This window comes from Xiphophorus hellerii, chromosome 13 (assembly GCF_003331165.1).
Source record: "Xiphophorus hellerii strain 12219 chromosome 13, Xiphophorus_hellerii-4.1, whole genome shotgun sequence".
NCBI classification, from domain to species: domain Eukaryota; kingdom Metazoa; phylum Chordata; class Actinopteri; order Cyprinodontiformes; family Poeciliidae; genus Xiphophorus; species Xiphophorus hellerii.
Window position 1 is genome coordinate 28310485 of NC_045684.1, and position 72089 is coordinate 28382573.

The window sequence follows — 72089 nt, forward strand, 5'->3', positions numbered from 1 at the left end:
AAAAACTGGTACATTGTTGTTATGTATGTATTTTTTTATTTTTATCTTGTTTCCAGCTGTGTGGAAGAGAAAACAAAACAACAACAATTTAGAACTCTATCACTATAATCTGAACCACATGCATCTGGTTGTATCAATATTCACATTTGTTATGAGCTTCTGGGGAACATTTTGAAACTCGTATCTGGGAAATCTCCACAAGCCAAAACAAAAAGAAGGAGGCATTGTCTTTTCCTCCTAAGTTTTACTTTCCCTTAAACTTGTCCAGACAGGATTCAAAAAAGTTATCAAAACAAGAAGCAAAAAGCTGCTGCAAACAAAAGTGTATAGAATAGAATAGAATAGAATAGAATAGAAATACCTTTTAGGTGTAATAGCAGAAAAATGACAGGAAATCAAGGCATATCAGTTCTCACAAAGATTAAAAAATCATTAGTATATATAAAAATAAATAAATAAAAATTAAGAATAATATGCTATACGGTAAGGGCTTTTTTACAACATTATACATTTTACAACATAAAATAATGTCCAGTTCATCAAAAATAGCATACTCTGATCTGAGGAATGTGAAACTGAGTAAGATCATTTTAAAAAAAGAAATGTACAAAATGTTCATGAATATTTGTGCATTAATAAGCAATACTCTTTTATGATGCATGAAAATCAATATGTGCAAACAACAGAGATTTGCAATACCACAAGAAATATTGAAAGGACTGTATTATATGCTTTCCAGGCACATAGTGCTTTTTATAGCACAATCAACTCACTATATCACCTTAAAAATGCTGTAGAAATCAAACATGACATAAAAAATCATTTTACTTCGTAATTTAACGCCTTGAAATTGGGCTGTTGAGATGTGTTCTGTTTTGGATAAGACTTGGACTATGGTTGCTCTCTATTCATGTTGCCAAATTAATCTGAAAACATATGCTGTGTTATTAACAGATGGCTCAATAAATACATCTGAAGAACCTGACTGAAAACATTAAGGAACACAAGTAGAGTGGGCCACTCCCATTAATACTGGGGGTCCAGTATAGTTGCTCTATTAGAGCACTGATAATGTGTTTGATTGATTTTTTAAAGCAAAGTCCATCAAATAAAGTTAGTATTGTGGTTATCATTTCATAATCCTTATCAGCTTGGACTTCCATACTTGTCCAGTTGTTTGCAAAGGTCAATAGGTCAACATCCCCCATAGCTGAAGCCTCTCTATGATGGCCAAATGTCTGCATAGCATCTAAGACCAGAGGACAGGAAAATATGGAGAGCAGAAACATCTGCTAAAGGTTCAAAATGTCACATTTCAGTGAGACTCAACTGGTCTGATCTGGTTAAACAAAATCTGGTCAAAAAAAAAAAAAAGCTCCTCTTTTTTCTTTTTTGCTTTGTTTCTGCATTGGGTTTTTCCACTAACAGAACACTGACCTAAACTATGGACGATGAAACGGTCACAAATCACAAGCACTGTGTTCACTGTGGAATGTAAATTTAAGCAGGTAAATTCCATCCCTAACATATCATAACACAGCTTGGGGGGTGCAGGGTGATCTAATTCCCTTCTGGGAACGTTTATCATCTTCTAAACAACGACTGGGCCAGAACCTCTGTCCTATCAGTCTGCACTGTCACAGGTTCCAGAAGTTCTGATGCTTTTGTTTCAGTGACGCCTGTCGGACCCTCTGCAGATCTTTGGGCGGCTAATTATAGACAAGTGCCACAAACAGTCGTTTTATTTCCATGATGCCCACGCTCAGATGCTCACGTTTAGCAACCTGGGACGCCCAGCGTGATGACCTTTATTCATGATGATACAGGAGGAGGTCACGGTAGGAAGGGTGGATCAGGTTTTGAGTCTCTAACATTGTGCCACACAATACAGAGCGCCAGGCTCCCGTCTGGAGAAAAGGGACTGTCTGTCTTAATAAATCTTTAAATCTTCTTTGTGTTTTCAGGCAGTGACCCTGTGAACCCAACAGTTACAACAACAAACAATGAGCTTTTGTAGAGAATGCAACTGGACTCCATTTCTTATCTGATTCTCTTTATGAACATCATTTTTTAGGCTCTGCTGCCAGAATAAACTAACCAATGTTTTTGATGGTTTGTCCTTTGGGGCCTGGGTGTCAAACTCATTTTCCTTTTGGGCCAAATCGAGATCATGAATATTTTTTGTGAAGGAGGAAGTTGCGTTCAGTGTCTGCTTCAGTGGTCTTTGTGTCGTTTCCTTCACTTCAGTTGATAATATAACGGTGATCCAGCCATCATAAACCATAATGTGTCCAAATTAAACCAAAATTCTCCAAAACTCTGGCTCCATTGTTAGCGGAGTTATGTCAAACTTACCAGAGTGTAAAGTCTGGACTGTGTTGCTGTCAGGTTTCACATTCATTCTACAGTTCAGAATGAACGTGTCCATTTTTTCTGACTGGCCATCATATAAACTTTGTTTTCTGTTTGTCCAGCACAAACACTGCGATCCTGAGTCTCATACCAAAACCAGACGATGTGTCACCATCGACAGAGTCATCAAATAAATTCTACCGGCTAACTCCAAAAAACCAGCAACTGGTTGTACTTTTCCTTTACTCTTTTTTGACATTCTGGGCTGTTTTGCCGTGTTTACCTTGTACCGTCCTACTGTTTGACAAGTCAGGCAATAAAAGTCAAAAACTTGCTTTAAATTTTAAACAGTTTGAAGTGAAACCGTGTTGTCCGGGGTTTTCCTTTCTCACACGCTCACTTAGCAAAAAGGAAAAAAAAAAAAGAACATTTTTGTTTTGAACTAAAAAAAGTTGAATCATGTACAAAATAGCACTAAAAAAACATACAGTAATCCATAGAAACTATTACATCAAAAAATGTTTGAAGTCAGAATGGCGGTGTGAGCCGCTTCCTGAAGAGCATGACATCATGTGCAAAGGGTCAGTAAGGTTACAAGGGATTATTGCGATAAGAAAAATGATGTGAATAAAGTTATAAAATTACACGAATTAAGTAATAATATCAAAAAATAAATCCTATGAGAATAAAGCCATAATAATATGAGAATAAAGCCATAATAATATGAGAATAAAGCCATAATAATATGAGAATAAAGCCATATTTTGAGAGTAAAATTGTAATATCATGACTTTATTCTCATCATTTTATTTTATTTTTTACATTTTCTTAGCGTGGCCCTAGTATCCCATCACAATTAGACAGTAAATCAGTGGGCTGAATAAAAATGCATGCCACACTTTTCAGATTCCAGTTTTCTCAGTTGCTTTACCACACAGCAGGCTTAACTCAGACCTGGACTTGGAGTCTTTTGTCAAATGAACAGGAATTTATAGTGACTGTCATCTTTTATGGTTGCAGGTTTCAGAATGTCATTAACAAGGTCAGCTATTGTTCTGAGTCATTCATAGTTTCCTTTATATGATTGCTTAGCATTGTCTTATCTAGTGTTTGGGAGATACCCTGATAGCGCAGTGCGTAATCAGCCTCGGCGATGAGCTTTTTGTTTTCCTGCCTGCTTCCTGCAGGGCGGCTCAATGAAAGTGGAGGCAGGTCTATTATCACGCTTGTAGTTTCACCCCAGCAACCTAAAATTACCACCATATCTGTTGCTGTTTCACTTTTTCCAGGACAAGATTAGGTCGCTGAGTAATTAGTTGACATTCTTAAGGTCTTTTTTTTGTGAAACCACTTGGTTTTCTAAACAAATAATGCCAATTGAACCGTTCTGCTGTGAAAGCGATGAGCTTTCACTGCCATCAAGGTCTGTCCTTCCTGTTGGGGAACATTCAAATCCTTCTAACCCAGTACAGTCAGTACAGTTTTCCAGTGGGGTCAAAAACTTAGAGGCTATACTCAAGTAAAGTACAAATTCTTAAACACTGTACTTAAGACAATGTACTTTATAACTTTGTAATCCAGCTGCCTCTACTTACCTATAATAAGTTTTTCATTTTTTTAGGGTTTTAGCACTAATTTTGCTGAACTACACAGATTTTTAACACGTTAAAAATATTAATGCAATTAATTGCGTCATTTCACATCCTTTTATTTATTTTTTTTTACATACAGAAGTCCTGAGTAAGATCCCTTGTATTGTGTTTCTGGTACGCCTGTAAATCTGACGCACACGTGGCATCTGCTAACAGCGCTGGACAACAAATGAAGTTAAATACCCCCAGGGGTATTTAACCACTTTTCTTGGCCCACTGGGAGTAAATTCCTGCTTCTAAATGACCTGATTGAAAAGACTATTGTTGTGGTCGAGTTCTACTAAAAGGAGTTAGCCTAGCTATTCAAGCATGAAATAGCATCTCAATGCTAAACATGTTGCAGCAGCACAGATGCTAACGTCAGTGTCCACAATCCACATTCTAGAGAAGTTCCTGAAACACCGGAAAGCTGAATGGATGGAATAACACTTTACACTAATCTGATAGCTGAAGAGTCTAATAGCAGATTGAAAACAATAAATATATTTCTTCTTTAGCTCATATGTGTGTTTGTAGATTAATTTAGCATCAAAAAGGGGTTTGAATTAAAACTGTATCAACAAAAATGCTCTTTTTGTCGATGTATGGTTTTCAGTTAAAATGCGATTATTAACTTGGTTAAAAATTTTAACTGAGTCCCAAAAGTAAACATTTTAACAGTAGAATGGATAGTTTTTTCCTCACAAAATTGGTTGAAAATGTGTTTTTTATTTTAAAAAAAAGAGAGAGAGAGAAATAAAATGATTGATTGATACAATTAAACTCTGAAACTAACCAGACTCTAATGGCGGAACAATCAGGGATAGACATGACATAACAAAACAGGTTCTCTGATGCAAACAAGCTGTGTATATATTAACTAATGTGGTAGTAATATATTAACCTCTGTATTCAAAGTTCACCAGGAACACCCTCATTATTGTCAAAGTGTCAAATAGAAGTTTTTATGTGTTTTTTAAAAATGAACACCTGCCAAGTTAACACACTGAACCAACAACAAACTGAACAGAACAATGTCCTATTTAAAGGTTTCTGTCAAGTAAAGAGACATTACCTATTGATAGTCTTAGAAAGACTCATAAAGTTAACTAAAGTTTAGTAACGCAAGACTGAATCCAGAATTGTTCTGCCTGATTCTTGATTGATGATTGAAACAGTCACAGCTGATCAGCAGCTTGAGATTTTACAGAGGATTTTAGAGGAACTCAACATCGGGCAGTCAAAAATAATTGAGCTAACTAAAAATAACCTTAAAGACATGGGTGGGATGGATCAAACAGCTCCTGCATTGTGCTGGTCTTAAATTTGCCAGTCTGGTGCCATCCAGCATGTTTGTAGTCAGTACTTTCAGGGTGCAGCGGGTCCGGTTTCCTTTTATTGTTCACTGGTTCCAAATTTAAGATAAAGGAGGTCATTGTCGGATCACAATGCAGACTTTCAAATTCTCTTTCGATGTTATGTACTCAAAGTGTGACGTATATAAGAAGGAACTGGGTTTGTCCCAGTGGACTGTGGACTGCACAACTGGGCTGGGGTATGTCTGTGATTTGGGATTTGTTTTTCTGTGCGCTGGTGAGTTGTCTGCCTCTTGCCCAAAGACCATTGGGCCATATATTAGATAATGGACAGGTATATGGATTTAACCCATTTTTGTGGTGTAAAAGTTTGTATGATACACTCTGAATCAACGCCTTCAGGTAACCCAATAGCCACTATCTTTAAAAATTAATGCAGAATGAGGTTGCCACCAATGCAGCCAAAGCGTTACCCAAAGCGTTGACACATCCTTTGGGTAACAACCTAGTGTAAAAGAGAGGCAGCATTTATTAGATAAATGGTCTTCTGATTGTTTGGGATACCTGGAGCAGTGGGTTACCATGAGTCCTGTGCATTGCTTCTCATCCAAGGTAGTGAATGTTCCAAGGAGCAAAGTGACGTTCATGAATGATCCGATTCTTTTAAACAACAACTCCTTACCCTGACCCATAGGACTTGAGTCTCAGCTGTGAGAGCCGCTCTTTGTTTTTTACTACTTTACTTGTTTGTAATGCTCTGCATGTACTGCAGTAGCTATTTGTATTTAACTTAATTTGAAATCAGTCTATGGTATCAGATTACACAGGGCAGGCCCATTGCTCACTGTTTTTTTTGTCAATTTATTTAATGTAGATTATTTGACACTTTTTTGTGAATTTCACCCAAACATGCCAGGTTTCTCTAAATGAATATAAAACTAGATTAGGAATAAAATGGCTTGTTCTGGGCATGCTGTGGTGGCGTAGGGGATAGCGCGACCCACGTTTGGAGGCCTTGAGTCCTCGACACGGCTGTCGCGAGTTTGATTCCCGGCGACATTTGCTGTATGTCTTCGCCCTTTCCTGTCAGCCTACTTTCATATAAGGGGCACTAGAGCCCACAAAAGACCCCCTGGAGGGGAGGAAAAAAAGGCTTGTTCTTGATTAAAATTATATACATTCTCAAAAATGATTGACTTGAATGGCTTTTTGAATTGAATGCATCATTCGGTTCCCTTGAAAAAGAGCCAGAAATCCCATCAGTGGAACAGTGAAACTGAAAATATATATTTCCCTATCTTAGACTATCTTTGAAAGTGATGGAAAATGGAACGTTATTTTAGTACGTCATCTGTATTTTAATACTTCATCTGTATCATAGAAAGTCAATATGATTTTCCGTGAATGTTATCTGTGTGCTTTATGTGAACTGACTTCGTCATGCTGCTAATGCTAATGGGGATCTCAATAAACGTAAACATGAGCACAATAAAATATTGGATGAAAACAGCCTCTAAGAAGAAATTTCAACAATGTAGGTACAGTTGGGTGACAATCTATATATCAGGCATGCGATCAACTCCAACCACCAAAAATCTATTTACATGCAATATAATTTTAAAAATTTCATGAGGTCTTTGGCTTATGGAAGGCCACTGATGGAAATAAAAGTGAAAAATAACTGGCTGTTGACAGAATCAAACAATGTAGCTATAAAAAGTTTCCCATTTTCCTTGAATCATAATATCTCCCTCCTTTAACAATAAAACTTATTTCCACACTTTTGCCCAAAACCAGTAAGGTCAGCTATAAAAAAAAGACATCCTATAAATAGCTCCAGTAATAGGGTGGGAATCAGTGTCTGGACCTCTGAACGTCTGGGTCAGTGGAAAGGTCACAGGCGGGCATTCTTTCTTCTGACTGTTCCTTCATAAGCAGCAGTGACTCCCACAGACAGCTGTTCACAAGAGTTTGCAGACTAAAAAACAAAACAACTGCGAACTGGGAATGACTGCGGTTGCATTTCCCACCGCACACAGCAGTAGTACTGTTTGTATTTACACACGAAAAACAAAAGGCACACACCTTTTATTTCATCAGTTCTAACCTTCATACCTTGTTCTTTGGTTACTGAAGAACAGAGGGAAAGAATTTAATCAAGATCATTTTTCTCCATGTTGTTTGAATTCAAAGACAGAATAATTGAGTATGACGTCTCTGCTCTTATTTTAGACTACAGTATGATTATTTAAGAGTTACAAAAATGCTGAATGGTGTGCCCTGGATCTCCAATAATGACCCCTACCCTGTACATCAGCAGCATGACCTCAGTATGACCGCTAGGTGGCAGACTATCTCACTGATAGGAGGTTTGTAGAGTACTAAGAGATGTACAGTGGTCCTGCTATGATGTTGTAGTGAGAGGAATGGCCAGAAGAGGTCAGAGTTGTTCAACTTTTGTGTTTGTTTCAGTCCAAAACAAGCACAAAAATGCCACCATTTAATACTCAGAATTTCAAAACTGCATGTTATACTTTTTAAACAATTTTTATCTGATATTACAATTTGTATGAACTGAGAGGAGTTAGGTAAATAAGTCTACAAAGTATCAAAAATCTTTTATCTCCCCATGTCCCTATCTAGCGTTTGCTTCCACATGACCTTTTCAGTACTTTGTCTAGACCGCTCTCACTGCAATCTGCAAGTCTTTAATGTTGTGTTTCCTTAAATTGAATTACAGTTTTTAGCCCATTCTTTTTTGCATAATTGCTCAAGCTGTATTATGTTATTTTGACACTAGTTTATATGAGTTGAAAGGTGCTGATCCCACAGGAAATCACAATTAACTAGCCTCTATAGTTGAAACCAGACGTTTTCATACACCAAATAAATAGACACATCTACCTTTTTTTCTCACTGTCTGAAATTAAATCAGACCAAACATTTCTTGTTTTAGGTCAGTTAAAATCACCCAAATTACTTCTATATGCTAAATTCCACAATAAGGAGAAAAAGAATATGTCTGAGATTAATTTTTGGATTATTTCAATATCAGGAATTTACATTCATTTCTTCAGCGTTTGAAATTGCATTTGTACTGCATTATTTGGGTAAAATATTTTCAGTTTTCTTCCTCAAGCTTCTTAAAATATTTTTGCTGAACTGCCCATTCCTTGCACCTCTTCAGATGTGCTCCCACTTGAGATCAGGGCTTTGTGATGGTCACAACATGATGTGGGATTTGTTATTGTTAAGCCACTTCGGAACCACTTAGCTGAGGGTCATTGTGCGTCTTGAAGACCTGTTTGTGCAAAAATAGAATATGCTAAATACATGACAATCTTGGAAGCACCAAGAGGAGGGAAAAGAAGCTGGAGAAACTGGTGCACAGGTTGACCTTTTAGCAGGAATGGCCCAGTCAAATCAAGTTTATTTATGTAGCACATTTAATTGATAAGGTATTTCAAAGTGTTTTACATGATAATAATGCAACATAGTAAACATCTCTAAACATTATATATAATATACATATATATACAGTGTATATATATATATACACACACTTTCACACTACTTTGAAAGTGTGTGAAAGTGTATATATATATATATATAGAAAGAGAGAGAGAGAGAGAGAGAGATCTATATATCTATAGACACACACTTTATATATCTATCTATCTATCTATCTATCTATCTATCTATCTATCTATCTATCTATCTATCTATCTATCTATCTATCTATCTATCTATCTATCTATCTATCTATCTATCTATCTATCTATCTATCTATATATATATATATATATATATATATAAAGTGTGTGTCTTTGTTTTGTTCTGCTTCACAAAAACACAATTATGTGATGGTCTATTTTATAGAACCCAAATAAAGTATGCTGAAGTTTGTGGTTGTAACGTAATATGTGAAAAAAGTATGGGGGCTTTGAATTCTTTTGCAACATACTCCAGATTTTCAGGCAAGATTCATTTTGTTTTATGTAATAACAAAACATGATATTTGATATTTTGCTTAAGATTAAATTCAAACAATATCAGGTCCTGGTAATCACTGGATCATATGTATTATGCTTAGGTTATTTATTTTTAACTTGATGTATTCTTTAGAAAAAATGCTAAACGTTTCAGCAGCTAAACTTTAACCCCCTTTGACCATTTTAACCACTTCCAACACAAATTAAACCCGAGAAAAAGGTCATTTCCTGTAAGATTTCCGGTCACGTGGCTGAGGTTTACCCCCCGTGCCCGCGGCGCGTGCTCGGAGGTCAGGTGCAGGAGCAACTTCCCCAGCAGAAGTACGCATGCGCATCAGTATGTAATCTATCTTCGGAGGTTAACGTCCAAGTATCCATTGACAACAAATTGTCGACAGAAAAAGCGTGAATACTTTATTTTAAAGTACGCGGAAGAAGTTTGCGGAATATTCAGCAGATGTGTTTACGCTGTACTTTTCCCCTCCTGTTCTCAAAGTTAGTTTTGTGACTTAATTAGACTGAAACCTAATTCGTGGGAGCTAGTTCCGCCTTGTGCTCCCTGTGGGTCATGGACAGCAGCGAGGAGTGTCAGGAGTAACCAGGACGCCGGTAGGAAACGCGTCTCCGGGTCTTGACGGTCCACCTCCACACAGTTAAAGTACTAGAAAAGGTGAGTACCTGCTGCGCGCGACACTCCACGGTGAACAGGGATGAGAAGTGGGATCTATTTTTATTAAACTCGCATAGCAGCAGCAGTAGTGGGACAAGATGTAGCCACCTGTTGCTGGCTTACTCAGCTTTAGCCGCCAGCGGTCAGGGATTAGCATTATACCTTTGTTGATGTAATAAGTCACTCTGTACTAACTACCCAAGTTTTGTTAGGTCGGAACAGAAACATTGCTCGTAGAGTAAGGCTATATTCCAAACTGTGTCGTTCAGTATTTGACTGGCGTTTGTTGGGACGAAGCTAAATAAGCTGTAGAAGTTATCTAACCTGTTAGCTGAAGTTCGTATCTGATTGGAAGCAGGGTAAAGGGTTATTCCACCCTTTTTGCGAAAATCTGGGTGAATCTGACCCAACCTTCACTGCAATATTCTGCATTGTTTACAGTCTCATTAATACACAGTCTGAGATTAAGGAGCCAATTATTTTAAGCCAATTGTGGGGATTTCTAGACTGTCTTGACTCATAGACAACATTAAATTGGATCAAGTATCTACTCTACAGGAAACAGGTGTGTAAATTATGAATTCATCAATGTAGAATAATACACTTCAGGTTTATGTTTTATATTTTGTGCTAAAGCTGATCAAATGTAGTTCACGTTCCTCAAAAACAGGGAAATGGCATTGTAGTTTGGTTCCAGATTAGAGGTGGAATCAGATGCTAAAGTGTGTGCTGTCAGTGTACACCTAAATATGAACGCCTGAATTCATCCTTCTGGATTCCAGACATGTACTCCATGTTTGAATACCAGCTGAGGCTTTTTATGACCGGGATGGTTAAGGCGTGAAGTAGAAGGAACAAGTCTGCCCTTTTACCAAGCATTCCAGGACATTCCTTTGTCAACCCCTTATTCTTGTTCTGACAAGCACTGTGTGCCTGAAAACAGCAGCACACCCGGTAGGGACGACCATACAGCTGGAGGACAAAAAGGAGCTGCTTGTTGTAAATAGACAGCGCCGTTGTTCAGGTCAGTCGTGTTTCTGGTGCTTTGTACATTTACTGTTTTTAAAATTGAACTTCGTTATCCAGGCTGAGGGTTCGTTCTGAACAACGAGGCTGACGGGTAGGGAAGAGATGGGAGCTTCAGCGATAGAAGCCATGTCCGTGTTCCCCCCCTCCTCCAAGATATTTTTGTTTTCATCAAAACAGTTTGAGATATTTTTTTTGTTAAAACACCTATTTGTTTCTTTTGCTTGCTTGTGAATTTCGATGCTACGAATAAACAAGTTAACTAGATTTGCTAAAACAAGATGTTTCTACCAAGTTGGTAGAAAACTCCTATTGAATTGAATGGGGATTAATGGATGCGTTCAGATGAAATAAGTTAAGCTTTTAGTGAAGTTTGTAAGTGTTGTGAAACCGTGAGAGTTATATAATCAGGTCTGTGTGCCATCATCAGCAATTTGTTGACAGCGGCTCGCTGCAAATCCACCCAGCTTGTTCTCTCTCTCTCTGTCTGTCTCTCTCTCTATCATGCAAATTGCAGCTCAGCGACTCATTTAGTGATGCCAGCTCTGCAGAATGACCTCAGCACAATGGATGATTGTGTTTCTTTCAATCATGAAGTGCTCCCAGGGCTTGAAGGGGGGGTAAATGTGGGGTTCTAATGATCTGACTAGGAACTCACGGGATTGTGTGAATAAAATCTGAATAAAGGAACACAGTGAACTTGGACATACCAGCCAATAAGAATGATGATAAACGAGAAATCACATCTCTGAAGGGTTGTAATGAGTCTGACCGACAGATAGGGATGCACCAATATGGAAATATTGGGTCAAAGTGAATGTTGCTGTTATGGTTGATAATCAATATGTAGCAATATTGTATATATTACATATATTTCTCTATACAGTTCAACACTGTGGTCTGATCTGTGGAATTAATTTTCACTGAAGCTAGTGGGGGTTTTTATTGTTTTTTTGTTTTTTTTTAAACAAATTCCTAATTGTCAGAATTTCTGTTCTAGCCATCTTGCTGGTCACCATTTAATTGTAGTATTAGTAGTGAAGTCTCACTATGTGTCCAGGTTTGTCGTAAACAAGTTTTTTAGTAATCTATTGATTATTCTGAGTAATCAAATGAAAAAAAAAAAAAATCTAGCTACTTAAGCTAGAATTTACGGGAATAAGAAAACATTTTATTTCTTAAAATGCAAAGTGATTCAAAAATTACTTTTAGTCTCAAGTTTGAAATGTGAAAAAGCAATTTAAAGCACAAGAACAGATGAGAAATAAAATGTTTTATATTAACTTTTAAAAATCAAAGACTAAACAAAAACTGAGGCATTAGTAAATGCTGCCTTTTATGTCACACTTCATTTTCAGTTGCAAATTTGAAATATGAAAAAGCTTTTTTATAAAATGGGTATCTTCAAGCTATTTTTTTCCGTTCCATCAGTTCTTTGGTCATTGAGTACATGTAATGTTAGCTAAAATGTATTTCCTGTACATGTAAAACATGTCAGATTCTGCACTGACAATCACAGACAAATGTTTGAGTCTTTAGCGAAGGGAACAAAAACGTCTTTTTAGTTTAAATTGATACCACACTTTGACATTTTAGGTCTCTTTCTTGGCGGTGCTTTCTTCTGTCCCTCGCTGTCTCCCTCCATAGCAGCTAATAACACTTAGCATTCGTCAACAGCTTATTGGTTTAAAAGAAAGCATTGCGCAACACAAATAATCATCTCGTTGGAACACAGAGCGCTGAATAGTAAAGCATAATTTAATAAAGTATTTTATGTGAAAATCTAATAAAAAAAAAATAGAGTCCCTGTTTGCTTGTAAAACAATATGATTATGGAGTCCAAGATGCTAAAGGATGTTTATTGTGTAAAACTAATTTTCATTTCACATCAACATGGTGAATGTTCTCAAAGGGCCAGCTCTGTCAGAACGTATTGATAAAACTACCTGTTAGAATGTTATAATATTCTCTTTTTCAATGAATACTTACTAAAATTACATAATCTTGAACATCTTTTCACATTGGTGTAATTTGGGACTGTACAAATAAAAACTGATTTGATTTGACTTAAAAAATAATATTTAAGCACACAACTATTATCTTGAAGTTCTATTTATGTGGTCCTCTAGAGTCCACAAAATAGCTACGGTGGGCCAGATTTGGCCTGTGGGCCTTGAGTTTGACACATGTGATTCATAGCATATAGGAGCGCACCAATGGCACTTTTCTGTCTGATCGCTGATTACGGAGCCTAACTTGCCGATTCCAATTTTTGCTGCTGATTTTTTTTTTTTGTCTGAAATGTTGCTACATATAGCAAGAAAATTGCTGAGTTGGCAACAGCGGGGTGACTATTTTTAGCTGCAAACACCTGTCAGCCAAACTTCTCTCACAGCAGAGCAAAAGAGGACAGAGGCTGATATGTAGACCTTTACTGAGGTAGATATGATTGGTTTCACATGCAAGTATCAGCCGATCACCGATCTCCCAAAATGAAGGAAATTGAGGCTGATTTATTGGTGCAGACTCAATATAGTTGTTATCTTTGTTGAAACAGTGGTGTCTGTGTGTTTTCAATAGATAGTCTAGACTCCATCCCATTGCACAAAGCTTTCCAAAAGGCTGCTAACTTCTCCAGATCCTCCATGCTCCTGGTTTAAAGTCCAGAAGAGGAAATCAAGCAGCTCTGTGAAACACGGTTCTCCTTCCGATTATGGACTCCATAATCATATTGTTTTACACGCACACAGGGACTCAATTTCTTTTTAAATTAGATTTTCAGATGAAATACTTTATCTTTATTTTACACGGTTCTCCTTCTTCTCCTCCTTATCTACTTTAAAGACGTGCCCTTCTGCCTCAGTGAGCTCCAAACATGTTTGAACATGTAGAAAGTACAGCTTTGGTACTTCTGTTGACTTCATTCTGTAACACCTCAACAGAGATGGGATTGAAGGTTCCTCAAAGGAACTAGTTCTTGTGGAATCTGTTCCTTTTCAGGAGGCCGGCTACATTCTATATTCATTTTTTGTTCACCTTGTTTGAGATTAGATTGTTTTCTGGCAAAGATAACATTGCTGAAACATGTTCCACTGTCCCAACCTGGGCACCTGAGATGATGTGATAATGCTGTGCTCCTCCCCTTGTGCCTGTTCTCCATCTCAGTCAGAGAAGGAGATTTTTTCTACATCTGTGGAAAACACAGCTAAAAAGTACAATTAATAAAGAAGAGCTCACAACTGCCACTCTGTTCTCAACTTTCAGAACTGTAACGGTCCGATCCAGTTGGTTGGCGCCGTGCCTGTTGGGTAAAGTGAGTCATTTGGATCCTGAGTGATCAAACGATGGAGTGACGTGGGAGAATTTACCTCAGCTGTTTCCTTGCTTTCTAGATCTCTCCATTAGGATTAAACAACACCTGGTGATGATGAGAGTTTACACCCTCAGGCCCTCACCTCACTGCAGGTTAAAAATCTCACAATATGTCAAATTGCAATGGTCATCTCATTATCAATATCTTATTTTCAAAAGACTGACGCCAGAATTTGATAGGTTCTGACTGATGTTTTAAGGTTTTCATTTATACTGTTTTTATTAATAAGATACTTGGTCAGTCGGATGGACTTGAGCTGTGTTTAGGTATAGATGGTTAACCAAAATGACTGTTTTCAGACTCAGTGCCTCGATTATAGGTTTCCCTTTTACGGCTCAACAATATATAAAGCTGTTGGTAGCTTTTGATGAGGGTCTTGGCACTACTGCTCAATGTGCTAATGGCGGAGAAATGACTTACCATTTATCCACTATCATAAGTGGCTATGCTAACTTGCCTTAGCATTCATGGCAGGCTATGTTGTGGTGAATCAAGTGTAGTATAGCAGAGAGCAAGCAGGAGCGAGTGAGCATGAGAGTGATTGACAGCTCTAAAACCCTCCTCCTGACCCTGATTGGTTGTTTCTGATTGAGTAGTGTATTTCTACAGTTAGTACTGAGCGAACTGGGAGAAGGCAGGTTTTTCTGGGGGAAACCATAGTATGTATAGTTGCTAACTCAGTGATTATGAAGTTATAATAACCTTAAGCAGAAATACAGAACTACTGATTGTTGAGGCATGATTCCAGTCCTCTTTCTCTGTTCTCCGCTGTCATTCTGTCAGCTGTTCTCTCGGTTCGTAGTGTCCCTTTCTCTTGTGAAAAGGCCAAGAATACTGCTGATGGATCCTGTTACCAAACCTGAAAATCTGGCTGCTATTCTCAGCTCCGTGCTCAGCTCCCAAGCTTTTTTTTGTGCTGTGACAAACATTTTGTTCTTGATTTTTCTCCGGCAACATAGAGGCTCTGGTTTGAAGCCACCGCAGCCAACGTCCCGCTCAGGCCCTCAGCATAAACGTTGGGCTGACGGGGCGTGAGCGCTTGTCCTCTTTCACACCGTGTGGACCAGGTTTCCTGTTTGGACTGAGCATACGCAAACAGGCTGGTGCACATTAACTTGGCTCGGTATTTGTTGAGCCGCAAGCAGGAAACATCGCAGAGGAAGACACCTGAGAACGAACTGGGCTGCAGACGGGCTAAACTCTATCTGGTGAATTATTAGTGAGTTTGACTCCATCTCAACTTCTCTTCTCTCTACAGCTGATTGAAAAGAATGACTAATACATGAGCACATTTTGGTCAGTGTTATAAAAATCAATAGTTTATTATTACACCTTCAGATTTAGCAGGACGTTTTTGTTTAAAATAGAATATTATTGAATGAATTAGCATTGTTTACATGTCGTTGTATGCCTTAGTTGAGCAGTAATGTACAGTGGAGGCATGAAGGACAGGCTGTGCACATTTTAACCTGTCAAGCTGGTTTGACTGAAGCCACGCTGCCAGTCAGAGGCGTTGGCGGCTCCAACGCAGCCCTGACAGAAGCAGAAATTATGCAGCCGCCTGGTTTAATGTTGTTGACTCTGTTACTGGAGCGGACTACTTCCTGGAAAAACTCTTCACTCCCCATTTTGAGGAAACAGCACAACAAAATCCAATTGCTCATAACCTGCTTACTCTGCAAAAGCTCAACGCGAACAAGGATGTCGACTGTGAGTGTCATGGATTTGGTTGTTGTGCATTTACATGCTTAGGAAAATACCGCCATCCCTGGCTGCCAAGACGACTAGATGATGAGGTTTTGATGACCAGTGAGCCTGTGAGTTTTGATTTGTAGTAAGAGATTCATGCCGTGTGTGAGTCACCCAGGCTGGGTTTAAAAGTTGGTTCTCTGCCAAAGGGCAGGTCGATACCACTGAAACCACCAACCTTGGATGTCGTCACATTGTAGCCCCGCCCACTGATTTTGACCAATTAGAAACGAGAGCAACCTAAAAACTCTTATCATGTTGTCTTCACTGGGACAAAAAACCCCCAGAATTTTGTTGTCAGCTGTTTGGTTTGTCCTTGTCCCTGTGATCTCTTTGACTCCACAAACAACCCCAAGCTAGTGCTGGTTCTTAAAGCTGCAGGACACACCATTCAACAGCTCACATGGGAAATCATCTGTCTGATGTACTCTAGAGCATTTTGTGACATAAAAACTAGAATCAGAAACAAGTTGTTGAGGTGTACTGAGCTACATATAGAGGCTGTTCAATCTCCAACATGGAGATCGACTCTCCCCCTCCACCATGGCAGCGCTGCAACAAGAACCACTGAAGGAATAAATAAATAATAAATAAATAAATGCTGCATTGTACACTGCTTCATGCTATTTAGTTTGAATTTATAATAGTGAATATTTGTCATTGTATATTTTGTGTAAATATGACCTAAAACACCTGACAACGCCATCACAAAATAATAGACAATGACATAATTTATAGCAGAAGATAATCTGTCAGGTTTTCATACGAACAGCTGAATTAAGTTTGAAACTGATCCTGTTTATCTGTTTCAGGTACTAACGGCTGAGTTTTGGACACTGTAATGGAAAAACCTGGTAAGAAAACTTTTGAAATATTACTGCACTGTAAATGTTTAGGTGTTTTTTAAATTTTCTGTGACATTGTTTGTAGATGAGAAACATTTAGAAAAGTACTCAGGTTGAGTTGAGTCAGGCCAGCTGTTTGTTTCTCTCTCTTCTGGGAACACAATCTCTCTAAGTAATGCATGCACTTCTGACATATCGTACTTTTTAAAAACTACTAAATGCTTGACTTTTTTCAGACTTTTATCAACAAATTCCAAATACAACATTCTGTCAATTGCATATTGGAGAGCCTTAAAGGGGCAGGATTATGTATTTTCCAGGCATATAGTGGCATTTTAGAGCACAAGCAGGTAATTACGTTACCTTCAGTTATAAAAATGCTGTATATATCAGATATTGACATTGGGCTTCGGCCTCTTTAAAAGTTGTTTGAGTCCTTGAGGGTCTTTGTTTTGCAACCTTTTAAGATGTGTCATTGGTCTAGCACACTTGAATAAAACAGCTAAATTACCTCCTCCTCAAGTCAGGCTTTTTGAATATCGGTGATTGGCCAGAAAACTGCAATAAATGCACCCCCTACTCTAGTGTGTTGAAGCAGAGAATTGCCTGTAGCCAATTTTCACAATTAATGTCTGCGATTCAGAACTCTGTTGTCTTTTTTCATCGTATTAGCGGTCTATACAGCTGACCCGTACTGCGTCATTTTTGGGCCCTCTTCAGTTGTTCGCTCTTCTATAACTGGACAAGAGGACAATTGTAGGACAATTGTACATTGTCCTAGACCTATTTGTAGGTCTAGGTCCTAGTCAGGGTGTACAGTCAGGGTCGTACTACTGACGTAACACAACACTGCCCAATGATTGGGAGACAAAAGAAGGGCACTGCTTGCGACAAGCAGGACACATTTGTCATGTTTGTCGTTGCACTTGTATGACTTGATGTCATTGATGCACGTTTGAGTTTAATTTTGCCTACTCAGTGAGAATTCAACTAGTGGTCAAAGTTCTTTCTTAAAACGCTGTACCATAAAACAGCGTACCAAACTGCTCAGTGGAAATGGATCATAAGCGTGGACAATTGGGATGTCCTGCCAAAAACTATTTCTACAGATCCAATGTTATAGTGCAAGGAGCAGAAGTACTAAGATTGGATAAATTGAAGAATGTCAGGTCAGGACCATTGCACATTAGAGGTTAAGAAGACAGTGACAGCAGTTTCTCATTTGTTACTGAAACATTCTAAAGTGAAAGGAGGAATTTAAGGTTTTGGCACAATGGTAGTAACAAAGACAAGGTGCTGAGCTGGAGATGTTAGGATTGTTAATGGGAGTAATGAAAAAAGAGATGTGTAGAACATTATAGTATATCAGGACGAACATCTTGAGTTGCGTTGTTTAGTGATGAAGCAAGCTAGTTAAGTGTGTAGCAGGGAGTGGACTTGTCCAAAAGTATGATTCTAGATGTAAAAGGTAAAAGTTGTTGTCTATGGAGATTCCAAAGCAGAGGAAAAGTAGGGGGCGATAGTAGGGTCCTTTTCCACCAAAGCAGTTCCAATGTTTAACTAGGGCTAGAGCTTACTAACTACGAATTGTTGGTGTTTCCAGCTCTGACCCTAAAACTGGTGATAACCCTCCATCAGAAAGATTCTCTTTCATCAGGAACTAGAGGCAGTGTCCGCAGCCAATCAGTTCATTTAGTTTCTGGAAAGCTCTTGTTCTCTGGTTGCAAATTTCCTAAAATTAAATTTGAAGTTACCTCTTCCTTTTTTAGGTTGCTAGGGAAGCTTTGTCTCTGCTTGTTCCATGGTGTTCGGTGTTAAGATTAGTTGCTCTACTGCCACCCTCAGGTGGTCCAGAGCGGCGGTTTTCAAAATGTGAGGCGCGCCTCCCCTAGGGGGCGCCAGAGCACTTTAGGGGAGGCACGGTGCGAGGGAAAAAATAAACCGGAAAAGAAGCTATCTGCTTGCTGTCTACTGATGTGAGAGAAAGAATGGACAAATTTTTAGTAAAGAAAAAGGCAGAGGAGACGAGCTCTGGTGTAAGTAGAAAAAAGAGGAAGTATGACCACGACTACTTAAAGTTTGGATTTTCCTGGACTGCTCCCGATGATGCTCCAAGGCCGCAATGTGTAATCTGCAAGGAGGTTCTGGCTAATGATAGCATGAGACCCTGTAAACTCCGGCGTCACATTGAAACAAAGCACCCAAGTTTAGTGACCAAGCCGCGGGAGTTTTTTGAGAGGAAGCTGAAGGAGCTGTGCACACAGAAAAAAACAAATGAAAAAAAATGAGTTTGGGGTTGTTCTTATCATTAGAAAAATGATAAAAGGGCATATTTGCCATACAAAGGCCCTGATAAAATAATTAAAATGGGAGGAAATGTTTTAAAATGTTCATGTGTTAAATTTCATTCAGATAAAGTGTCATTTTAAAAGATGAGATGGTTCTAAAATAAAAGCAATTAGAAGGTGTTTGGTAGTGGCATTTGTTTGTGTGTGGGTTGATTATTGGGGGTGGGGGGGTGCAGCAGGCATTGTGCTCCTTGGAGGGGGGCTCACCCTTTCATACTTTGAAAACCTCTGGTCCAGAGTAATCTGACTCATCATGTTTTAGTTTTAAAATGTCATTAAGGTTTTCCACAGCATGTAGTGCAGACATAATGGAGTTTTGATGTTTATTAATCAATTGACAATAAGCCATGTCTGCATCTTCCTGCATTGGAAGCTGTTCATTGCTGCTGCTGTGAGATTCCTTGCTATTTTCAAGTTATCTGAGCAGAATACAGGATGTGAGTGGTGGAGTGAGGGTTTAAGGATTGACTGTTTGACGCATCATGCTTTTTATCACTGAAACCTCCTAATTGGTCCTCACCCTGAGTACACACACCTACCTGTAGCAACACCGCTGGTTTCCCTTACAGTCACAGATAGCCTTGAATCTATTTCACTGTTGACCTCAATCATTTAACAAGCTCTAAGTATTTGTGCACACTCACATTACCTGAGGCTCACTGCCACAGTGCAGGAGAGGCAGCAGTGGTGCAACGTTTGATATGGCTGTGCAGTCTCAACATATTTGTAAGTAAACCTGTTTCCTGAATGTCACATGTGGAGTATTCTTTGCTTGTGCCTGTTGCAGTTGAAGAGTATAAGATATGAGTCGGTGCTGCAGGTTGGTTGTTCGTTGTGTTTTCTCTAGAAGCACCACGAGGAGGCAGGGCAGGGTGCCAAGAGCGCTTTAGTACTAAGAGGGCCTCACTGAGGACAGCTTAGGGAACTCATCTCTGCCTGGATGTGTGGCCAAGCAGTAAAAATAAACTGGACTTCCTCTTCAGCTTTGTGTGAAATGGGACATTTCTGATCTAAACACAGTTGTGTTGAGCAGCTCACAGGTCTAGGCTTTGTTGAGAGGAGCCTGTTGAAATGTCTGTCTGCTGCTCCTCTTTAAATAGAATGTACAGGTTTCCAGCCATGGAAACATAAATTACACAATAAAAGCCTGTCATCATTCTATATTTACCCTGGTGTTATTGGACTGTTGTCTTGATTGCTGTCTTGTGATCCTACATGAGTCACAGTCTGCTGTATTGCAGTACCTCAAGTGACCTGTAGAGGGAGCAAGAGTATAACTTGATTCAGATGACAAATAGAAGCATAAGAGAATGTACTACACTGTTTTCTATGTTGGTCTCATTTAGTTTATTAGTTTCTATAAGAAACAATCAGGGGAACTTACAGTTTAATTGATCTTTTATTAATAAAAACTGCATTTCTCAAAGTAATTATTTTACTGCTGCACCTTGTTGATATAATCCATTCTCCATGATAGACATGGTCCTGATTCAGTGATTGGTAATTGCTGCCATTTGACACTATGGCACCAACGATTATTAGTTGTGGTTATTAATTAATTCTTAATTAATTGGATGAATATAATTGGCACATTCATCATGTACTTAAACATTCTTATACAATACAAGAAATGCATTAAAAGATGAAAAAAAACTCCAAATAATTTATTTTTTAAAAATGAGCATTTTATTGCTTAAAATGCAATAACAGCAATGCAATAACCATTCCTTTAGTGCACACTTGATCTTTTGTAGCAAAAGATACATCTGTAGCTAAAAAATACTTCTAACATCAGCATGTGAAAATTTCAGACCTCTCTCCTCGACTTGGCATCAGTACAGAACCGGACTGATGTGGTGATTGTTTTTTGGATTCATAATTGGATAGCCAACTGTACTTAATAGGATATTCGTTTTAATTGAATTTGAAACAGGTGTAGCTAAAACTGCCACTTCAGGAGTTTCAGGTCAAACATATTTGTGGACAAAGGGTTCTTTTCATCTTTAATGCAACAAGTATATAATTTTTGGACAGTTTTGTCTTCATTACGTTCTTTTGGCAAATTCCATTTTCCTAACCAAAAAACAAAACCAAAACAACAAATAAAATGGATGTTGAAGTCTCTGTAAGAAAAAAAGCTGCCCTTCAAAACAGCAGCTTATTGAGATCAGTGTGGGCTCTATGAAATCTTTTATTTTCCAAATTCCATCTTTTTTTTTTTTCCCCAAATTCCTCTTGGGAATTTAGGAAAATAAAATTCTAATTTTTCTGAATTCCATTTTAACCATATTTGTTAAACCAAAAAGTATGTATCTATGGTGTGTGAATGAAAGAAATTGAACAAATCAGTAGCCAGAGGTCAACAATTATTGTTATTCTGTTTCACAAATGAAACCAACTGCTGTGATTTAGCAGAACATTAGTTTTTCAAGGTGTTACGTGTGTCACACAAATTTTTTTGAAAGAACTACAAAATTATGTGCAAAACTACAAAAGATAAAATAATCTATCTTGTATAAAACTCTTCTTTTATTCAAATTGTAATAATTGTTTCTGTGTTTTTAAATACAACCACATAGGTCATGTTGTACAGTTTTCATATAAATATCCTGAAGCAGTCATGTTTTTATTCAAGGTTATCTTGAGGGATCCACTTCTTTCACTTCCGATTCAGAGACGCATATCTGAGGTCTAGTATCTGCTGAAAGCAATCATAAAAACACCTGAATTGACTTAAAAGATTTAGTTTTTAAAAAATCATAGACATCTGTGTACTAAATTAAAAATTAATTTGCTTACTCTACACCAGTTCAGCACACTTAAATCCACCAATAGCTGCACAAGCTTGGTCAAACATGTAAAAACAAAACAACTTTAATTTGTTCAGTCTGCAATTAAAAGCATAACAGCTGATGTAAAATAAATAATAAAGAAACTGAAACTGACTAAAACAATAGGTTGACTATCTTGTATAAATTAAACTGCCACAAACCTTCTTTTAAATGGTTCAGAAACCATTCAGTAACCTAATTTCTAAATTAATTTATAATTTAGAAATTAGGAATTCTAAATATAATATAAAATAAATGATAAAACATAGCACAAAGCATATAATTAGACTGCGCTTATGGATCAGACACATTGTCACCGATACCCGATCTAGATTTTTTTCCCACTATCAGGACCAATATAGGTAATCTCTAGTTATCACATAGTAGGAGTTTCATCTCTCATACTCGGGCTGCTAACATAAGACCTCCAGTCATTATTTTACACATGGTTTAAAAGGACAATCCTCAGCGTCACAGTACACCTACATTGTGTCACTTCCTGTTCTCTGTCATTGCGCTCCACCTCAGTCTGGCTCACCTTGTGCTTCTCAGATTACATCAGCCTGCAGGGTCCGACCCCATCCTTTATTGTCCCTCAGTGAGAGGGTGCTAACAGCAGAGAACATGTAGCATGGTAATGGGAGGAAAGAGGTCAATATGTTCCAAATCCCACAAGGCCTGGTGGTCAGACCAGTCAAACCTCAAGGCCTGCCTGCTTTGAACTTTGCCCCTGAGAAATCCACTTTTAGAAATGACTTCCATCTCTGTTGGTCTACCGTTCCTGTGCACCTTATTTATGAAGCCAGATCTCCATGAAGGGAGGGACTTAAGTGCTGAGAGAGGGAGCGTGTTTGTATTTTAAAGCAAGGAGACGAAGGAAGCGGGGAGGGAGGGAGAGAACAAGTAACTCAAGCTGAAGAAAGGGGGAGGTGCTGGACTCTACAGCCAAGAGACACTAAACGCCTTGAGTGAGCAGTCAAGACAGTAGTTACAGTAGTTTGGTGTGCTTTGGAGAGGAGCGAGTTGGAGTAAGGTTCTTCTCTCCTGCCGTGGGGCCTCAGGTGAGGCAGCGCCTGGCCGGCCGGTGGGGGCAAAGGCCCTAGCATGGGACAAAATGCTAGCAGCGAGACTGTGGGCCAGCAACCGGCCACACGCCAAGCTGGTAAGTCTGAGAAAGTGACGGGACATAAACGCAGCAGACCAAGAAACAAGCGGTCAGGTATTTTTTTTTTATTCATCTTTGCAGTTCTGAGAGCCGTCGAGAGGTTAAAGACGAGCAGGTGTTTGTAACACAGGGGGAACGAGAGGGTGGCAGGTACAGGCAGGTGTAGAAGAATGCATGCAGATGGAATGTGGCGATTGTGAAATCCACAAACCACACAAACCTCTCTCTGTTTGCACACTACTCTCTGCCCTTTTAGCAGCAGATGTTAGAGCAGCAATTAAGGGACCTGCACCGTTCCACCGTCCTCATACGTCTACTTCACCTGATTTTATACGTCTATACTTCTGCTCTAAATAAAGCAGATTCTGTGATCTCTGTCTACTAGTAAGATTCCACTTGTCTATTTCCAGACGGTGTGGAAGTTTAAAAGGATTGTGAAACTTCACTGTTACTCGACAACATTGTCCTGGTTACATATTTGCTCACCAACTGCCGGTGTATTTTTGACTTTGGTTTGCTATTCTGCATATTTGGTTTCAGCATGTCATGTGATTGGCATGAGTCAGTTGGAGCCTGACCGTAGGCCAGCAGGGAGTTAGATGAGTGCCAGCTGGTCTGTGCACTGTTGATGTTTTATCACACGTTGCGTTTAAATGGCTGAGTGTTGACAGGAGAAGGGGCAAGTTCTATTGGGAGCAGAGATAGTTTATGCAAGCAGATTATTACAACTAACTCATCTGTTAGAAAGCTGCCATGTAGGGAACCATGGCAGCTTTCCTACATTCTTTGTTTTTGACAGTGTGGGGTCGGTTTTTGGAGGAAAAACGGTATTTGTAGCTTGATGTGTTTTTTCGACATTAGCAGAACATAGGAACATTTGCGCACACTTGTAATGGAAACACAGCTTGTGTCATGATTATGGACAGACTTTGGACACCACTGGTCTAGAGTCCTGGGTTCTCTCTTATGTTCTTTTTCTCTTCAGTTCAGCCCTCAAGTTTTCTAAAGGATTGAGATCTAGGGACTGGAGTGACCATGTTTTTGTATAGACTTATGTTTTCAATCATTATCTCATTGACATAATCGGGGACCACCCATTTTTAGTTTTCTCTTAGACTCCACTGGATTGTGGTATTTTAAAGAGTTTAGGATGTTATGCTCTCTTGTTGTGGTGTGTGGAAGAGAAATCATAGAACCTCCACCAATAGTAACCATGGCAGTTTTCCTACATCCGTTATTGCACTAGTGATACTTGTTTCTGACCGTAGTGTTGTCTTGTCTAAGTAAAGTACACAGATCTAGCTAAAATCTCAAGAGAGTTAATCAAACTCCACACTTTTACATTTGGGATAGTAGGGCAGACAAACGACCATGATTCTTGTTGTTAATATTGTCTAGTGGATGTTATGGTAGCCTGATTTGGCCCAGGTGGTGAAAACTGCCCAGTGGATTGTTAGGGGTCAGTTACAGAATTTTGACCTAATATAAGCTGGCAAACTGCAAAGGAAGGTCAGCCGTATTGCTGGTTGGACACCAGCCAGGTGTCCAACCAGCCAGGATACAAACCGTTTGTACCGCTGCCATCTGGGAAACAGTACAGGTGTATAAAGACTACAAACTAAGGAAAAGCTTTTTCCCAAGAGCTGTGAAACATCTGTCCACCTTCCATCCTCTGCCTCCCTGCAGACACACTCAGACCCATTTGCTAAACCCTAAAGACCAATTGACACTTTAGCAACAGATATATGCTTTATTGTTTTACTTATTTATCACTGAGGGTACCAGCATAATTTTATGTTCTAAAAACATAATGAGAAATAAAAATGATGACTTGATCAATTGGCAAAAGTTGTAGTTGATCTGATTTCTGAGTCCACATGATCACAGTTTACAAATAATATACTACTGACAAAACAGTCGCCATTTCTTGATCTACCTGAGATTTATGTATCTGTATGCTTCTTGTTGAAGTTTAGGGCCTCAGTTTGTACAGTGTAGGCCAAGAACTGCTCAAGCTGCCATAACAGGGTGGAACAGATTCACGGGTCTGCAGTCCTTCACTAGCCTTAGTTTCATGACATCAAAAAAGTCACATTAAAGTAAAAATGATTATTATGGATGTTGAGGTTTTTATATATATATATAATTATTAGATATAGAAGTGGATGAGCTTCTCTACTAATGAAAACTGAAATGTTCTGTTTTCTCAAAGTGAATAAAAAAGAGGTAAGAGTAACAATCATGACACCAGATGGAGATTGTTATCGCTCACTCAAATTTGTAGTAGGACAGATGCTGTTTATACTCATTTGTATTTTTGCTAGGTTTTTAGGCAAATAAAATAAATACAATCTGCTTACTTGTAATACACTGGACGAAACCCTGATTAAGAATTTGTGTTTGTTACTTTAAAAGTAACAAATACAGATTTGATTGTAGCTGCTCAACAGTTCAAGGTCATTTTGTTGTGGGACTTTACCCAACCGTGCAGTAACAAGTTAGGGATTTCCACTCTGGAGCTGTGACTCAGTACGCACTGCCTTGTTTTGTGTTCCACAGAGGTATTAAGCAGTGGTTTCACACCCACATGCTTGATTAGGGCTCTAATTAAACCGAAGACAGTCTTTAGAATTTTTTTGTCATACAGGAGAGTATGACAAAAAAATTCATGTTCCTTCTTGCTTTAACCAGCCGTTTAATCTGGTTCTTTTTGTTGAATTATTTCTCTTAAGCTTATTTTAAAGAAATAATAATGCCAATTGAGAACATAGTAATAAGGGTAAGTTAGCAGCTTAGGTCTTGGCTAAATGTGAAATCTTGTTTTCTTGTTGCTACACAAACATATGCTACATTGTTTTCTTTTAGACGACTGTTGGAGAGATTTCTTTTTCCTCCACACTGGTTTTATTCAAGGCCTCTTCTTTAACCATGGACTCCAGATTGAATTCTTGAACTACTATAGCTGTACTCACTCGGACATTTGTCTTATAAAAATGTTATTGTAGATACAATTCTTCTCATATTTGACCTTGTCATGATCACAACAAAAATAAAGGTTTTTCATATAGTGTATTTGTCTATTACATTCCAGTAAGGGGAAGGAGCTGTAAACATTTGTGACTGGCCATGACAAAACCAGGAACAAGTCCCCCCAGGTTGTTTTGAGTTTTTGTACAGATTCTGAAAGAGTTGATTCTACACTTTCTAATAATCTTAAACACATAGAAATGAAAAAATGAAGATATTTCAAGAAAATTGTCCACTTACCTGATGAACTACCTGGGTGTTTTCACAAAAGCTCATCATTTACTTTGCACACCAATAGCAACAAAACTTCTGAAGACAAAAATGAGCAATTTGTCTTGATCTTCTGCTACATTTTCCAATTAGGCTGTGAGCTTCTGTCGTGTGAAATTTTGTCATGGAATCGTCTGTGAAACCTGGCCGATAGTTTAATTAAGCCATGAATAAATACAATGTGTTAGACAATGTTTTCTGTTTCGTGTGTATATTAGAGTTTAGACTGAGCTTAGAAAACACAGCCATGCCGATCCTGAAACGGAGGGCATAAAACCCTATACCTTTGAATTGTAGGCCCAAGCCCAAAGAAAAGCAGACATGAAGAATTTTTTATTTTATGTGTTTCTGCTTCTATGTGCAGTTAGTCAGTGTACTGATTGAATAGATTATGTAGTGCTATACAGGGTTTCCCCTAGAAAACTTGCTAGGCCCGGTGGTCGGGGTGCCAGGGTAGTCCACTGGGATTTTGTATTAAAAAATGAAGAAGCTGAATTATAACACAAACTTTCCTATTTTAAAATCCCAGAAACTGCTGTTTAAAGCATGCAGTGGTTTCTTTGCTTCAACTATTTTGCACAAAAAAGGTAAATCATTATTTTTACAGAAATTGGTTGGTCTTTTCACAGTTTTGCTGTGGCACGTCACATTTATTTTGTCTGCCACTACAATAAAAAAACATGCTTTTTTTGTTTTTGTCTTGGTAGATGATAAGGTCGACTTGCAACAGAGCACACCAGGGTCTGAAGAAGGAAACTCCGGAGGAGGAGCCCCCCCAGCAAAGCGGAAAAGCAAATTTTCCATGGGAAAGTTCCTCAAGCCCTTTAGATTTAAGAAGAAGAAGCCAAGTGAGAAGTTCTCTGAAACATCTAAAGGTATGCTTACTACAGTAGTTATTTGCATTGTGTGTGTGGTAGATCAAACAATTTATTTGTGTGGTATTTCTTCTTCAGAATTGGAAAGAAAGATTTCTGTCAGAAAATCTCGCAATGAGCTGATTGCTAGAGGAGTTTTAAAAGAGATCCCTGAAAATGGTAAGTCTACATGCAAGTGCTTTAGTCTCCAAAGTGAGTTAATTGCAAAAAAATGTTATTTGCTCATATACTTTTTCCCCGTCTGCATGTGGTTAGGGAGCAACAATGAAATCCACCTCAAAGATCCACCAGTTAAAAATGGGCACCCTGTACAAACAGATGCCGATAGGGTGTCAGAAATGGGATATCAAAAGGCTGACATCAAGGCAAATCCCAGTAGGTATTCTCAAGGAGAAGACCGTCGCATCAGAACACCATCGGACTCTTCGCTTATCCGGGCGCCTCTGGATGTGGACAGATATGCAAAGTTGCCCATGGATGTAGACAGACGAAGCCGCATTCCCTTGGACTATGATAGAAGAGGGTCTGACCCTCCACAAGATGATAGACCCATTAAAGACAAGAAGAGGGATGGCCAAGATGGCCAAGCCATTCGGGAAAGGAGGGATCGAGACAACAAGGAGAGGAGGGATCAAGACGACAGGGAGAGGAGGGATCGGGATGACAGGGAAAGGAGGGATCGGGACGACAGGGACAGGAGGGATCGTGATCCGGACGAGAGGGAGAGGCGGGATCGTAATCCTGACGAGAGGGAGAGGCGGGATCGTAATCCTGACGAGAGGGAGAGACGGGATCGTAATCCTGACGAGAGGGAGAGACGGGATCGTAATCCTGACGAGAGGGAGAGGAGGGATCGAGATGAGAAGGACCGGAGAGATCATGATCGGGACGAGAGGGACAAGAGAGATCGTGATCGGGACGAGAGGGGGAAGAGGGACCGCGATCGGGACGAGAGGAGGGATCAGGATGAGAGGAGGGTTTCTGATCGGGACGAGATGGAGCGCAGAGATCGGGACGAAAGGGAGAGGAGGGATCGGGACGAGAGGGAGAAGAGAGATCGGAATAGGGAGGACAAGGAAAAGAGAGATCGTGATGAAAGAGAATGGAGGGAACGGGAGCAGTATGAAAAGGAAAAGAGAGAGCTTGATGACAGAGAAAGAAAAGACAACAAAGAGCGATGGCTTGAGCGTGACAGGAAGGAGAATAGAGAGGATAGAAAAGATGATAAAGTAAGAGAAGATAGGGACAGGAATTATGCTCAGGTGGAGAGAGGTGATATCAGGGACAAACGGGAAGACCGGATTAAGGAACAGGGAGATGAACGTGAGAAAATGGACAGAATCTTGCCTGTCCCACGTTCAGTCCATGACATGGACTTGCGACCTCCAATGCAGCGAAGCTCCTCAGATGATGACAAGAAAACTATATTGAACGTTGAACGAAGTTCCACGCTACCCAGATATAAACCAGGAGTCGAATTCCGTGACCGCTCAGGTAAGGAAATTATTAAGGCTCTTGAAACCTTTGCAAAAGTTTTGAATTTAGCTCTCAAGAAGCCAAGTGCGGATGTTTATTTCTTGGCTGGATGTAGAAGCATAAAAATATTAAAAAGTGGGTGATTACAAAGGCACAAAAGTACATGAGATTTTGAAAACCATGTGACTTCACAACTAGTAGTGGATGGTGAAGTTGTGAAGTCCTCCATTTCACAACTATGTAGTTGTAATGTGACAAAATGTACGAAAGTTGCTCAAGAGGTCTAAGTACGTTTTACAATGTACTGTTGAGTCAAAAGAAATCAAGAAGATCCTCTTTGATCTGTCATCATGGGTGTACTTTAGGTTACCTCCCCTCTAAAGAATATCCTACAAGCCAGCCCCTCATTTCAGCTTTTGCCTCACTCTTGATTTGTGTGTCAATGCTTTTTGTGCTTCCTGTTTACGTAGTTTCCCAAAGCTCAGTGTTTGAAGCCTTGTCAACCTCTCCTTTAATGACTGTCTGTGTGTGTTTGTGTCTGTCCACGCCTCTGCAGAGTCTGTCGGTGTCCGATTGATCCCTGACCATTCCCCGGAGCAAGATTCCCAAAAACAACTACCCCTACCCAAGCAAGCTTTGGTTCCCCCTAAATTCCCCACTGGTCATCTTTCCAAGTCCACCAGTTCGACCCTGTCCTTCTCTTCCTCGTCTTCTACCTCCTCCAGCTGTTCTGTTGAAGCTGCAATTGTCAAGCCCCCAAGAACTGTCTCTCTCGTAGTAAATGACCAACTTCAGCTGACTCTTGCTGGTGCTTTGTCAGCAGACTCTGACGCACCTCCCCCTGTTCCACCCCACACAAAGCAGCCCCCTGTCCCTCCCCATGTCCAGCAGCCCCCTGTCCCTCCCCATGTCCAGCAGCCCCCTGTCCCTCCCCATGTCCAGCAGCCCCCTGTCACTCCCCATGTCCAACAACCTCCTGTCCCTCCCCATGTCCAGCAGCCCCCTGTCCCTCCTCATGCTCAGCAGTCCTCTGTTGTTTTCAAGCTACCTCCTGTGCCTCCACCTAAACCCACCAACCGCAACAGCAATCCTCCAGCGCTTGGTGAGTTTCTTTCCTGTCCTCTCTATAATGAGTTGCTTTGGTCTCTGTCTATTTGTGTCCTCTTTTGAAGTTGGTCAAACAGTCCAAATGTGATTATACCTTCATCATAAGCCATGGACTGCCTGGCTTCTATCTAACCACACTGCAACCTGTGTTCAAAGTTAAGATATTATGACTTTGTAGGTGAAAGAACATCTGTCAAAATTGTAAGAGAACATTTTCTGTACTACCAAATTTACCATGTAGAAAAATAATCTTGGTAAGGAAAGTCTGACTGGATACTGAACTAAAGATCTGTTTTCTTGATTTAGCCACCTGTTAAAATCTTGTATAGTGATGTTTTCTTGAATTCATCAGAGATTGGACTCTGAAGAACCCAATGCTATCCAATCTGTCTACTGCACTGTTTTTGATTCACTGCACTTTGTGCTCTGATGAAATTTAGAAACTGAAAGTACCAATGTGATAAAGCAAAACCCCATCATGCTTGTTTTCATTCTCAGCATTCCCAAAGTTGTCCAAAGTCATTTTGAGGATTTTAGAACAGTTACAATGCCTGAGAGTCTTCATCTCTTTCCTATTTTAAAAACAGACGCACCATAATGCACAGTTAATAATATTAAAGATGACAGAAGATAAGAGTCTCAAATGCATTTACAGTTGGAACCAGAGGTTTACATACACCAAATAAAAAGACATGTCTACCTGGTTCTCTTAAAGCTTAGTTTGATTTAACTTCAAATAGTGAGAAAGAAGTGGTGTATCTAAACTTCTGGTTTCAACTGTATCTTTGCAAAACTTGTATTTCTATTTGTACAAAATGTTACTGAAGGTTAGTTTTGGTATGACTGATGAAACTGTTGGTGGTGGAGGAAATATTCCTTGAAAGTAAACACACAGTTGTTGACAGCAGAATACACCTGAATCGACTAATTTCAGTGTAATGTAAATATTCAGCATCCTGTGGTGGAATGTGCTCATGAGTAAATCCTGTTGCTCCTTAACCAGCTCAGTAAAACAGACCTAATGTTTGTGGGAGAAACAGGATAACTCTTTTAGTAATTACTCAGCCCTCCTTTGGTTGCAGTCAGCATAAACAGTGGTTTCTGTTATCTGCAGACTGAGATAAATACTCAGGGGGAACCTTGGAGTGTTGTTCCCCACAGAGCTGCGTTGGCTCCACCACATTCTTCAGATGTTTCCTGTTTATTTCTTGAGCTTGTTCAGGATGGCATTTCAGAAATTCTTTAAATGAGTAAATATGTAAAAATAGATTTGGATGTAGAAACAAGTATACACGGAAACAGTTATATAAAATAATCAATTATAGACAACCCAAAAACAAAATTTGTTTTAATTGATTTTTTTCACTTTTATTTGCCTTTTTGGAATGCCACTCTGCTGCAAATCAGCTGTTTCAGGAAATTCTCACCTTAACAGGAAAGTCAACTTAACAGCGCGTCTTACACAAGCTTAAGTTAGATTTTGATTTTGATCATTAACTCTTCTCCTGCTTGAGAGGTTGTTCAGATATAGGTAGAGGTGGATAGGTAAGATACAGCACAACAGAGTAAGTGCTCCAATACAGGTCACAGATGTAGCTTTAGACTGATTGGTTCAGAGAAAGGCTAAAAGAAATTAGAATTCAATAAAATAAATAGAAAACAGAAAAAAAATGATTGAGTAACTTGGAGAAAGTTAGACAGAGGGACAAATTAAAATAAGAATATCCTGATGAACCAAAACTATTCACATTAGGGCTGTTGTAAACATTTGTTTTAGCTATCAAGTATTCTATCAAGTATTCTGACGATTAATCGAGTAATTGAATAAAAAAATTCGATAAAATATTGGTAAATAGAGCAGTATAACTATCAGATATCAAAATCGGCCCAATTTTTTATATTTGAGCATCTCTAGCAATTACTTTTCAGTAGTTTAGAAAATCAACCTGTAACAACAATAGCTCACCTTTTATGTTTACCTGGACAAAAATTATACAAAAATCTGAAATTATATTCAATTTAATAATAAAGAGCCATGATAACAAAGACATTTGTAAACAAAAATGTTAATACTCCAGTTTTTAGTTTATATGTTTATCTTCAGTCAATTTAATAGACGAACTCTCACTTTGTCCAGCCATGTATAGCTTTTGTGTCCATGGGAACGACTGGATTTGGTTACTGTGTCGCACACAGAAACATAGCTATCTGCCGCCACGATGCACTCTACCACCCATTTGTTGCGACCAGTATGGAGGTAAATTTATTTTTGCTGTGTTTTGTTTATCCACTCCACTTGTATAAATACACCTGCCGCACTCTTCACCGTCGTTCACTCTCAACCAGCCTCCATGCAGTTGCTGCGGCAGAAGAAATGCTTCTGTACTCCAGGCATCTCCCTAGTCAGTTTGCGAAGGCTTATTGATCCCCCGAAAAAAACGCTAAAAACTCGGACATTATCATCAATCAATGAAAGCCCCCTGGACCAAACTTGAAAATTAGACATTATGCTGCTAACACTTAGCTTTCGTCAACAACTCATAGGCAGAAGAATGAGCGTTGTGCAACGCAAATAATGACCCGGCTGAACAAGGTGCTAAATAATAAAACAAAATTTAACAAAGCTTCAAGGCAGATAATTTACCTCGAGAAATTTTAATAAACAAGGTGCTCAAATCGTTTGAGGAATCATTACAGCCCTAATTCACATCCCTCACATTAACGATTTTTCACTCAGACAGGAAGTTTGTTTGTAGGATAATAAACCTACATCAAAGGAATTTGTTTTAAAAACTCACCTTCTGAATAATAAATGGACAAATCTTTTGCTCTTTTACAGCAACCAAGCCCTTCCCTATAACTGCTGAGCTGTTTTTATTTTGGGGGTGGGGGGGTTGCATGTTTTCACTGCTATTGATAATTTATCTTTGCTGATGAGCTTGTTATGTACTTCAGGATGGAAGCCGTCTTTGCCATCACCCAAATCTTTTGTCCCTTTCACAGGCTGTCAGATTCCAGTTGAGGCTCTTGCTGGGCCGTTTTTCATTGCTTCCAGTCAGAGGAAACGTGGTAAAATTAAGATCACTGTCACCTACAAGACTCTCCTGGTTTTTAGATGGCATTTTTTCTAACCTGCTTTAATTTAAAACTGACAGTGAGCTAAAGATTAGGGTGATGGTCCATCACTTGAAGTTAGAGCTCACCACCAAAGTTAAATTTTCAAAAAGTCCTGTGGAAACATGAAGAAAACTGACAGAACTGGTATTAATTAACATATAGCAGTAGTTTAGCACTAGACCAGATTTTTATGGAGGGAAAAACAGACATGGAAATGACTCACTACTTTCAAAACAACTTTTAAACCGGTCTGAGCGTCTCTGGTCCTCCCCTTTAGGTATATTGTACACATTATGCTTTTGTATAGATGTATTTATCAGCCACTTTGTTAAAATACATATGTTTGTTTTTGGGGTGGGGGGTTTCCAGTTCACTGATCCTGCTGAGTTTTTCTGACTTATAAAAACCAACCAGCCTCCATCAGTGTTGCTGCTGGAGAGTTTTAGCCAGCATTCATACGTTTCCTCAGGCGTCAGTGAGCTGTTAGCGGGAGTCTCTCCTGATCAGGGGGTGCATAAAATGGTGAAAGAAAAATCTGACAGCCATTTGTCTCTTTGTCAGATGACTGGTGCAGACATGCAGGCATTTTCAACTTTACACACAGAGTAGCGCATCTCAGAGGGAACTAAACCATGTATGTTTGATATACAGGGTGGGCCATAAGTTTCCATACATAGAAAAAATAAACATTTTAGATTGGGCAACCGTTTTTATTTTTGTGGGACTCTGTAATCGCTGCACGTCTTGGACCACTTCGTGGTTGAGCTGCAACATTTCCAGTTTTCTGAAACTTGCAAATAAGTTTTGCCACAGTGTCGTGTGTGTGATGCTCGTTCCATGATTTCTGCTAAAGTTTTGTGCAACCATTTGTCTGCTTCCCGATTCAGCCATCAGTATAATTTCAATTGTTTGCTCTTTTGTCAAACACATTTTCTTCGGTATCTGAAATATAAAAGAAATATACATTTTGCATTCTTCCATGTATGGAAACTTATGGCCCACCCTGTAGAACCCAATAAAAATTAAATGCAATGAATAGGTCACTATCATTTTAAAAACGGATTATGATGACGTCTTTTGACAGAGACAACAAAAACGTCTCTTGTTACCTCTGCACCTGACTGAGCTGTGGCTGCTCTCATCCATCTGTTTGAGGCTACGTGCTCCAGCTTGTTTTACACCAGTAGAGTTTTTTCTTTAGGGCAGATGGAAACTGACTGGTGTCTTATTTTTAATATTGTTTGCCCCAGCTTGCCACAGCTGCTCGTTCTTGCAGCCCAGCCCGTTGTTGTTGGCTTGAAACTCACGCAGCCTCTGTCGCAGTGACACATTCCTCTGCCATTTGCTAGCAGCAGTTGCAATTTCACACATTTACAAATAGCAAGTAAGCGGTGCTGGCTGAGATTGTAGCATAACTTTCTCTGTGAGTTTTTCAATAAAAGGCAGCTGGATGTGTTTTGTTGCATCATGAAGGTGCTCCACTTCATCCAAAGTCCCTGTCCAGATCTGAACCAGGGTTGGAAGGATCAGGGATGGTCTGTAATAAATCAGTGTGAGACAAAGCATAGTGGGTTGAGACCCACAGGGTGACAATAACAGCCTGTTGGAGTGTTACTGTCAGCTGGCCGCGGGCTCGGCTTTAGCAGTCTTCAATTAATGTATCTAAAATTAAGGCCTTAAAATGTCTCCCCCCCCCTTTTTCAAAACATAACTTTATTATAAACAAATACTGCAAAGAAATGTCTTCAACATAAGTAATGTCAAACTAGAATAAATTAAACTAAATATTAAACAGGAATGATGGTATACAAATAATACAAAATATCATAGTTTTACTCAAAAGTCTTACAGTTTACAAAACAAATAACATGAAAAAAGTAAAGTTGGCTTTGAATACGTTAATCTCAGGTCTTATATTTTCCCCTCATATGACTATAATCTTGTATATTTTATGTAGATTTTTCTCGCAAGACTTTTCCATCAGTCAATAGTTTGAGTCACCTGCAGACATCTTCGTTGCGATGTGGGACTTGCGGTTAAAGTTGTCACTAACTAGCTAAGTTATCACTGAATTAGCTGCTAATTCACCCTTACTAGCTAGCTATGTTTTTTTTGTGTGTTTTTTTTTTTTTTTGCATCTATCATGGGTTAATTGCAAATTTATTGCCGGTTGGCTGGATGGTGTTCATCTTCAGCACTGGCTCAATTCTGTTACTAACCCATATGATGTTATTAGCCAAGCTTTCCTCTCTCGACATGACTAAAGCTCATCAAAACACAGACAGTGCTGCTACTGCTAGGACTGATCTAAGAGCAGCATTTGGTGTGACACAAACTCTGAAGTCGGACATTTTGTGGATTAAACATGATGGTCAGAGTCTGGCCTAGTGAAGAATTTTATGTCATCAAAGCTATTACTATGGAGGCAAATACAGCTGAAAGAAAAATGAGCAGAGCATGGAACCAAACAAGTGTAGAGACACAGAAGACTTTATGGTGACAAATGAGAAAAATACTAAGAGGAAATGTAATAATTAGAGTGTAACAAGATCTATAGTTAATCTCTCAAATCACCATCATACAAGTTACCTACAAAAGAAGTAATAAATAGTTATCATTAAATATTTACTACAAAACATTGGGATAAAACTTTATGTTCATATCATCCAGGCTTATTTACAAATATATATCAAATAAAATCCATGATATCCTATTGTACATTCCTGTTACAATTCAGGTCTTAAATTCTTAAAAGTCTTAAAAAATCTCAAAATTTGAGTTTCAGCAGGTTTCACTTGGTGATAGCTTGAGATAAGTGCGGTGCTCTGACACACAGGGTGTTTCCCATCCTCTGCTGCTGGTTTTTATGTTTATCTCCCAGCATGGAATGTAAGCCAGCCCCATCCCTGACGTCTCCACTCATTTCTGCCAGCTTCCTCCCTGAACAGGGCGCCTCAGGTCAGGCAGCCGTGCCCCTGGAGGGGCTCGGGACTTGAGCAGAGCCGGGCCGGCCTCTACCTCTCTCTGCCCGTGTACCTACGCCACAGGGCTGACCGGACCCGCTCAGGTACCGGGGCCGGACGCCCGAGCGGCTCGCCGGAGCCCGTCGACTTCATCCCGTCATCTGAGTGTTAACTCCATACATGCACCCGCTGATAATTCAGCTTTTTTTCCCCCCCTCTGGTTGAACTAATGTTTTCTACATAAAGAATGGCCTTGCATGGAAAACGCTAGAATGAAGTGAATGTCCTCGTTAATTGAGCTGTTGCCATGACGACCTGTGAACTGTGTAGCTCTTGAACAATCATCTCCTACTGACTCAGCTGTTTGTTCAGTAGTTTTGTTGCTTGTCGTCGTTGTACTAACCTCACCAGTTGCTTCTGCATCTTCACACCCTGAATGGTTCCCTTCACTTCTTCACACTTTAATTCTTGTTTTTTATTTTGCTTCTTTTTCTCCACAGCTGAGTTCTCTCAGGCCAGCGGCGGCTTGAACACCGTCATTGCTCCCGCTAAGCGCTCCCCACCAATCCCACCCAAAAGGACGACCCCCGTCAACAAGCACTACTCTGCAGACCCATCCCTCCCCACTCAGGTTCCTGAGCCGCCCTCTGTTAACCCCGCAGTGCCCCTTGCCGTCCCTAAAGGTGGAAGCAGTGAGGACAGGACGCCCATGACTGTCCCCCAGAGGATGGCGGAGGCCGCGCTCCCGCTGCCCGCCCACATACCCCCTTCTCCTCCCAGGGTGAAGTTGCTCCCTCCACCTCCTACCTCGTCTGCCGGGGCCGTTCCCGTCATCCAGACGGACCTCCCCACCCCGACCATGGAGCTGCCCGGCCAGCCTCCGGCCGTCCCGCTGCACATCCTGATCAAGAGAGCTCTGAACAGCCCTGGCGCAGTTCAGCCTAATCCTGAGGGATCCCAGAGGGCCCACTCACTGCTCTTTGAGCTTCCCCCAGAGGTCCCTGACGACCCTGAAGAGGCGCTGCTGAACTCGCGTCGCTCCCTCCCCGTCTTCATCGAACCTCTGAGGCTGTAAGTAACCGTCAATCTCACTGGTACCAGATGAAGATCTGGGTTTGAAATGGTTCTGGGTTTTTTATTTGAATAGATTTTTAAACAGCAAAGAAATTTATTGCAGAAACTGGACGTTTTTCTGAGTCAAATTAAAATGTTAATTTTCCATTTCATTAATTTTTTTTATTTCACTCTCTAGGTAATAAATATGAATAAATCAGGGTTTCCCCCAGCAAACCAGCTAAGCCTGGTGGTAGGAGCATTAGAGCCACCATCTAGCAACCTGCTGTGTCTTTGAGTTAATAATGTTTAAAGTTAACAGGAAATTTGAAAATATCATTAGGTAATTATGTGTTCCTGGAGGACATTTTTAGCCATGTCTAAACACCAGAATAAGGCAAACATAAAAAAATACACATAATGTAAAAATAATGTTTTTGAACTTCAGTTGTTTCATTCTAATTAAAGTGTCCAAACATTGTTTGGTCTTGTATTAATGGCTTGTCACTTTATTTCCTGAAGTTGTTAGCATGTAAACCAGTCAAGACAGGCAGTGGTTATGGAGTTCTGGTGAATAAAAAGGATTGGATGGTTAAAAGTAAAATCTGCAGAATGTGAGTTTATTATTAATCTGATTGGTTAGTTCTCAGAATAATCGATTACTAAAATAACCATACGTTTCAGTTCTAGTATGTGACATCTGTGAGAGTGGAAAGGGAATGGAAACGATCTTCAGCATGTGATGCTGTTGTCTTTCCAGACCAGAGGATGATGACTTTGACATGGAGGAAGAGCTGCAGAAGCTGAAAGCTCAGCGGATCCCCCAGCAGCCGGAGCTGGAACCCCGGAGCAGGAGGGGCCTGATCGGAGACCCCAGGGTCACAGCTATACCCGAACAGGGCGGCCACAAGGACGACTCAGACTCCGATGGGCCCATCCTCTACAAAGATGACGACAAGGAGGAGGAGGAGGACGACGATGAAGAAGGCCCTGCAAGTAAGCTGCACTGTTGCATTTAAAGGGGCAGCATCATGTTAAATCATCTTCATTGAGCTTTACATCATGTTATAATATTATTTCCTCATCAAAAATATACCTGGAGTGTTGCCTTGATTCTTTCATGCATGTTTGAAAAAAAAATCCTTTAATTTCTATGGCAACTATTCAGCTGTGCAAAATGACTGGGTGGACTTAGCCCCGCCTTCGAGGCGCAGCTCCTCCTCAGACCTGTAGTTTCCAAGCTTCCGAACTTCTTCCTCACAGAGCAGCCCTCTCTGACGATGCCCCCACTCAGCTCCTTCAGACTATCCAGCAGCAATTAGCAAACACTTGGTGGAACTTTGCCAGCAAATGTTAGTTTTCTGTTGCAGAAATACATGAACTTAGAGGAGCTGGTGGCACTGAATGTTTTTAAGGATGTTCTTACTGAGTTACAGAAGGAATCATCTATCTGGAAATGTTTTGACTGGGGAATCTTTTAATTAATTTATTTATGAAGATGTTAGTTTTTCTGTTAATCTCCATGTTCTTCCTCCAGTCTTGGTCAGGATTCTCTTGCAAAAGAGATTTTAAATGTCAATGTGGTGAAATAAAGGTTAAGTAAAACAAAGAGAAGCATTTTTAAAGAGACAGAGGCCCAATTTCAAGTAAAATTTAATTTACCGTAAGTTCATATTTGTAACAACTGAAGGTAACATAGTTACTTGTTTGTGCTATAAACTGACAGTATGTGCCTGGAAATCACATAATACTGCCCCTTTAAAGAAAAGCCTGTAATAGCCACGCCCGGCCTCCACCCCTGTCTGTATTAATACGGGGGTCTGGTGTCTGACAGGTGGGCTGGCGAGCCGTGTGAAGAGAAAAGACACGCTGGCTCTGAAGCTGGAGAGGCAGGAGAAGTATGAGCGAGAACAGAGGGAAGGCCAGGAGAACCAGGAGGGGATGAGCTGGAGCAACAGGGAGCAGTGGGTGGCTGTGAGGAACAAGATCGGCACCACGCTCACACGGTAAAACACACACACACACACACACACACCCCCCCACACACACACACGCCCACCTGCCTCCCCAACAAGACAGGATACCATCTGTTTTTCTACTCTCCTTCCTCCACCTCAGAGATGCACTGCACTAATGTTGCATTCTTCACTGACTTGACAGATGAACTGACTTCCTGTATGACTGATGGATAAATATGTTGCTTATCTTCAGGCGGCTGAGTCAGAGACCTACAGCGGAAGAGCTGGAGCAGAGAAACATTCTTCAAGGTGAGACTCACTTTGTCCGTCCTTCACATTACAGTTAAATATGTCATCTGCAGGAAAAGATCAGTTCCTCAATAACTTCTTAAGTTTCATAGTTTCATTTTTTCCTCCCAGTTTACCTTTCATTACCATTTTTTTGGTAATTTTAAGTACAAAAAAAATCTGAGTTCTTTCAATCAGTGAATTTATTAGTTCTGCTAAATAGTGACTGATAACACTCTTCGATGTGAAGGCTGTTACTAAGTGAAGGCAACTCAAAATGAGCTGTGTTCTTCGCCAGAGGGTCAGGATGTAACCACAAACACTTAAGAAGTCTGAAATTCATGTTTCTGAAATTAAAGCTTTAAGATGTCTTAAATTTATTACGGTAATATAATTTACATTGGGTTTAAATATGTTAATCAAAGGTCTTAAATTAGGAAAATCAGGACTATTTAATAGAGTTTCATTTTTCACTGGACATTTCTGTCTGGCAGAAGTGTGAATCACATGCCTACATTTGGAAACAAACTTCCAGAAAACTGTAAAACAGCTGAAACACTGACTTCTTTTAAATCTCAACTAAAAACCCACCTGTTTAGGATTGTATTTGAAATGTGATCAATTACAAATTTATTGATGGAACTTGACTTAATGCTTTGTTTTGATTATTGATTCTATATTGCATTGTGTTTCTGTGTTTGTAATGATGTAAAGCACTTTGAAATGCCTTGCTGCTGAAATGTGCTATACAAATAATATTTGATTGATTGATTGATTGATTTTAATTGCATTCTGCATCTGAGGTTACTTGAGACTAGCTGCTAATATACCCCAGCTAGCAAGTTATCCAGCTAGCTTTTTTCCTGTAGTATGGTCACAAAGCTAGGGTCAGTTTTGCTATGCTTGATTGGAATACAGTAGGATCCCCATATTTTTAATTTGTTTTTATCTTAAATGTCATACAAGGTGGCATCAAAAATATCTTAAGAAGTCTTAAATGTGACTTTCTGAAACCTGCAGATACTCCAGTATCTGTACATACATAAATCAGTTTCTAATATCACAAGTTGCTGTTTTCACCTTTTTAGTCAAGATAAAAAAAAGAAATCAAATTTTTAAATTTAATTAAACAGCTTACAAAGAAGTTTCCGATTTACTGTCAATAATTTAATGGTTTGATTTTTGTAAATAAAATGTGTATTAATCAAGAAAGCCATTTGAAACGTCAGCGTTGCTTTTAGAGGTTTGTAGTAAGACTGCGTTGACTTTTAATACTAAAGAAATGCTTTAATCAGTTTGAGTTGTAGTGAAAGAGACCATGAAGTGTACAAGTTATACACGAACGCCCTGGACTCCCATCAACACACCTGTGTGTGTTTGTGTGGACCTCCTCTTATTCACGACTCCGGTTTCACAGATTTTTCTGAGGAAAGTCAATTCCAATTTATTCCAATTTTTTCTCTGAGTATAGCTAAAATATTTGAAAGAAATTGCAGCTTGAGAATCTGAAATGCCTCAGAGCTGCTTGTCCCACTACTGGCTGCTGTTTCCAAAGCAGCCAATCCAGGACTGCCATTTCCTTTTCTTGCTGCTGATTGGTTGTTCATATTGAGTTGTACTTGATGTTTGAACTACTACAAAAGGGAATTACGAGTGTCTTTTGTTAAACTATGTTCCGACATCCAGATTTAATATAGGTGAAATAACTTGGAGCAATCCTACTTGACACTATTGTGGGTTTTTTTAGCATCGTTACGCTGAACTCCAGCGTCATTCCACTGCTTAAGAGTTGCTTCTCTTGCCCGGAGTTGATGCTGGGCGGGAAACAAAGTGTTTAAAGACTTGAACTGTGTGATGTCAGGTAGCATCAGGTAGAGCTCCAGTCAGGACAGGCACAGACAGGCTGTGGAGAAACGCAGCTGAAAGGAAAGTGCTGTTCTTCCCACAGGGAGGTTGGTGCTGAAATAACACGCATCTCTCATCATGTTTAGGAGAACGTTTAAAGCTGTTGGAAAAAGCTTCTGTAAAATCAAACTACTTCAAATACAGTTTGTTTAGTCATCAGAGTCCTGCTCCGAGTCAGGCTGAGCTCAGTCTCGGTGTCCATTTAGCTGGGATCAAAACAACATGGCTCCTTGTGCAGAGCTTGGCAGTGCTTAAAGAGCTCCATTATGGCAGCGGGTGGACGGCAGCTCAGGTGAAGCTTAGCTGACTGGCTGCTCTGTTTTCCCCTCTCATGAAACGTCTTCCCTTCCCACAGCCAAGAACGAAACGGATCGACGGCTGGAGCGATCCGAGATCAAACGGAGGCTCACCAGAAAGGTGGGGGACGTTCGGCGAGCGTACGTTCAGCTGGTATTCTCCTGAACTCGAGCCCTAAAACCTCCTTGTTCTTCTACGTTCAGCTGTCTCAGAGGCCCACGGTGGCTGAGCTGCAGGCCAGGAAGATCCTGCGTTTCCACGAAGACGTGGAGTCCACTCACGCCGAGGACTACGACCGGAGAGCCGACAAGCCGTGGACCAAACTCACTCCTGCTGACAAGGTGAGACCCTTGCAGTTCACAGCCGGTCGCTGCTGACAGAAGCCTTGTGTGACGGTCAGGTGTTCAGGAAGCAGCCACCTCATAGTCCGGTAGACTTGGTTCCATCGGGACCAAAACTACATTTATTCCATTTCCAGCTGCTGTGGTTCTCTCGCTCTGTTAAACCTCTGAAGAAAAAACTGAGCAAAACTGCCTTCTTCACAAAATGGAAACAAAAAGAGTAGTGTCAGATTGTAGTGTTGGAGGATTTCTCTCTGATAGAAGACCATGACCCATTTCTCCTGCTACCGCTAGACTAGTGGGTTTGTTTAGATTGTATTTACCCAGAATGCCCTGCGCTGTAGTTTGCTTCCTGCTTTTGGGACAGTTTCTGGTCCACATATCAGACTGTCCATGCATCCTTAAAAAGATTTAAAACTTCATGCATCTAAAATAAAGGCCTTGTAGGAAATGCAAATTGGCCTTAAATATAGTAATCATAGGTCTTAAAATTTGTCATAGCAAGACTATTGTTTTTTTTTTTTTTTCTTCAGGGGGCCGTGTGCAGACATCTGCATTTTGTGACTTGACACAGTTGAGGCTACCGCTAGCTGCTAAAAACCCTTGCTACCTAACTTTTTTGTGTCTATGATGGATAAGTGCAAACCTATTCCCAGTTGGCTGGATAATATTTATTTTCATCACTGTCTCACCTCTGTTGACAACTCCAATGAGGCTTTTTGCATTCTGTACAAACAAAAAACAACTTTTACGTTTGGCACCACGAGGCTTTGTGTGATGCTTGATTGCAGGATCATACTTCGATCCCTTATATATAAAGTTTTTTGGTCTTAAAGTTTATTCAATGTGACGTCTAAAAGCTCTTAAGTCTTAAATTTGACTTTGACCTGCATTGTGAAAAACAAGTGTTCAGAATCGTGTCCAGAAGGTTCTGATCCTGTGTGTCCCCTCCAGGCCGCCATCCGCAAGGAGCTCAACGAGTTCAAGAGCACAGAGATGGAGGTCCATGAAGAAAGCAAGATCTACACCCGGTGAGGCCGCCGCACACGCTGAGTATCAGTACTGTTGGCCTGGCTAAAGTATTCATACCTATGTGAACTTTTTCACCTTCTTACACAGCCTAGTGTTTTATTAGGATTAGATGTGACAGAGTAGCACAAAGTAGTTCATCATTGTGAAGTGGAGGGAACACAATACATGATTCTAGGTCGAGAGATTGAACTTAAAATGCTCCAAATCAGGGCTGTCCCTTCAGGACAAGTGGTTGATGCCAATGGAGACTTTATTTAGCTACAGACAAATTCTAATCTTACAATAGAAATATTGACTACAGCAAAAGTACCTGATAAGCAGGCTTTATGTATCACATTAATAAAGCTTTGCTGCCCCCAGATCTGATTTTAAAGAACTGATCAAATTTGGCTACATGCAAGAGTGGCCTAAATCTTGTTTTTATTGCTTAAAATTGATAAAAAATGTTTTATAAATTTCATTTGAGACCTTTAATAATTCACAAAATAAACCCCTTTTTTTAATGAGGCATACCTGCAAAACACTTAACGTTCTGGGTCTACAATAATTTACACATCCCTTTCTAACAAAATAAATAGTTTTACACACTTACTCAAAGTTATGTAACTTGGTTTATTATTGTATAGGTAAAATGAAAAGTTAGTATTTTGTTTCTTCTTTATTTCTCCCCCTCATCTTTTTGGGCCCATGAGACATTTTCTCTTGACATATTTTGTGACAAAAAAATTGTACACCTCAGATCTACTGTACATTACGAGTCGTTTTTCTTCCATGTCACAGTGATGTTCTGCTTTCTGTCGCATAAAATGTACTGAATCAGTGGAAGGTTTGGAGGAAACTCATGTTTACAGCTGTTTCCATGTGTGCCGTCCTGCAGATACCACCGGCCCTAGCTGCTCACATCATCATGTAAAGCACTTCTGAAGAAGCAGCAGCAGCTTGTCCCATTTCCTCCTGTAACCTGAAGATGGCGCCAACGCTACCTGAAGAGTCTCAGGATGGTGTTGGACTGTGGTGGAGTCTGCAGGAGACGGTGGGCCCGGTGGGCCCAGTGGGCGTTGCAATGGCTCAGTGACTGAACCAGAGGGGGTCCCTCACCATGAGCCGGTTCTGCCTTAACGCTCCTGAACACTGGTACCAGGCTGAGGCCAAACATGAGACTGGTTCAGAACCAGCCTCTGATTGACTGTTTTTGTTAATCACAATCCCATATCACTAGATGATTTTTGATAAGAGCACCTTATGCTTCCTAACGGGGTTGAATGAAAACTTAGCCTTTAATTCTTTGTTTATATTTGAGATTTTTGAAAGCAGGAAAATGTACATATTTTTCTCTTCCTGCCTGTTTTATGGTACTTTATATATGCTGCTCTATAGCGGATGCAGCTGTATGGAACAATAATGTAGATTTAATAAACTTTATATTGTAAACTACTGACTGGAAATGCTGACATGTTTTAATTGTTTAGTGTTTCTCTGATGTCATTTCTGAGCATTAAAGGTACGGATCCTTTTTCTTTTTTTGATACAGAGCCTGTAAGCTGTGTCGTCTGCAAACACTGAATAACTGATCGATCTGATTAGAAAATAAAAAAACAATGATTTATGAATGCTTCTTTCTGTTTCTATTATTTCTTTCGATTCTCTGGTGTTTTTTTGGAATATGCAGTTACCTGAGCTTGGCCACATGAGGGCAGTGTTGTATGAAGGACTATCACCAACCGAACTGTTGAAGTAAGAGGGCTTTTACAGGATTCAGTTTCAGAAAGTTCCTGATCTGTAAAAATGCAGAAAAAGAAAATACGACGTTGAAAAGGTATTTCTATTTCTATCTTTTATTCTGTGTAGAGACAGGAGCAGTACAGCTGGATTTTATATGGATTTTATCACAGTTATGTGGAAAATCAATATTTTCTAGACCTGGTGCTTCTGCTGTTAATCCATTTAAAGGAGTCGACAACAAAACACGAAGGAAAAATATTTAAAAAAAATTTAAGCCTTCATACCGTAACTTTCCACATAGAAATGCTACAAAACTCCAGCCACATAGGCAGAAATCAATTGCAAAATACCGCACCCTGGTGGACATCATAGGACACTGTCGGTTAAGTGTTATATATATTGATTATTCTAAATTCACAATTCATTCATATATATATATATATATATAATATTTCACAATGTAGCATATTATAATGTAATGCAGGACTACAGTTGGATTTACTGGGGTTTTTTTAAATAATTTTTTACCTCAGAGTGGCCAACTTTCTATTATTCCCATATCGATTTGATACAGTAGGGCAGTGGTCCCCAACCGGTCCGCGGATCAATTGGTACCGGGCCGCGCAAGAAATAATTAAATATTTCTGTTTTATGTATTATTTGAGTCTGGAGGATCTTTTATTTTGAAAATCCTTTAACCGGATTCTCTCGGTTCTTGCGCGCCAACATTGAGCCACAAGCAGCAAAATGAGTAAAAAACAGATCAGATTCTTTGGAAAGTTTCTTTGTGAAGGGAAAAGGCCCAGAGAAGAGACAGGAGGATGGATTTATCCTGGTAGGTGATTCCCACAGTCCAAGCTCTGCATGATATGGTGACCGGATGTTAATGAGGGAATGAAGCTTCAAATTGCTTCGTCACGTAGCGACCAAGAGCTCCCTGTGCATCAGCAACACTTCCGGTGTCATTGTCTCTGATCTCTCCCAGATGGACCGTCTGGTTGCAGGGAAACAAGCTCAGGGCTCCATTAGTCGTTATCGTGAGTTAAAATTTTCACGAAAGTAAAATGTTCGTTTTTGTGGCGCATCTGTATCTTACTTTGAAGAGATATGTAAATATTACCATAGCGACCCAAGTCAGAGAGCATTAGGGCAGTGGAGAGACGAAAGGAGTAGAGCTTGTGAGTTTTAGGTCTGGTTCACACGGCAGGATTTAAGGATTGTCGGCCGATTTTGTGACCACACACGACACGAGCCGATAAAAGTCCAACAGGTTCGGTTGGTTCGTGTGTCCAACCACACGGCAGGAGCAACACACCAACCGATTCCAGAAGAAAATCCAGTAAAACCCCCAACATACCAAACGTGAATTTAGAATAATCAAACAGTAGTGATAGTTTGTGGCTCATTTTAAGCGATAAAAGAAGTAACAAAAAGAAAAGGCGTTTGATAAAAGATGGCGGGAGCAGCCGCTCGATTTGCTGCATTATGATTTGGAGGTGAGTTGTGTTTGTTCGTGGTTAACATTTTTAACGGAATAAACATAACCACATATAATAAACATATATAAAATGACCTTTACATATAGTAATAAACATTTCCATATATCACCTCCGATGTCGACTGGACTCTCAGTTGCCATGTCAACTGTTTGGGATTCCCCTCCATTCTTTTTTTTTTTTAAAGGTTTAATTGGCTCTAGTGGCCTTTATTTGATAGTTACTTGACAGGAAAGTGGGTAATGAGAGAAGGGGGAAGACATGCGGCAAAGGTCGCCAGGCCGGGAATCGAACCTGCGACAGCCGCAATGAGGACTAAGGCCTCCTTATGTGGGTTGTGCTTAACCCCTGCGCCACCACAGCACATCCCGGGATTCCCTCCATTCTTACGTCACTGCGCTTTCTGATTGGCTACCTGTCACATTCAACAGGCTGCGATAATCGGGCCAAGACAATGTTGAATATGCCCGAATTTAGTTCGGGCATATTCAACACCACCACGTAACACACCACACACTGCAGGACGTTGTATGATTGTCGTAAAGGAGAAATCGGGGCAGAAAAAAAGGCTTTATCTTTTTTTTAGCTGGAACACCAACATGCAGAAGCATTATCTGACGGTCCCGGGCCGCAGCAAAATTGCAAAGTCTTGACCGGTCCACGGTAATAAAAAGGTTGGGGACCACTGCAGTAGGGGTTCCCGCACTTCCTGTATTTGTCCCTCTGTCTCCCTCACTTTTTTCAGCGCCTTTAAACGCAACGCGAGCGCTAAGATGTTCGCGCATGTCTTCCACCTCTGCGGCAGTAAGGCTGCTGCTGCTGCTGAGCAGATCTGCGCTGCTGTGTTACATTCATAGCAGCAAACCAGCAAAAGGCAAAGAATTTAGCCCAGCTTTCCTCCCCAAACTAACCGAGTGAGATTAATGCAATGTCAGCTAAATGACTAGCTAATGCCAATAAATCACATTAAGCTGTTTAACAAATATTGGCTTCTAATTTTGTTTTGTTCAAAAGTGGGTGGTATGGTTACATTACTTGAGTAACTTTTTGGGGGGAAAGTAGTTTTAATGCACTATTTTTTCTCTACAAACATTGTTATTTTATTTGAAAGGTTACATAAAAGTTTGTTTATTTTCTATTAAAGTATAAGCTAAGTTTATTCTGCCCCATAAAAGAGCAACGTCCGCCCTGCTAAGCTCCTCTGCAGCGGGGCTGGATGAACAGGGCAGGTTTGAAGTTTGATCATTTTCAAGGTGGGCAATGTGTGTAGACAATCACACATAACTAAGTAGCTGCTCAAAGACGTGCTGCGTAATTGTGAAATGCTTTGGCACTAGTGGAGAATATCGCCGATTGAAGGAGGAAGCATTCGTTCAGCCTTTCATGCATTATGATCCTTTACTACTTTTTTCCAAAGTGTTTTTGATTTTCTTAAGGCATATAAAAAAAGCTGGGGAAAATGTTTTTGTAAAATAATTTTTTTTGTAGGATTTTTCTAAATGACCACTCAGATGGACAACATGCGCTTAGTTTTTCTTTTTACTGATGAACTGCTGCATATTATAATGTGAACATATTTTGACATTAGTGCTGTTTCTAAAGGTCATGTTTATAAACAACCAATCAGAAAGAGCTGGAATTTGCAGTTTAATTCTACCATCCAATTAGAACTCATTTTCCTCTATTCCTAGGAAGATAAAGGATCAGCTCGTTGGTTACAGTAATCACTTTAAGAGACCAATCTCATCACGTCTCTGAGGGGACAGACTTTGTGATGAACTAGATAAGCTGTGTATTGTCTATCAATCAAACCTGAGGCTGTGTTCTGTTTCTGTTCAGGAGAACCAGGGTTGGTTCTGAGAGGTTTCTGGAGACATGTGGACCTAAACATCAACCTTAGTGTTTTGTTTATTTATACTTTAATTGGATTTAGGTTAGTCTTTATTGAAAATATTCCAAATGAATAAACCTGGCCTATACTGTGAGGTTCTGCAGGGAACATCTGGAGGATCAAATCATTTTCCGTTTCCATGCTTCTTGAAGCAAATTTTAGGTCCCAAATATTGGACCCTGGATGAGGCTGCAGAGTGAACAACAAATTTGGGTCATTATTTGTGTGGTACTTTGATGTTATTTTGAAAATACCCAAAGCAGAAATGTGTGTCCTTTGGACTGAGATGGAATAGCTGATGGGACGTACAGTGGAGAAAAACACATGAGTTTGTTTGGTCCATCTACAGCTGGTATCACTTAGAAACAAGGTTTTGGTGCTTTTATGTCAGAACTTTATCTTTGACCCAGAAAGCTTCGAGTGTTTTTAAGACAATATGTGGTCCTGATTGCTTGGTTCTCATAATCAGATGATCAAGCATATTTCTGTAACTTACTGGAGCTGATAAAATATTCTTTTGTGTTAACTCTAAGAGTATTAGATCAGAGGTTCTTGGTCTCTAGGACCAGTTTTCCTCTGTGTTCTACTCGATCAGTAGATTCAGATTTTCTGTCAGACATTGATCCAGCTCACACAGAGCAGTGATGAAAGCCCAGCTGGCCCTGGGGCCTTCTCTCCGGACCATGTCGACCACTTCCCGGACTTTATCCCCGTGGGATTTCTGACCAAGATCCATCTTGCCGTCATTCATAATGTTATTCTCCAGCATTCTGTCCAGAATCTGCTGAAGAATTGGTGGGGAGATTGTGGTTGCACCTTTGTCAGCATCTGAACCCAGTCGACCGAGGAGTTTGGAGACGCTGCTGGAACAAAACCTGGAAGACGCTGAAAATGCTGAAAATGTAACAAATGTTGCAATTTTGGTCACCAAACAAACTGAGTCTACTGGACTATCAGATGTGGTAACACCTGTAGCTGATTTCCTCTGGCATTAGGATCATCCCTACAGCTCTGGCATGTTCTTGATAGTGCGCCTCATTAAATCAAGTCAGTTTACATTTCAGTAACAAGGAAGTTCAAAATGCTTTTCATCAGAAAAAGCATCATAAAGCCATCAATTATGATACAAGGAATAAACCTTAGACAGAGGAGCTGGCAATGTTGCCTGACAGGTCTCCGCTGACTTCCACAGAAACAGGCCCTGCCCTCTAGCATCGTGGGACCTCACCCTGGAAATTTCTCCACACTTTCTTTATTCCTTGTAACTTTCATTTGTGACATGACAGACAGAAGTCTTTGTTGGAGAAACCAGCAGCATTTACTACGCCAATAAACCAAAGTTGATCTGGATCTGTGGGACTTTGTTGAAGTCCACCGGTAGACAACAAGATCAACCAATTTTCATTCAGATATTTCAATTAATCCTAAAACTGTTAACAGATACATTCTTTCAACATGTAAGCTTTTGTTTTCCACATCCAACTTGCAAAGCACCTAAACTTCTTTAGTCAGTTGTTTTGTACAGTCCACTGGGCTCTTTCTCTCAATTGTTAGAACAGATCTATGATTTTATTTAAATCAGATTTAGCATTTAAGATGGACAATCATCCATCTTTAGAATTAAAGATGGATAATCATCCTTCTTTAATGCTAAATCTGAGATGGATATTGGACAATTATAACATTCATGTTGACACTGAGTTGATAGCCTAAATTGATTTGGCTTTACTCAAAGACTGCAGTCTTACCTATTCTTGTCATTCTGGCTTTAAAATGTAAACATGTTCAAATCTGGTTTCAGATCAGATGAATTCACATGTTCACAAGAACACCTATCCAGATCATGGACTGGTAGGGCAGCACACCTCCAGCCCCAGCATTGAGGGGAGATGTACTACCAGGCGAGGTGACAACAGAGACCAGCGTGCTGCTGCGAGCCCAGTTCAACAGGTCAACTATAAACCCAGCTTCAGCAGTTTCTGGCTGCTCCAAGCTCTGAGCTGAAACAGTAACAATGAGTGTCAAAAAGATCCAATCACTATCCATGGTGCTGAACTGCTTTGAATTTGTGTTGTTTTATCATTAGTGACCATGTAGCTTGATGCTTGTGTTGTTCTCTTGGATTGTTGTATTTCATGTCTGTTTGATGAAACTCAAAAGGAAATAATCGCACTCCGTATTGCCAGAGCTTATAAGCCCCACTGCTGCTGACATGTGTATGTTGTAAAATGAGGTTATTATGAACTTTATTATTTGGATATAAAGGACCCGGTCATTTGTACTGGTCCAGGCTCGCTCTGATTTGTTCTGCTAGTGATCCTGGTTGTTTAAGGTTGTGGTTTCCAACCCTGATCCTTAAATACCCTCGCCCTGCATGATTTAGATGTGTCTCCGTTCCAACACGCCTGATTCAAATGACTGCATAACCTCCTCTGCAGCCATTAAGTGCTGCTGAATCCTGTTAATCATCCATTCAATTAGATCAGGTAAGTGGAAGCCAGGAGACACCTAAACCAAGCAGATCTGGTGTAGTTGAGCATCAAGATTGGGATCACAACACAACAAATCGGTGGCATTGTTTACAGCAGGGATCAGCCGATTGTGGTGAAGCCAGTCGGCATGATGTCCAGACCCAGAGAAATCCCCAATGAGATCTGAAGAAGGACGCACCGGGTTTTAGGCAGGGATGGACTGGAGAGAAAATGTGCGATTCCTGACAGATTGGTCCAATTTCAACTGCTCTCTAAGCCTTCCTTCCTCTGGCATTAGGATCATTCCTACAGCTCTGGCATGTTCTTGATAGGGCGCCTCATTAAATCAAGTCAATTTAATTTGTATAGCCCATTTCAGTAACAAGGAAGTTCAAAGTGCTTTTCATCAGAAAAAGCATCATAAAGACATCAATTACAATGGCTGTACAAACCTTAGACAGAGGAGCTGGCAATGTTGCCTGACAGGTCTCCGCTGACTTCCACAGAAACAGGCCCTGCCCTCTAGCATCGTGGGACCTCACCCTAGAAATTTCTCCACAATTTCTTTATTCCTTGCAACTTTCATTTGTGACATGACAGACAGAAGTCTTTGTTGGAGAAACCAGCAGCATTTACTACGCCAATAAACCAAAGTTGATCTGGATCTGTGGGACTTTGTTGAAGTCCACCGGTAGACAACAAGATCCAGATGTTTCTCTACTGCCAACAGACGTTCACAGCTGTGCCTTTAAGCAAACTCCATCTTATCTGTTCAATATTATCAACTGCAGAGACCCTCCTCACTGTAACCATGGATGGTGATAGGATGGATGGCCCAAACCAGGAAACAGATTCACAGTTTAACACACCTCTCTGCAGTTTTTATACTATTACCCACTTATTATCCCTCTAAGACAGCGTCTTGCTTGCTGCCAAAATTAACTACAGCAAACATTTGACCTATAAAGAGGAAATCATGAAAATAATATGATATATTCTGAAAAGGAAATTAAAACTATTAAACTCAGCTTACTGAACACAAGCTCGCTCTCTCTTCAAAGACTTTGCTTGCTAATGATTTGTGATCATCAGGTTAATTTTGTTTTTTCTGGCAGTAACCTGGTTGCAGCAAGGAGATTATGTTATGTAACTGAGTCAACAACTTCTAATAGTGTAAACTGATACATCCCCCAAAGTACAGGGTGAGGTGTAGACAATGTTGTCTGACAGGTCATTCAGATATTTTAATTATCGCTGCACCCATTAACAGCTACAGTTCTGTTCAACATGCAACCTTTGGTTTTCCTCATCCGAGTTGCAAAGCACTAAAACTACTTTAGTTAGTTGTTGCAGCATAGCTGCACCGGGATATGGTCATTATATTGGACGATTATATCATTCATGTTGACACTGAGATGATAGCTTAGATGTAGCCATTGATGCTGACTCAATAATGTAGCCATTATTGGCGTCGTAAATGACAACTGATTTGGCTTTACTCAAAGACTGCAGACTTACCTATTCTTGTCGTTGTTCTGGCTTTAAAATGTAAACATGTTCAAATCAGATTTTTCTGCTGATAATCAGATGAATTCACATGTTCACAAGAACAACTGTCCTGATCTGGATAGATCAGGATAGAACACCTATCCTGATCGGTGTTCAGGATTGTTGAGTCAGACTATCTGTTTTATAACAAACTGTCATGACATGGTGACAGCTTTAACAAATATGGAGAAAACATATTTTTATTAAAGCTATATTCTGCAGCTTGAACAAAATGCAACATAGCATTTTTTGAGAAGTCTGGATTGCTTCATGTATATTTTTCATGTTGCCTGTGACTGTTGCTGGTGTGAAGAGACATTTCAATATGCTAAGACTAATAATAAAAACGTGTAGGCAACCTACCAGGTTGTGGCAGAAGTTGGACTTGTGCTGGAAGTCTGAAGTGTACATGTGTTGCTGACCACCTGGTTAGACACAGTTCAGTCTCACAAACTGTGGTCTGTTTGTGAGGTAGTCATAGATCCAGGTAATGGTTGAGGCCTCCTCCTGTGTTAAATGCACTGGAGAAATCAAAGAACATGATTCTCAGGGTGCTGCCTGCTTTGTCTAGATGACAGTGGGTTTGCTGAAGCAGGTGTATGATGGCATCATCAACTCCAACTCCACGGCAATAAGCAAACTGCAGGGGGTCCTGATATGAGCTTGTCTGCTTATTCAGGTGGGCCCACAGGAGTCTCTCCAGGACCTTCATGATGTGGGATGTCAGGGCAACAGGTCTATAGTCATTGATGACTGATTGGTGAGATTTCTTTGATACCGGAACCAGGCAGGATGTCTTCCACAACAGTGGAACCTTCTCTTGGGTCAGGCTAAGGTTGAAGAGGTGCTGCAGAATCCCACAGAGCTGCAGAGCACAGGACTTCAGGACTCTGAGGCTGAGACCATCCGGACCTACTCCTCAATATCTCTCAGTCTCCTTCCTGAAGGTTATCCTGCAATAGTCAGCCCCGCCCACTCCTCACTACTTCACAGGGCTGCCTATTGACCAGTTCTCCGTCTAACGGGTCCGGAAAATCTCTGAGACCTGGGTATTACCCTAAAAGTACTCTACAAGAGATAATCTATTTAAACTGGTGGCGAAAGTGATTCGTCTAGCTCTAACTACCTCCAATCCAGAAGTTATGACCCTTTACAGTTAAGAAACAATCAGCTGAGTAGCCCTCGCAGCTGCATAATTCCAATAACCACTTCTGTTAACGGTAGCCCACTTTCTAAATCGTAACTTGCACTTGGAACCGGCTAGATTATGTTTAGTGACTTAGATGTAAGTCCCAGGGTCATTATTTACTCTCACCAAAGGAAATTATGAAGCCTCCTATTTACTGGAATCATGTACATTAGTTTTACCTTAATTAAAGGAACTGGACAAAGATTAAATGACTCTATTAATTCCAATGTCCACCAACCTCATTAGAATTTTATAGTATAAATTTATTAAGCAAGCTTAAGCAGGGATATGCGACATACAAATCAATAATCAATCGTATATAGTTCAAAAACAGTGTAATAAAATTTACATGTACAATCATACTACCCTGATTCCTTTCCCTAGCAGTTAAGTCGCACGTTCTGAAATGGAATTTCAATGAGCAGATTCAATTCATACCCAGGCGATGGTGGATCTTTTGGCAACAGGAATTTCTAGCAGCCTTGGTTGAGGTCTTTGCCTTGTGTGGAAAAACCCTTCGTAGAAAGGAGACAAAGCAGAACGGGTCCGAATCCTTTTTGTGAAACCCAATTCCTCATCCCTGAGGGACCTTTGTCCTTCCTCCAAGTCTTGTTGCGGAGTCTGAGATGGCTGGGTTGAGACGAGACCAACAGTCGAATAAAGAACCAGAGGTGGGGCGATGGGACCCAGTCCTTTCTTGGCGGTGTGAAGTCCGAGCTTCCCCGTGGTTCTGCAGTGCGGTCCGTAGTTTAATCTGCTTCTGCAAGTTGTTTCTCCTTCTGCGCCGCCGGACTGGGAACGGCTGGTTCCTCTTTACAGCCCCTTTTTATGCATTTCTCTACCATGTGTGTGTATGGGGAGGGTTTGGTCTACGTGACTTTCTCCACATCTGCTGTGTCTTATGAAAAAATCCCCACATTTTCCAACCTGTTCTTGCTGACCGTGGTGGAAAGTCCTGTACTTCCTCATTCCCCGTTGCCTCAGCCAAACTCACCGCACCCTCCATCCTGTGCGCCCTGGCCATCTGTTCAGAACTGCTTGCGACATTTCCTGTTATCAGGGCTGTGCTGCATTTCTCTCTTTTCTGTGTCTCACTATCATTTTATTATAACTCATTAAACACTTTCAACCTGTTGTTAAACCTGTTTGGATTAATTTCAATTGATCACAACTTCACATTCATTGACAATAAATCACATCTTTTCCATATTGTTAATCACTAACATATCATTACATAGTTAAATCATCACAGATCATCAATCAGAGATTCTTTGCAGAAAGTTATGGAGTGATTACTTATACTCATATTATTCAGACTTATTCAACTTAATTAACTTTTAATCAAACTACAAGATTACTTTATTTCTTCCAAGCCATTATGCACCTTTTTCTGCGTGTGCCTGGAAAGATCTCATACCCTTATGCCAGTTTTCTTGACACCCCCTCCATGAGATCGGACGGTGCTTCGCAGAAAACACAGAGTCCAAAGTCAAAAGAGATCAAGTCCATCACCACAAGTGGTAGTGAGGATGTCCTGCTCATAGCAGGTAACAGGAGACGATGAAGGTGTCCAGGAATCTACAACCTCATACTCCGACAGATTGGATGGCGGAGAAAGCCAGACTTCTGCGCCCAAGTCGTTGTCAAGTGTAGCTCCACCTGAGACGGAAAGGGTGGGATGTTCCAGTGGAGGCTGCAAAGGCGAAGGTAGGTCCATGCCGAAGTCTGGCAGCGTTGATGGGTTGTTGCAGTAGCCATCCAACTCTGCCAGCAGATCCTGGAAATCCATATCACTTGGTGATGGAGATGAAGGGGAAAGGATGTCCTCAGTCTGGCATGCTTGGGGAGATGAACTGAGGTTCTCAGTTTGGGTACCTCTCTCGTTAGTCGCGCTGCTCGCTTGGCATCCGACGTCGATAAACAAATCCGGAGACCCGGGACGTGTAGGCGGAAGGTAGTCGCCCACCGCCACAATTCGGCCATCCAACAAATGTATAGTTGGGAGGCATTGCCGAGTAAGTTGGTGTTCCCACAACTTATGAATCACGGGCAGCCGTAGCCCCGTATACAACGGAGATGCCGGGAAGTCGTCGTCGTCTAGGCCAAACGCAGAGGTCCACACGATTTTGTGCACCCGTTCCAGGGATTTAGATGTGGAATCCGCTATGTAGGGCAAATCCTCCAGCCCTGTGGCGCAGAGGATTGCCGTTACATTGCTAAAATGGCTGCTCACGCATTTGTGACACCAGCGGGAAGACGATGCAACCCAAATGAATCCATAAGATTCTGCAGTGACTCCACACCCCACACAGCAGGTTGATGCCTGAGGAGAAACAGTAACCCAGGTAACTTCATGATCAGTGGTTATTGATTAACTATATTTACGTACAACGATGAAAATGCGAAAGCGAAAGCTGAGAGAGTAGGCTGGTTTAAGCCCGTGTGCCGGCTTGTTTTGCGAGCCAAGGTGAATTAATCACAGGAGCCGGAATGTCATGATCTGGAGCTGGTTCACCTCGATCATAGACATGAGCTGAATCATGGAAGATTGCCGCGTAGGTCATCAGCCATACAACAATGGCGAGATCCGAGGTCTCATGAAGCCAGTAGAGGACCACCAGGATCCCCCAAACCGTTGCCCAAAGAGCCAGAATTATCCACTTTTGCATCCAAATTCGCCGTCCCCGACCCTTGATAGACAAGGCCTGGCGTGCTAAGTAGATGAGGATGGATACTGCGAACAGCCCCTCTAGTACAGCTGTGAGGATTTTAAATGGGGCGGTTCGTGTGGCTTGTATGCCCCCAAGGACCAATTCCAATATCAGGGCTGTGGTATCGGTGATGAGCCATAGGCAGACCACAACACCCCTGCGCCAATTAATGCGGGTACGGCCCATCAAGTAACAAGCGAAAAGGGATGAAGCCAACCCCCATTTGTGGAGAACGATGGGACGGAGGATCAGCTTGGCATATCCTTGGAGCGCGACGAAGATCCTCATAGGATGTCCCTTAGGCCAAGGACCGGTGTGGCAGAAGACTACCCAGGCCAGGGTAATCCCTAAATGCTCAAGGGTACTCACTTGAATTGGTGCAAATAGTGAGTTGGGATTCGATGAGTTGGTCGAAGAGTTGGTTTCCATGATGTGAGATGATGGTCGCTCTGGATCAGGTCCTGTCGGCAGCTGCGGTGAAGGTCGAATGGCTCGCAGGCACACAGCAGCTCTCTCTTATGCAGAAGTAGGCTCCTCCTTAGGGGGGAGGGGCTGGTAGTTCCTCTTTTTGCAACGACAAAGTGCTTTCAGCCACGCCTCCAAGACGATTTTGCCAATGATTAACGCGACGGCGACGCCCAGGAGGCCCAAGAGGTATGGCCACAGCATACGCAAAGCACTCATCAGCCATTGCTCAACAATGTTGAGGCCTTCTTCCACCACATGAGCAACTTCTTCCACAACCTCGGATACGACGGCCACCAATGTTGCCCCCATAGTTTCGTACCAGTAACAGTCATGTTTATCAGATCCTTCTCCACATTGCTGCCAATTCTCTGTAGTGGTTGAGCAGGTGAGATTGGAATACAAAAGGTTAGGTCCTACCCAGTCAAACCCTGAGTCTATGTTGCCATCACACAGACTTTTCCGGAAAGCATGTCCTTCTGCGATCGCTATAAGGGAGTCTGGGATGAACGGAACAGGAAGACCAAGTATACTCTTGCGCTTCTGGAGATGATATCCTAGAATTGCATCAGTGCAGGTCCGTCCGCTCACTATGGCCCTCCGCCATGTTCCATTGAACTTTCGCCAAGTAACCTCAGAAGAGTGAGTGTTATACTCATCTGCATAATGGTCTTCGCAGTAGCTTTCCCAGCCTCGAAGCTGTTGGCAGGGTCTTCTGGCCAAACCTATTACACATTCAAGGATATTTCTGGTGTTGTTTTTACAAGTCATGCGCCAAGGTCTTGGGCTGACGTAACTGGCCGGTCTCCAAAAATTCCCAGGCCAAATCATGCGTTCCTTAGAGTAGACCGTAGCGATGTACTGGTACTGTACCCAATAGTTGGTTGATTCTGTAAGGCATGGTGTTACCCAGGCTTCAAACTCATGTTGTTGGAGTCCCCACCACTCGTAGTCCCACTTTCGATAGTAATCCTCGTACCAGGCTCGTAAGGCCCATTTAGCCGTAGGAGCTTTATCAGGATCAGGGCAGCTATACCTCCAGGTAGAGTGAAGAGCGTCGCCAGTCTGCCAGAGGTCGCACCGTGGCGATGAGAGGGTTTTCTTCCAACAGGTGTCATTTAGGCTCTGAAAAATTCTGTTGGCGACACACTTGTCAATTTTTGCAAAGTCCGTTTTAGGAACGGTGAGAAGGTCATCAGGAGTCGGAAGGGGTTGTGTGCGCAAGTTGGCAATGTATAGGTCCGTCAATCCAGTGTGAGAGCGAACTGTCCCCTCTGGGAAGTCTCCCATAAAGAACGTTTGGTCTTTGGCTATGTACGTCCATGGGAACGTGTTGTTCAGCCAGTGTTCAATTTCTGTACGGAGAGGGCGTGTAGAGTGCCAAAAATCAGCCCAGTATTCTTCTATGGCTGATACTATATAATTCTGTCCTGCACATTTCACAAACTTGTTCCAGAGGCAAGGATTTAACCAAAGAAAGTGGTGTCTGTAACAGTGCTGTTGCTCGGCCTGATACATAAACTGTCTAGGTCCTTGTCTGATCAGGAAAGCCGTCATGTTGGTTAAACTATCTGGTGTAGGCGAAAGCGTTGCATTGACTGGAAGATTACCTCGGGAGGCATTTCGGAAGGTCCAGTTCCCCGTTGGTGCTGTTGGGATGATGTCATCCTCTCTGCAGTTGAGGTGACAGTCTCCCCAAAATTCTCCTCGTGGGAGCCAGGCTCGACAGCCTGAGGACCTGTGTGGGGCTGGGTATACTACTTCGGTATCCCAGTACCCTTGACTTGGCAACAATAGCAGCGATCGACAAGCCATGTTGCAATGCCATTCTGGCATACCTCGGTCCGGGTGAATCCAATTGCATCTGACGGTCCGTCGTTCTTTATTTAGCAGAATCCGTATCCAGCAGAGCACTCCGGTGTCGAGGAAGTCATAGTTGTAGATCTCCCAGGTGCGATTCAGAAGGTCGTCCAGAGTGGAGTCGTTCAACCCGAAAGCTCGGCGTTCCACGTACTTTTTCCCGTTGTCCTTGCTGAATAGACTGGTTCGGTTCTGGACAGAAGTGTCGTTGTCCCACGGCACAAAAATAGCCGTGGTGTTTGTGTTCCAACAGTTGAAGTTAGCGTACTTGGAATGTCCATAGGTGACTCTTGTATGCGTAAGATACCACGGTCCAACTCCGATGAAGTAGAAGATAGTAGCAAGAACAGCAGCAGCAAACAGCAGGGCAAGAAGCGTTAGCAGCCCTTTCAGGCATAGGGATTTTCCGGTTATCGTAGTCGTTTTCCGTAGCAAAGGTTCGTTAGAGGTGTCCGAGTCGTCGTCAGTGTCAGTAGAGCTGTCTGATTCCGATGTAACATCCAGCAGCTCCGGGTCTGTAGGCCGGCGCTTCATGCCGATAGCATCCATCCTGGCCAGATTAGTGCTTCTCTGGGGTCTGATGTATCAGGCTTTGCACAGATTTTCCTCAAAGCCTTGAGGTGGCCCTGGTTGGCAGGGTTCTTTCCAACCCGTCTGGTGGCCCTTCTCTGCTGCAGGGCTGTAAATATGGGAGAGGGGTAGGGTAAGTCAGGCTCCAACCCCCTCCACACCCACTTCCAGTGGAACACCCTCCAGTAGTCCGGCCGAGGAAACGCGCCTTGGGCGGTGCCAGTTTTCAGCGCCTGGTCATACCAGGATTCGTGTTTGTACCCTATTGGGGCAGGCACTGAGATGTAGGTGTATAATGATTGTCCATGCAGAGTTAGTCTAGTGCGGTACCCCCAGGATGACGGAGTATAAATCCTCTGGTGTGGTGGATTGGGGTAGACCCTGTCTATTTCCAATTTTAATGGAAGCCTGGTGTTATTAAATATATAACAATCCGGATCTATTTCCCTCTTGATTATGGTTTTCGCCATGCTTGGTGATGTGGTCCAAATGATCATGTCATTAAGTGAAATTTCACAATACAGTCCTTGCAGTGGTTCAAGATAATGGGGACCCCACCTAATCCGTAGCTCAATTCCCCGTACTCTGAAATACACTGTATTAAAAGTCCATGGTAGAGATCTTGGACACATAGGTGAGATTGATGCAAAATTAACCGTGTTGTCGGATCCTTTTCCCTGCCAAGGAGGCGGTGCGGTAGGGATAAATAAATGTGGCTTCATGGCAGGGGGCGTCGTGTATTCTTCACTTTCCCCCACCTGTTTTACGTTTTGGAAATTGGTGGGTCGGAGATATATGAGAAACTTGAGAAAATAGGCTTCGGTGAGCGGATTGGAAACAGTGAAATCTTCTCTTGGCATATCGAGTAGAATGGAGGTGGTAGGGAGTCTTAAAAACGGGCCTCTGTCTGACAGTCCCGATGAGACTCCAACCCCCACTTTGAACAATCTAGTCACAAAACACTGTCTCCCCTTTCTCTTTTTGGGTTTTTGCTGACCTTTAGACGTGACGACTCGTTTTCCTCCTTCCGGTGCGTCCATCAGTCCTGGTTTGTCTTTCTCCATGGAAATGCTGAGGCGAGCTTCTGCCAGGCGTGAGTTTTGGATTTCTTCTTGGGAGGCTCCGGCTCCGTACTGGACACGGTGGCGTAGGGCTGCTCGTCTGGTACCACTTTGATGGCTGCTCCGACTGAGTAGATTCCTTTATAGGGGACGGTGATCATGCGTACTGACAGCTGGACGTGACAGGAGGTGCTAGGATCAGAGGGCGTACCCGCCCTGTGAGCCACGCCTCCCGGGTGTTGCAAAACTCCATCCCGAAACTGGGATTCCGCTGTCACCCAGTACAGGCAAGACTTCTCTTTTGGTCTCATCGCGTTGCTGCCCCACCCGTCCACTTCAGTGGTGTAGTAATACATATCTGAGCTGCGCACCCCATCTTCCCGTGGTGCATCCGGCAGATCTACTATAGGTATTGTGCAGTCATTGATGACCTCCAAAATCAGATGTGCCCAAGTAGTCAGTTCCCAGGGGCCTGTCCACCCACCGTTAACGGCTTGCTCTCGGGCGTCATCGGGGAGTGCACTTAGCTCCTCGGCTGATGGTTGGTATGCATGAGGCCGATGTACCCGGAAGACCACAGGAGAGTGGTTGGCATTCAATGGTGGAAATGACAGGGAAGCTCTAGCAGCGTCATACGGCCAGGCGGCTTGAACAGAATCCCACAGGACATCATGGGGCCCTTCTTCCCTATTCCACACCCATGGGTCCAGTTCTTCTGGAGTGTTCGGAGGGGCGGAAGGTCCTGGTAATATTATCGGTATGGGGCTCCCATAGTTCGACTGCACTTGCCCATAGGTTCTGTAATATCGCAGCGAGCTGTAAAACCTTGTCACTTGCCACCCTTCAGCTTCGCCTGTCAGTGTTACCTCTCCGCTCCTCAGCTGTTCCTTGCACACAGGACAGTGGTGTAGCTCATCTCCGTCCCACGTGCAATAACAAGTTCTTGGTTTTTCCTTGAGCCACCCCCATTGGGTTTCCAACTTAAGCCGGGGCAGGTAACCCACTCGGCAGTTCCCACAGATTGTATTGTTCAATACCGTGACCGGGGAGACACGAAGGTGTTGCAGCATCTCTGCGGTAGCCCCCTGGTGCCTTGGCTTCTCACGGCCCGATCCTTCCCAGATAATGGGGAGATGGTGGTCTGTTAAACAAACCGGACAGCCACTTTTAGCTTTCTTCCATTCCAGCAGTTCTCTCTCCTCTGACAGGACTCCATTTTTAGCCCAATCCAATTTCTTCAGGGCTCGTCCTGCCCAGATCCCTGAAGTTGTTCTCCTAATTACAACCACCCCTTTCACGGTGGCCAGTCCGAGATAGGGTGGAATGGTACATGATTCACTGGCCATCTCACCGGCTTCTGTTTCGCTTTAGTCAGGAACCGGCTTGAGCTGCTCAACTCCTTGGATCCCTTTCCTTTTCAGCAATACTGTGTTCCTATCCAGTACTTGCTTGACGATGTCAGTTGTGTCAAACTTGGGTTTTACTGCTGCATGTACAGGTTGCTCTCTTGCTTTGACCCACACGCGCTGTCCCTCTCGGAATGGCACTCTGGGCGTCAGCTTCTCCTTTTTGTCGCTGGAGCCCCGCCCCACTTCCCTCGTGGTGAACGGCCGTTGGTTGAGTTCCATCGCAGGGGCGGGTCTTTCGGCTCTGCTTCTGTCGTTCAGGGCCTGCCCTATTTCCACCGCTTGGGTGCTCCAACTGTTGGTGTTAGCATTTTTAGCTATCCAGCTCTTTACTAACCCAATGGCTCGTTCCACCACTCCGTTGGCTTGTGGGGTGTAGGGTGGCGAGTAAACTCGCATCACTCCATACTTCTGACACCACTGGTCAACCTGTGAATTACGGAAATGAGTCCCATTATCCGTGCGCAGCTCTTTCGGGATTCCCAGGGCACTGCATACTTGTTCTAGCATGCCGACAACGCTATTGCCGTTTGCTTTCCTGGCTGCTTTTGTAGTTACAAACCCCGACATAGAATCCACCAGCACTAAGAGGTACTTCTCACCTCTCCTTCCTGTTATCCCCATGGGACCTGCAACATCCATGCAGACTGAGCCCCAGGGGACCGTGCTTTTGATGGACAACCCATCCATCCGCTGCCCTCGGTGACCTGCGTTGTATTGACCACACACTTCACAGTCCCTTAGCACGCGTTGGACTTGTTTCACTGGGATCCAAAGGTCTTGCTCCTCCAGTTCCTTACGTGTAGGTCGCACGCCTGCATGTCCAAGGGCCTCATGCACGCTCCGCACGACCTCGACCACGTATTCTTCTGGGACCTCCCGTCCTTTGGGAGTTCTGTCCCACTTCTCGGTACCGACAAAGACGATCTTTCTTTGTTGGACATAACAGTCCACTTCATCATTCCCACGCCAATGAGCTCCCTCATGCGTGTGTGCTCTTTGATGCTCAACATCTATTTCCAACTGCAGTTTTAGCTCAGCAATCTTTTTCCACAAGTCTTTGTGTGCCACTGGCTTGCCCTTTGCTGTCTCGAAACCATTTTCTTCCCAAATGGCCAAGTCCTCTCTAAGGGCCTGAGCACAGTAGTAACTGTCGGTTACTAACCTGGCACTTTTGATTTTCCTTTTCACCAGCTCCAGCAATCCTTCCAGTACTGCCGTCACTTCTCCGGCTTGAGCACTACCGGGGGCTTTTCCTTTCTGACGGCATTTCTCTTTGCCGTCCTGCTTCAGAATAAATCCCCAGTATGCCGACTGGTCGGACCCCTTTCTGGATCCGTCGGTGTAGATTGTCCATTCCGGTTGTCCTGGCTTCTCAGGTGTTTCTTGTGGTTTTTTCTTACTGGTGGGTTGTGCTGGCCCAATTTCAAGCTCCGGGTCCAGCAAGATGTCCTCCCATCTTCCCCACCGAGTATTGGTTGCTTTAGTACTTTCCACAGTCCCTTTTCTTAGGTACTTGTGAACTTGGCTTTGTGTGATGACTTTAACTGGTTGTCCTTGTGCTAAATCTTTCAGCACACCCCAATAGCGGGCTAACACCGCTAGCTCTTTTTCTTCCTGCGGGTATTTCTTCTCAACCGAAGTGAGGGTGTAACTCCACAGGGTAACCAAGCCTCCATTTTCGTTACTCACTTTGATCATGGCATCGTCATTCTCGCAGCTGATCTCTGCCACGAGTCTTTCTGATAAACTTCTTGGCTCCAATCTCACAGCTGCTTGAATGGCCTTTCTTAGTTCCTCTAGGTTCTGTTGATTGGCTGCTGTCCAAACCCAGGGTCTTTTTCCGTCTTTCTCATCGTCCTCACTTTTCCTCAGGCAGTGGTACAAGGGTTTGGCATATTTCTGATAGTTGGGCACATGGTCCCTGACATAGTTGCACAGTCCCAATATTTTCTGTAAGTCATTTTCTGACTGAGGTGGTTGAATGTTCGTCAGCTTTTCTCTGTACCCATCCGAGAGTCCCAAGTCTGACGTGACTTGGAAACCCAGATAGTTCACCTGGAACTGTCCAAATTGACATTTCTTGAGGTTTAGTTTTAGACCTGCCTTTGTGAGGTTTTCGACCACTTTTTGTAGTCTTTCTAGGTGCTCTTCTTCTGTGTCATCAGCAATAAAGACATCATCAATGTACACAGTAGCACCTACGTCTCCCAGTACTTCCATCACTGCTGACTGGAACACATTTGGGGAGTTCTTGTAGCCCTGGGGTAACCTTTGCCACACATAGCTTTTGCCTTTGTGAGTGAATGCAGTTTTACCTTGCGATTGTCTGGCGAGGCGTAGGGAGAAAAATCCATTAGCTAGGTCGATGCAAGACTTGAACTTCTTGACTCGAAGAGTTTTCAGCGCTCCTTGTGGATTGATTAGACTGGCTCGGTTTGCTATTGTTCTCCGATTCAGGGCCTTGAAGTTGATAACTGGCCTCCAACCCCCTCCAGCCGATTCAGGCTTCTTCACCGCCTGGATGGGGCTGTTGGTGATCGGGTTGAGTTCCTCTCTGATGATCTCTAGGGCACCCAGTTCCTTCACGATCTTGTCCATCTCCTCGACTGCTCCTGGGTTCAACGGGTACTGCCGAACAGGTGGATGAACCCCACCTTCGATGTGATGAACAAACTTTGGGCCCAAATCTCCACAATCGTTCTTGAACCGTGCCACCTGCGCCGTAACGATGATCTCACGCAACTTCTCTTTTCCAGCCGGGGAGAAGTCACTCTCTTCAAGTTTCTGTTCTGTCACCGTTGGTATGTCGACCGGTTTGTACCAGTCTTGCTTCTCTGATCCTGTTTGGGTCGGGCCGACTTTCACCAATCTTGCTTTCAAGCTTGTCAGCCTTCGCTCCAGTCGGCGATGTGTGCCTTTCTTTTTACTGAGTTCGTCTAAGTCTTTAACTGTGAGGAGATTGTAGGGACCTTTCACCCACACTACTCCTTTCCAGGTCCCATATGGCATTTCTTCTATTTTTCCATTAGCAAACTGAACCTTTAGGTGCCCTGCTGTTTTTAGGTCTTTGCGGGTCATAGACACCTCCGCTCCTGTGTCCACCAGGTAGGGTACTCCCTCCACTTTAGCGTAGATTTCGTCCCCCTCCCAGTAGGCATTTTCTAGAATGACCCGCGACCTGGACGCCATTACTTTGGTGACCCTCCGGCCCCGGCTTTACGGGACTCACGGAGGGCCGTCCTCTCTTCTGGGCTCAATTTCCTATACTCCTCATCTGTCAGGAACTGACCTTTTCCTGGCTGGTTTGATGAAACCGGAGGGTTGGTCGGTTTCCCTTGTGGTCCTGGTGGTTTCTGCTGGAACGGCCGGTTTCGGAAGTTGGATGGCGGTGCTCCTTGCTGGAACGGTCTGCTCTGGAAGTTGGATGGCGGTGCTCCTTGCTGGAACGGTCTACCCTGGAAGTTAGATGGTTGTCTGATGTTAACCCTTCCAGGTGGCTTTGCCGGTTGGCTAGCCTCCTTCTTCCTTTTGTCTTCGTAGTACTGCTGTTCCAGGTCGAATCCTTGCACTGCTACATCCATCTGAGCGACCGTCGTGCTTCTCACTGGCAACTTCACGAACACGATCTCTCCTCTGCGTCCTTTTGTCACCTCACGCAGTACTTTCACATATCTCGCAGGGGAAACGGTCTGCTTAAGTGTGTGCCAAAGCGGTTCCAACCGGCTTCCTCTGTCCAGCCGTCCTCTGGCCCTCTTCACCTGGGACTCTTCATCATCCATGTCCTCCAATACCAGCCTTTCGTAGTTGCTCTGTGCTGAATCCGTCCCAACCATCGGGTCCGTGGTCACACTGGTCAGCCACAACTTTTTGGCTCCTTCATGGTTGGTGGTAGACAGCACGGTTGGCCAAACATCTTTCAAGTATTCTTCATTGTTTTCATCTGCGTTTTTACTCCTAATCACCAGCCTTAGATTCTTCAGCTCGGCGTAAGCGTCCTGTCCTGTATTAGTGGCAGGTAGCTGAGCTGACACCTCTGGTTGTCTCGCCGGGATCTGCGGTCCTGGCTCCGAAGACGTCGCCTGAGGTTCCTCTTCATCAGCCGACACTTCGTCCAGCTGCTGTTGAGTTTCCCTGGAGTACTTGTAAGCGGCTTTCTTCAGTCGTCGCAGCATCACATCATACATAATTCCAATGTATGCGTTCCTGAAGTTGGTAGTCAGGGAATAGTGTGCCGTCAGAGTGGAGCAGGATGGTGTCATCAGGATGTTAGCCCATTCTCCGATTGTCGCTTCCACCTCGAGCTGCACCCGGTCTCCCAATCTGCTGGCCCATCCTGCCGGGATCTGGTACTCGGTTTGGCCGACCTCGGGTACATACGTACTCCGTCCGTCCTTAGCCTGTACTGGACCCCAGGTCACGTCTCTTGCCAGTCTTTCAGAAGGTTTCTCGATGTCAAAAGTTTCCATTTCTTTCTTCTTACCCCGGTGCTGTCCAGTTCGGAGTGTCTTATGCTCTGTCGGTGGTTGCTTTGGGTCGGAGAAGATGCTGCCGTGATCACTTTCCTCCTCTTCTTCTCCAGGATGTTCGATCTCCGGTTGCTCTTCTCCGTCTTCCGAGTCGCTGAGGTCCTCATACTGCTGTTGTCGAAGAGGTTCTCTCCCGGGGGAGTTCAGCGGTCGAATTTTAGCTGGTTTCATCGGTCCTTCTTCTTTCTGGACCGTCAGTTGCTCATTCTTGATTCTCCCCGTCTTGGGTTTTTTCAGTTCACTGCTGCTTCCTTCGAATGTGAACTCTTTGACGTATTTTGCTGCGGAGAACCCTGGTTCAACAGGTGCCTCCTTTATCTTTATCCTGGGTGGCTGCATAACTTTGGCTTTACCTATCTGGGTGGTGTTTGGAACCTCACTCTGGGGAATTCTTAAGGGATATTTCTTGATTTCTTGTGATGGATGGCCAATGCGGCCTTGCTTCTCCATCTCAGCTGCCAATTTCACCCCTTGCTCAGTGCGGAGTCGATGCAGACGGGGGTCAACCACCACCACCACTTCTTTGAGCACAAAGAAATGACTGTTGGTTCTGGCTATATTCACCACTCCGTTCTCCGCAATTGATCTGGCGGTGTCCCTTGGCAGATCCGGCGATCTTAGTCCCTGTACACTCACTATCACTCTTCTCATGCATTCGTTGCTGGCTGCCGTTAAGCCCCGCTCGAGCCCATGCCACATCTTCTTCCGATATTCCTCCAAACTCTCTCCTTCTCGGTAGACGGCAATAGGGACCAGGATTACAGCACCATAAGGGAGACTATAGCCGTTCATCAAGACTACTTCTCCCCTTGTTTTTGGGCTACAGCTAGCTTCCAGCAATCTTAAATCTGCTATGTAACACTGCCCTGCTTGGTCCTCAAGGCTGCTTCTGAATTTTCGATTGTGGATCTTGTATCTGTCATTGGTGAACACAATCAGTCCGTCACCTTCAAGATCCCATGTTCTTCCAATAACCTGATAAATCTGGAGGCCGGTCTGCAGTCTAATGTTGCTGGCCCCCGATGGTATTTGGGCTAGCTCTCGGGCCATCCTCCAGGTGTCCGATTTCTGAGTCTTCTTCTTGGGGCGGCCGGGGCCCCACTGCTCCTTGTCCGATTCCTCCTCGTCCTCGTCGGAACTGCTGGCCGCTGGGGTCCTTGTAGGTGGCAGTGGCTGCCTCCTCTCCGTGCTGTGGACTCGGGGATGAAACCCGGGCTCCAGACCTTGTCGAGGGGACCAGTCCTTGGCCGCCTCTTCCATCGCTGCCCACTGCTCCTTAGTGAGACTGTCGACGAGCTGTCCTTCGGGGTTTTCCTCATCGGCTGGTGCAGGTGGGATGTCCTCGTTCCGCGATGGACCCGGTGGAGCTGAGGGACCTCCGTCGTTGTCGTCGCCGCTGTCGTCGCTGCTGTCACCGCCGTCGTTGTCGTCGCTGCCGCCCGTCAGGTCTATCAGAGCCCTTGAAGGTTGCTCCTGCTGGCGAGTCGGTGTCGCGGCTCTGCTGGGCAGTCGGGACGGAGCTTCAGCCACCTCCGACTCCGCCCGATCGGGGACCTGCTCTCTTTCTTTGTCCCTTTTGTAGGAAAAAAGTCTCTGCAGGGCCTCAGAGCACTCCTTGTAATGGCGCACTCCCTTGACCTGAGGGTTTACCAGGATTCCGTCGATACCTGCTGCCATTGTAGCGGTCTTTACCACACGGTCATACTTCTCGGAGGGGCTGTAGACAGTCCGCAGCTGACCGTCCGTCCATCCTTCAAGAAGCTTAGCGAACCATTCCAGCCATTCTGCAGCCTCCGTCTTCTTGGTGACCTTCACTGGGCATCTGACGACTCCCAGGCGGTGACCATACTTAAGCTGGGTGCAGTAGTATACGTGATTCCGCACTAGGATCTCCAGTAAGTCCCGAGCCCTGTCTTTACTGGTGGTGTAGTGAGAGTCAAAGAACATTCTTTTATTTATCTCAGTCCAGGATTCCAATCCATCGCCGAGTAGTATCAGCTGTACAGGAATTCGTGTTAGAATAGATTGGGAAAGACGGGATTGATGATTTTCCCCGTCTTGGCTGATGTGGCTTGCCCCTTGTCCCATTGCTGGCTTTTGCAGGGGATTCAGTTCCCCTCCTTCTTCGTCTTCACTCATACTTGTCTTTGTCTTCGAGTTGCCTATCCCCCAAAGCCTCTCTTTGCGCTTTCGAGTAGGGATGGGTCCAGGCTGTGTTGGCTACTGGCTTCACTGTCTGGATCTGGTCATTCTATCCTCAGTAGAAGCTTTCCCTCACCTGTATGCTATACAGTTACTGCGAGGGTTGTGACTGATGGCCTTATCAGTCACCACTAACTCTCTTCCCTATGAGTTAGTAACCCAAGTGAGCTATTCAGAGTCTCACATCTGTTTTTACCGACTTGGTTTCTTTGGGGCCCGCCTACTCAGTTGTGCGCCGCCCCACGTTGGGCGCCATGAAGGTTATCCTGCAATAGTCAGCCCCGCCCACTCCTCACTACTTCACAGGGCTGCCTATTGACCAGTTCTCCGTCTAACGGGTCCGGAAAATCTCTGAGACCTGGGTATTACCCTAAAAGTACTCTACAAGAGATAATCTATTTAAACTGGTGGCGAAAGTGATTCGTCTAGCTCTAACTACCTCCAATCCAGAAGTTATGACCCTTTACAGTTAAGAAACAATCAGCTGAGTAGCCCTCGCAGCTGCATAATTCCAATAACCACTTCTGTTAACGGTAGCCCACTTTCTAAATCGTAACTTGCACTTGGAACCGGCTAGATTATGTTTAGTGACTTAGATGTAAGTCCCAGGGTCATTATTTACTCTCACCAAAGGAAATTATGAAGCCTCCTATTTACTGGAATCATGTACATTAGTTTTACCTTAATTAAAGGAACTGGACAAAGATTAAATGACTCTATTAATTCCAATGTCCACCAACCTCATTAGAATTTTATAGTATAAATTTATTAAGCAAGCTTAAGCAGGGATATGCGACATACAAATCAATAATCAATCGTATATAGTTCAAAAACAGTGTAATAAAATTTACATGTACAATCATACTACCCTGATTCCTTTCCCTAGCAGTTAAGTCGCACGTTCTGAAATGGAATTTCAATGAGCAGATTCAATTCATACCCAGGCGATGGTGGATCTTTTGGCAACAGGAATTTCTAGCAGCCTTGGTTGAGGTCTTTGCCTTGTGTGGAAAAACCCTTCGTAGAAAGGAGACAAAGCAGAACGGGTCCGAATCCTTTTTGTGAAACCCAATTCCTCATCCCTGAGGGACCTTTGTCCTTCCTCCAAGTCTTGTTGCGGAGTCTGAGATGGCTGGGTTGAGACGAGACCAACAGTCGAATAAAGAACCAGAGGTGGGGCGATGGGACCCAGTCCTTTCTTGGCGGTGTGAAGTCCGAGCTTCCCCGTGGTTCTGCAGTGCGGTCCGTAGTTTAATCTGCTTCTGCAAGTTGTTTCTCCTTCTGCGCCGCCGGACTGGGAACGGCTGGTTCCTCTTTACAGCCCCTTTTTATGCATTTCTCTACCATGTGTGTGTATGGGGAGGGTTTGGTCTACGTGACTTTCTCCACATCTGCTGTGTCTTATGAAAAAATCCCCACATTTTCCAACCTGTTCTTGCTGACCGTGGTGGAAAGTCCTGTACTTCCTCATTCCCCGTTGCCTCAGCCAAACTCACCGCACCCTCCATCCTGTGCGCCCTGGCCATCTGTTCAGAACTGCTTGCGACATTTCCTGTTATCAGGGCTGTGCTGCATTTCTCTCTTTTCTGTGTCTCACTATCATTTTATTATAACTCATTAAACACTTTCAACCTGTTGTTAAACCTGTTTGGATTAATTTCAATTGATCACAACTTCACATTCATTGACAATAAATCACATCTTTTCCATATTGTTAATCACTAACATATCATTACATAGTTAAATCATCACAGATCATCAATCAGAGATTCTTTGCAGAAAGTTATGGAGTGATTACTTATACTCATATTATTCAGACTTATTCAACTTAATTAACTTTTAATCAAACTACAAGATTACTTTATTTCTTCCAAGCCATTATGCACCTTTTTCTGCGTGTGCCTGGAAAGATCTCATACCCTTATGCCAGTTTTCTTGACATTCCCTAAAGACTCTCTCTTGTTCAACAGTTCCTTTAGGTAATTGGTGATCCAGGGTTTGTTATTCGGGAAGCATCTCACTGTTCTGGTAGGGATGTTGCTGTCCACACAGAAGTTTACATAGTCAGTCACACACTCATTCATGGCACTGACATCATCTCCATGTGGCTGGCAGAGAGTAGTCCAGTAAGTTGCTTCAAAACAAGCTTGGAGGGCCTCTTCTGCTTCCTGTGACCACTTCCTAACATGCAGCCTTTTCACTAGGAGTTTCTATTCAGAGCAAAGAAAAACAAGACTCTGGTGTGATTTCTCCAGAAGAGGTCTTGGTTTTGAGACATATGCATCCTTGACATTAGCATACAACAAATACAAATTCTTCTTTTGCAGCTGACAAACTGGTGAAACATTGGCAGTGTAGAAAGAGAGGGAAATGTGATTAAAATCACCAGATATTGCCACAATGCACTTGTGGCAATATGCATTTGAATGCACTGGCACATGTATTTACATCTCCTTAAGTACAACGTGCTGTCAACCTCAGCGGGCGCAATTGTAGAAAAGAGAATTTCATACAGATTTAACAATAACCCTACACCTAGGTACAGTTCTTTTCAACATGTAACCGTTTGGTTTTCTCATCAAAGTTGCAAAAAAACTGAAACCACTTCATGTTTTAAATGTGTCTCTATTGAAGCACACCTGGTTCAAATAGTGACATTACCTCCTCTGCAGCCATCAAGTGCTGCTGAAGCCTGTTGATAAGCCATTCATTCAAGTCATGAAGGTGTCTGCTTGTAGAAGCAACTAAAACATGAAGACAGGGGTACTGGATGACCAAGTTTGGGAACTAGTTCTCTCAGGTATTAGATTTCCTTTGTCACTAGGATCAGTCGCAAAGTCCTGTTAGATGTGGTTTGGTGTTTAATGATAAGACGCCTCCACGAAGATCTGACAATGTTGACTGACAGGTCCCAGGTGAGTTCTACAGAAACAGGCACTTCTCTGTAACATCATAAAACCGCACCCTACATATTTGTCCCCACTCTTATTTCTCATTACTTTCATTTGTGACATCCCAGACGAAAAGCAACATTTATTACTCCAATAAACAGAAAGTGATGAGAATCTGTGGGACTTTGTGTCATGAAGCGTGTGTCATAGGGCTCTATGCTGATAAAAATCATATAGGTGGTCCCGGTTGGCTGGTGTGTTAGTCATGCATCACGCTGGTTTTATTTTTTCCTATTATTAGGATTTTCTGGTTACACGATGCATCAAACCATATCAGATGCTTTGTCCACTTAGTCAGCCAGAGTTAATGCGCACGGAGATCTGAAAAACTTGTCACATAAAGCTTGGGCAACCAAAACAGTTTCTGTGTCGCTTGTTAAAAACTTAACGAACACAAAATGGAAGAGCTACTAAAGCCACATTAGCAGCATTAAATTAAATCTCCTGTTTGTTGTGCATTCCTGCCTTGAGCAAAAATTGCTGGTAAAAACATCAGCACTTCTAACAGCATTTCAATGTAATTTTTTTTTTTTATACTTATTTTTTATTGAACATTTCTGAACACATACAGTGGAGAGGCATCAATACATTCAACTTCATACACAATGTTGGACAACCGTGTCCATATTTAGCTGGATACAAGAGTGGCATTCGGCCTGCGTCTGTAGTCGCTCCATTTTTCCCATTTAACATCAAACTTGTCCTCCTGCAGTCTTAGTCTATATGTGATTTTCTCCATTACGAAAATCTCTTCCACAATGCTCAGCCACTGCTCCACTGCAGGAGGGTCTCGTCTATACCATAATTTTGTGATGGTTTTCCTTGATGCAGAAAGTAATATTTTTAACAGATATTCATCGTCCTTTTGAATTACATCGTGTGTGAGGCATCCCAGGTAGAGTGTTTTACATGATCTGGGTATTCCGTATCCTAATATGTTTTTCAAGATAAGGCTAACATCATGCCAGTATGTGGTTAGCTTTGGACAAGACCAGAATATGTGTGTGTGG

The 72089-nt window shown here is 42.3% G+C and overlaps 1 protein-coding gene across 9 annotated transcripts; it reads left to right on the plus strand.

Moving 5' to 3' along the window:
- The first annotated feature begins 9626 nt into the window (after positions 1-9626).
- On the plus strand, positions 9627-44617 carry phactr4a (phosphatase and actin regulator 4a). 9 transcript variants are annotated; one of them, XM_032580212.1, is made up of 15 exons: positions 9627-9961; positions 16922-16963; positions 27303-27470; positions 27549-27629; positions 27726-28964; positions 29503-30048; positions 36103-36237; positions 36634-37204; positions 37947-38182; positions 39021-39192; positions 39398-39453; positions 41693-41754; positions 41838-41975; positions 42930-43006; positions 43885-44617. In XM_032580212.1, the coding sequence occupies exons 2-15, from the start codon at positions 16951-16953 to the stop codon at positions 43898-43900; spliced, it is 3510 nt and encodes a 1169-aa protein (XP_032436103.1). In that variant the 5' UTR covers positions 9627-9961; positions 16922-16950; the 3' UTR covers positions 43901-44617. The 9 variants fall into 9 exon arrangements, with proteins under 9 accessions (XP_032436103.1, XP_032436104.1, XP_032436105.1 ...); XM_032580213.1 differs by lacking the exon at positions 9627-9961 and adding an exon at positions 10872-10985; XM_032580214.1 differs by lacking the exon at positions 9627-9961 and adding an exon at positions 15297-15579.
- Positions 44618-72089: the final 27472 nt, after the last annotated feature.

Excerpts from the sequence above, each read along its gene's own strand:
- phactr4a (XM_032580208.1), top strand. The coding sequence starts at position 27,077 with ATGAAGAAGCTGAATTATAACACAAACTTTCCTATTTTAAAATCCCAG. Across the intron at positions 39,193-39,397 it reads ATCGGCACCACGCTCACACG|GCGGCTGAGTCAGAGACCTA; the intron begins GTAAAACACACA and ends GCTTATCTTCAG. Across the intron at positions 41,976-42,929 it reads AACTCACTCCTGCTGACAAG|GCCGCCATCCGCAAGGAGCT; the intron begins GTGAGACCCTTG and ends TGTCCCCTCCAG.